Here is a 72,089-nt window from a genome sequence, read left to right on the forward strand (position 1 = left end):
CAGACCACAGTGGTTGACTGTGGTTTAGTGTTGTTGGGTTGCATTGCCACAATAACGCTACTGTACTGTGGCTTGTCTTTAATGTACAATCTACCAACGTGTCTCTTTATCTCTATGGGTATCTACGTAAATCTGTGTCTCTATGAGTCTTTGTGGGTTTACTACTTAGTGGTGGAGAAGATAACCTTCCCGTGGTCTCCATTGTCACTGTTACGTGCTTGTCACAAACTAATGTCATCAACCCGGCGATCGAACGCCCGAAAAAGGCCTCCCGATCAGGATTGCAACACCAAAGGTCATTTTCGGGCCAAACTTACTGCAGCATAGGACCGTCACTACGTTTGTACCATCTAAATGTAGAGGGTCTATTAAAGCCCAAGTGCCACTTACTGGGACGTTTTCTTGAACTCCACATTGTCGACGTGCTCCTGCTCCAAGAAACCTGTCCAGCCGATGACGAAATAGCCTCAAAAATTAAAATCCCTGGATTTCTGCTCGCGGCCAGCCACCACCATCACAAGCACGGACGAGCAACGTCACGTGTGAAATCACATCGCAAGGACCTCACCACAACAAACCCAAAAAACATCACACTGGCAGCCATCATCAAAATCGAGGATGTATCTGTGGCTTGTGTCTTTAAATTTCCATCCATGAACGAGATGTGGCACATCAGCCTGGTGATGATGTTCTGATGCGGTTGATCGTTCCACCAGTGTCTTCGAAGATGAGTACGAGGAATGTCCAGGCAGGAGGAGCTGCGACGATGTTTGGGTCTGCCCAAATAATTCTGTGGCGCTCGCTTATCGAGCGGACGCCCCTGCCTGCCAACAGTGAGCGAGTAATTGCCCTCACGCGAACTCCTGTCATCCCCACAGCAACAGCGGCTTTTGGCTGACCATCGAACAAAGACGGTAGTCACCGCAACGCGCACTTTGAGATGCGCTTTTGCGGCCGTCTGGAACGCTCTTCTGATATTAGGACGCCACTGGAACTATGGACTTTTAAACCATATAGATTGAAAACTAATTTGTTTAGAACTGCTTTTTGTTTTTAGTCTGTTGTCCTTCCCCCGTTTGGTTACGTGCAGTGCGAAAGAAGTTCAACATACATACAAACATATATTGCAGGGCTGCGCCTTTACCTTGAGCTACCGGAGCGATGAGGTCAGCCCGTGCAACGGTGCTGGCTGGGTCGTTGGATCGCAAGAATCGTGAGGGGTGGCGGTGTTTTTTTGGGAAAGGAAGGCCGTTATTCACCACTGGATTGACCATGGCTCCTGATAATTACATTTTAAAACAGTTCATCTGGGTGTGCGTGGGCAGCAGTGGCGCGAGTAGTTAGTGCGCTACGCTACAAAGCCAGTGACCCGGGTTCGATTTCTGCTCACGGCCAACAACAGTGACAATTATCTGAAGTGGTCCTAGGCCTTCCCTAGGTTGACTCAGCCCTAATTGTGTACCTGACGTGGTGTGTAAAAACATTGCTACTTGGGAGAGAAAGGCGGCCGGGCGTGGTGCTGGCCAACCACCGCCTCGGGTGCCGTGCCGGCCTTCACATGTGTTCGCTCACAGCACTTGCCCCACCGCTCTGCTACAGGCAATACAGGGGATCTTAGTCTTTTTGTGAGACGCTAGGGGGCGACCTTGGCTCACAATGTCAGGTAACCCGTGAAAGTTGAGTTGCGGGGCTTATTTTTTATTTAAATTAATTGAAGTTATAAGTGCCCGTGTGAAGAGTAAAGAAAGGACTGCTCATTTGAAAGGGTGGTTTATACGTGAGCGGTTTGAAAGATTGGCATGCAGGCACATATAGATTGTATTCGATTAAATTAACCTTTTTGAGAGATGCCTTTTAATTTGAAAGTGTGATTGGCGTGCGTGCGTGGGTGATTGTGATTGTTATAAGCAGAGGGATTAAGGCGCGTGGACGAAGTGCATTGGGGTGAAGGCACCTGTCAGAGATAAACGACATAATTTGAAAGGGCGGCGTGCGCACGTGTACGGATGAATTACTGAATTGAATATGCATGCTGAGAAGAACTTTAATTGTAAAGGGTGGCGTTTGTGAGTAGTCTGGTGGTGGCAAGTCTTTTAGAAACAAATCATCCTTCATTTAAAAGGGTGCCGTGCGTGGACATAAAAAAAATACATTGGACTGAAGGTGTTTTCATTCAGATAGAACCTTTAATTTTAAAGGGTGGTTTGGTTTTGATGATGGGATGAGGGTGAGCCAATAGGAATTACATTGGGTTGAACTTGCCTTTAGAAAGACGTGACCTTTAATTTGAAAGAACAGTTCGTTTACGTGAGTGGTTCTGATGGTGGGTAATTGCGAGAACTAGCGTAAACACTAGAGTACACAATTGAAGGTGCCCTTAGTTAGAAGGGGCCTTTAATTTGAAAGGGTGACATACGCGCATAGAGAAATTACTTTGGGTTGAAGGTGAATTTAGAGGGTTTTTTATTTGAAGGTATTGTCTGCATAAGTGGTTCTGATGGTGGTAGGTGCCCTTGGAGAGGACCTTTTACTTTGAAAGGGTGGCGCTCGTGTTCAGACGACACATTCTGTTGAAGGAGCATTCGCGATAGAGGCACCTTTAATTTTAAAGAGTGATATTGGTGTATGTCGAGGAACCACATTGGGTTAAAGGTACCTGTACATAGAGGCTCTTTAATTTTAAAGGGCGGCGCACATGCACAGATATTGTGCATTGCTTTGAAGGCACGTGTAGAGAGGACCTTTAATTTTAAAGTGGGCCGTGCGTGGGTGGTTCTAATTCTGCCAAGGCACGTGAGAGGCCGTTTAATTTGAAAGGGTGGCACGCGCACACAGATGAATTAACATTGGCTTGAAAGCGCCTTTTGAGAGAATACCTAGAATATGAAATGGCGGTATACGAGAGGAGCGGGTTTGATGGTGGTAATGGTTGGCATTAAGAGTAAACAAATGAATTGTGTTGAAGGTGAATTCGAAAGCGTGAGAGAAGGCCCTTATATTTGAAAGGACGGTGTGCGTGGGTGGCGCTGACGGCGGTAAGCATTATGAGTGGGGAGGGGTAGGATTGAGGCGGAGCAGATGAATTTACATCGGTTTGGGGGAAGTCCTGCAACGGAGGCCCTTTAATTTGAAAAGATTGCCTTTGTTTCACGTGACTTGAATTGGCGTTTAACGAGGTGGGGGTACTTTTATTTTGAAGGGGCGTCAGGGGGAGCTGTCCGGTGACGGTAGTGCTGACGTATTTGGGACGTGATGAATGTTGGAGGGAAGAGGAGGGAGGAGTTAGTGTGATGCTAGAAGAAGGAGACATTCCTATCTTACACACACAATAAATATATCCAGGCAGATCCATTCGCATCACCATCATCCATGCCGCTGTACCATCATTGATACCAATTAACCACCAGCCTCCAATTAACGCTGGCCTGTTTGCGTCATCGCTTGGGGGGAAAGGTAAGTGCAGTATAGAATTGCATACTGTACGTGTATCCACGTGTGTGAATGTGGAACGGCACTTGCCTCAACAGCCTATGTATGCGGGCTATACAGGAGTCTTTTGAATTTTCTTTGCGCGTATGATAGGTGCTCGCTAACAGGACTTGCTCCAAGTCTGTTTTGCCTATACAGGGTCGCTTTATCTTTACATATCATATTCGGCCTTAAACGGAATAATACGTACGCGATTACCCGTGTAAGCGTAAACATTACCAGTGGGAGAGACAAAGGCGGCCGGGCGTGGCACTGGCCACACCGCATCCTGCGTGTGCTGTACCGGCGTGAATAAGAGAGACTCGCTAACAACACTTGTCCCAAAAGTCTGTGTAGGCTACACGGGAGAGGGGGTCTTTGCCTTTGTACTGCATGTACTGTATGCTCACGGCTACCAACACCAGTGACGATTAGCTGAACCGGTCCTGGGCCTCCCCGAGGTCGACTCGTCCTCAAATGAGTACCTGGTCCGGTGTGTAAACATCGCCACTGGCGGAGACAGGCGGCCGGGCGTGGTGTTGACCACCCATCCCCTCTTGTGCCGTGCCGGTCTTCATAGGTGCTCGCTTACAGCACTTGCCCCAACAGTCTGTTCAGGCTATACGGGGAATCTTTGCTTTTGAAGGCTATAAATGAACAAGTACAGGTCGATGTTAATCCACTTCTGGATGAAGGCCTCCCCATGCACGCCTTGCAGGTTGTGATGGGGTTGGGGGTCGTTTGACCATATTTCACCACCCTGCGTCAGTGCGGGTCCTCGGTCGTGAAACTCGAAGGGGGGATTCCATGGCCACACATTTTTTTGTATGATAGTTAAGTTCGTACATTGTAATATTTATAGATTAATTTAGTCGTCGATATTTGCACTTCGAAATATATTAATATTAATTATTATTAAAGGTAAATTAATTAACATAACACTCGTTAATATATACATACAGATTATATGTTGACACGTAATGTCTTTGTCACCTAAACACATTTTCCTCAAGCTTTTAGTATTCATATTCGCGCCAGTGTTCAGGAACGCGTGCCCCGCGAATATCAAGGGGTTTTTTTTTAATTAAAGAGGCTTTCCTGTACAGATTTCAAAACAGATGAGTTTTCAACATTATGGTAAGTGCTCATATGCATGCATACATACATATAATAACCCTTATAAACTGATGGAAGTAATGTATGTACAATATAATCTTACTCGATTCATAGAACCTTACTTGAATCAAGAAAGACTATTAACTCTTTATTACACGTATTCTTAGCTCTTTCGGTAAAGTCACGTTGAAGGGAAACAATAAAATAATAATATATATAAAACAATAAAAATTCTCACGACGTTTCGACCATAACACAAACGGTCGTCATCAGGTGTAAAAGCCAACGGCAAGAAACATTTGAAAGAAGTGTCGGTTTGCGTTAATTTCTTTATTTTAAACGGTGTATTCATTTATTTAATAAAACGTCACGCACAGCGATTTGGCAGTTTATTTAGAAGGACTAGTCCATCTATGTTCTGAAAAGAGGAGGGGGGAGACGAAAAATTAATGTATGCTGTCTGAAAGCCACCGTAAGCGTGAACAATCAATTAAGACCTGAAATGGTTTATCAAATCCTTCCAATAATTGCTAAGCCAGAATCCATCTTCTCGGTTGAAATTGTCTCTGTGCTTGTATATGTGGATAGCCTCATGAACGAATCTCTCATGGTAGCCAGATGGCTTGCAAAGAACCTCTGTCTTGGAAAAGTCAATGTCATGTGAGCCTACTGAATTATAACAATGATCTGCCATGGCCGAGGTGTTGGTCCTACCGTGTTTAAGGTCTGCTTTGTGTTCACGAATGCGGTCCGAGACATGGCATTTTGTTTCTCCAATGTAACTACTACCACCGAGGCAACTTAGTTTGTAGACACCAGGGTACTGTATGTCCGGAATCACATCGTTTACAGACGGAACCAGATCACGGATTTTATGTAATGTGTTGAAACGGACCTGGATCTTGTGTTTATTCAAGATTTTGGAGATCTTTTCTGTGATCCCTGCAATGTAGGGTAAAGTGATGGTTTTGAAAGGCTCCTCAAGAGGGTCCTTCTTCATAGTTTAAGTGATAGCTTTGCGGATTGTATAGTCGGAGTAACCATTAGCCTTAAGAGCTTGGTGTACGTGCTTGAGTTCACTGCCTATGTGTTCCTGGTCAGATATGCATTGGGCTCTATGGTGCAGAGTCTTGATGAGAGAATTCTTCTGTGATGGATGGTGGTGGGAATCCGGTTTCAGATAAGCATCCGTATGGGTAGCTTTCCTGTAGACAGAGTGGCTCATTGAACCATCAGGTCTTTTTTTTTATTAGGACATCCAAAAAAAGGTAGCTTGCCATCTTTTTCGACTTCCATGGTAAATCTGATGGCTGGGTGTATGGAATTGATGTGGTCGAAGAATTGGTCTAGAGCAGGCCGGCCATGTGGCCAGATAACAAAAGTGTCATCCACGTACCTCTTCCATAAGGTTGGGCGCAGAGTGGCAGTCTGGATGGCGTCAGTCTCAAATTTCTCCATGAAAAATTCACACTGTTCACGGTCAAAAAATGCTGCTTGTGGCTGGTCGCTTGGCGTTTGTGGTGCCTGATCAATTAACAACGCACGCTCGGCTACTCTGGTTTCGCCCCGTGTGAGGCGTGGCGTTCATTTGTTTACCAGAGCTGGAATAGTCCAATTCTATTTAGTGTCATGATACTTTGAATAGTATTGCGCAGTTCAGTCGCTGGGCTGCTGACCGGTCCCAGACCACTACCACCATCAGCACCTTGACTCGCGATACTGTACTTGACAATCCTGTTTAACCACTCACAAGTGGCCGATACCCAACTTTGAGCCGAGCATCTGGTGACTCGATGGCGAGATTTAACGACCTCGCCTGGTATACCGCAAGTGGTGTGTTGGATCGCGACCCCAAAGCCTGTATATTTGGAGTTTGTTTCCCTCTCCGTGGTCGTGTGGATTTTTCTCCGGTTCCACCGGTTGTACCCTCCAGATTTAGAATAAACATCACGCGTTTAGAGTATTTGGCTGCTATCAATTTCCACATGATGAGCCACTTCGTTGAGCTCTCATTTGTGACCAGGTCGCTTCTGAAAAAGAGCGATATATAGCTCAGTGGTCCTTACCTGATAAAAAAAACGTTTTATTTCGTATTAATCTGCCAATAAGGGGGAAATGACAGCCTCTGTGTGTAATGCCAATTGAGAAATTTGAGGTTGGTTGTATTTTTTAATCAAAATATTTGTGGGCTCTTTTTTTTGCTCGTGCGCTAACCGGGGCTTCGCGTCACTTAACAAAAAATCTATTTGTAAATCTGACAAAGTCGTGGTACCAAAAGCTGGCCATCCACTGCAACTCATCGCTGTAATGCTCCTGAAACTCCCCTCCTCTGCATTTACACCATCGGGGCACACTGCGGTGTGGTTGGTGTCTGGAGCATGGTGTTCAATCAATGACTGCACACAAACACACAAATGTATGACATCAAAATTCTTTGTTCAGAGTTTGTTTTGTTGTTGCTTAATTTGGCAAAACAAAGTCCAGCTAGCCGAAATTTGAATCCGTTGCTAAGAATCAACACAAATTCCCCCCCCCCCACCCCCCCGTTACCGCCGGAATTAATCTGTAATTCACACTGTTCATGTCCTGTGATGGTGATCGCTCACATGAGCACTTCCCAGGCTCCACTCTGCTTTAACTTGCGAGATCCGCTATTAATTGCTTAAATTCCAACTGATAATGATATCATCTTGCTAGTATCAAGATGATGAAAAAAGAATAGGCTTTACCCTCTCCGACAAGAATACAGGAGGTGTTAAGCTGTTCAAAGAGCAAATAGACACCTATTACAAGTAATCACGTCTGCGTTAACCACACATGCTTGTGGTAAAACATGCAAACAAACGTGCTTTGATCATGTATGCATTGTCCTTGAAATCGATTGAACATCTTAACGCCTGTATTCTTTCCGAAAAGGGTGAAGCATACTATTTTGTTTCATCGTCATCTTGAATATCTGTTGCTTGGCAGCAGTCAGATTTCTCCTACCTCCAATACCATGCTGATCTCGTCAAGGAGCAATAAACATCACGTGAGCTCCGGTCACCTTCGCAGCAGCGGCTTCTGGCTGGCCATCGAACAAAGACGGCCACCACATCGCACACTTTCAGATGCGCTTCTGCGGCCGTCTGGGATGCTCTTCCTTCCAATATTAGGAAGCCACTGGAACGATGCACTTTTAAATCATTAAGATGAAAAATTTTAGCTGCTTTGTGTTTAGTTTGTTGTTCTTCCCCCGCACCTATTAGCACAGTTGGCTACGTACGGTGCGAAAGAAATTCATGTATACGCGATATTTGATATTTCAACCGCGTTGAGTTGGCCTGCGACACGCACTGCTGCCCTCTTCCTCTCGCTTCGGCTCTGTGTGGAATCGCAGCCTGCCTGCATCGCTGCACCAGCCCAGTCACAGCCACTGCCTGTATTTAATTCCTTTGGGGGGGGAGGGGATACAGAGACGTCACCGTCAGCTTGGAGTTTGTCCGTGAAAATACAAAAGTCATTTATCAAAACGATCTCGGAGTTTGTAGTCGCGCTGTATGTGTGCGTGGCTCTTCGAGCGGTCATGTAGTGGTTAGCGCGCTTCTTATCTGTTTTGTTATTTACACGATGCACAGCGATGCGGTGCGGCGCCCTGTGTTTGGGCCGTCATTCTTACGTTGGTGGGTGTCTTCATTAATTTGTAGTGTCTTGTAAAATCACTCACTCGGACACGTTGTTACAGGTCACCTGTTTACACTTTATTACTCTATTCTTGCACCAGTTGTGGGCACTCCTGTTTCTGTCTATACGGTCACTTCTGTTGACTAACTTCCCTTATCTACTTTACACCTCACTAACCTGCCTGCGGCAGCTCTTCCTCTCAACAGCTCCGCATTCGAGGCTCCGCACTCAGCAGCGCACACACAGAGGCTTGCACACAGCAGTACTCACACAGAGGCTCGCACAGAGGCTCGCACACAGCAGCGCTCGCACAGAGGCTCGCACACAGCAGCGCTCGCACAGAGGCTCGCACACAGCAGCGCTCGCACAGAGGCTCGCACACAGCAGCGCCCGCACAGAGGCTCGCACACAGCAGCGCTCGCACAGAGGCTCGCACACAGCAGCGCTCGCACAGAGGCTCGCACACAGCAGCGCTCACTCTGTGCCGCTGCCCTCGCCTACGTTCCTCAGACCCACTCACTCGTCCAATCCGGGCAGGGGGATCCGTCCCTGGCTGGAGCGGCAGCGACGAGATGTCTTCACCTTGGTCCCAGCAACCCGAACTCCCGCTCTGCTCTCACGCGTCTCCTTATATCCTCCTCCCAATTATCCAGCTCCTCCCTTGTGTCTCATTAGGGCCAGACAGGCTAGGCTAGCGCCTGTCAGGCCATCAATCGCTCCTTATCGCACGTTTCCCTGGCAACACCTCCGGTGTCATAGTGCAACCCCGGGCCGACCCCGTCTGCACCCGATTATCCCCTTAATGAGGTGGAGGTTTGCACGTGCATCCTCACGTTGCACACGCGCACCTGCCTACCCTCTGTTGCCCTGGGACAACAGTGCGCACCGTGTATTTTACCACACTACACATTGATTCAACTTCACCATCTTCTCGGCTTGTTATCGTTGGGAACACATTTGGATTTTGTTTTGACGTCCAGTGCACTGATATTTGTATGTTTATATGTTGAACTTTTTTGCACACTCTACGTAGCCAACCGTGCTAATCGGAGGTGCGATTTGTTGAGTCGGTCTTCCCGGCTGTGAGAGTCGTTGCGCGTTCCGGGCCACGAACTGGGCGGCGTCCAATAGCGGACCTGCCACCATCAGCAGCTGTTGTCTATCCACTGCTGGATGAAGGCATCCAACTCATGATCCAGTGCTGGTACCATGCACCTCACCGCTGCACATGGATTATATCATACAGTAAAATAATGTCAACTCGTAATGCTACAACGCCGTCGCCGAACTGCTTTTTGTGTGTATCCTTCCGCCGCACCTCTGATTAGCACGGTTTTCTACGTACGATGCAAAAGAAGTTCAACATACATACATTCGCTCTTTAAGAGATCCAAAGAACAACCCAGAGACGCCAGGAGTAGGAACCCCGGACGAGCTTCCAGAAGGCAGCGGTAGCAGCCACGCGGCTAATTGGCGCGTTACCAACAAGTCACAGTCTCGCACAGCTTAAAGGTGGCGGTCTGAGCTTGGCTGTGTTCGCTCCAGCGCTGTCCTCCAGACAGTCTCGTCCCTTCACCTGATGAAGGCCACTTGTTTTGTGGCCGAAACGGTCGTGAGAATTTTATTGTGTTATTTTATTAATTTATTATTTTATTCTCATTCTACGTGACTTTACCGAAAGAACCAAAGAAGATGAAGTCACATGGGTATAAAATAAAATAAATCACGACGTTTCGGGCACAACACAAGCGTCCGTCATGCTTTCCCACCTGATGACAGATGCTTGTGTTGCGCCCGAAACGTCGTGATTTATTTTATTTTATACCCACGTGACTTTACCGAAAGAACCAAAGAGTATGGATTCCTGCAGTCACGAAAGCTTCAAATCAAGATTGCCCAACTTCTACCCTGGCTTGCCAGGGGAAGGGCGTAAAACGAACGTGGACTCCACCTGTCCCCTCTCTATGGGATAGTGTTCCCCCCCGCACACATGGGATTTTATCCTTGGTTGACTAGCAACATCTTAATATCTTGAACTGCAGAGCTTGGGGGGCGATTGTTAGTAGCGCCAGGTCCCTCACCACGTGGCTGCTGCTTCTGCCTTCCCCACTCGTCGGTGGTTCCTCCTCCTGGTGCCCCTGAGTCGTCCTCTCTTCAAGAGCGGGCGAGTACTGCGTGGCAGCACAACGTTATACATTGACATTATTATATGTTGAACTTTCGCACCGTATGTAACCAACCGTGCTAATCGGAGGTGCGAGCGTAAGGACAACAAACCAAAACACAAGCAGTTCTAAAGACATGAGTTTTCAATCGAGATGATTTAAAAATGCGTGGCTCCAGTGGCTTCCTAATATTGTAAAGAAGAGCGTTCCAGACGGTCGCAGAAGCTCATCTCAAAGCGCGCGATGCAGTGACCGTCTTTGTTCGATGGCTAGCAAAAGTCAATCGGACTAACAAATATTGCTCACTTGCACAAAGGATCCCATTCTAGCCCCTGTTTGCAAACACCTATAATGGCCAACTCGCTTCGATACGCAACACGCCAACGCATAGGAGCTATTTCAGGCTGAGCTGACCCAAGGGTGGGTCCTGAGGGGCTGGCTGCTGATGATTTTCCATTCATGTGCGCAGTCAGTGGTGGCACTGGAAAGTGCCAGGTTGATAGGACAGTCGTGTGGATGTGTGAACGTGTGTGCCGTAAGTGCTCACGAACAGCACTTGCCCCAAGAGTCTGCTTTAAAGGCTAGGTGGGGGATCTTTGTGCGTGTCGAGACAGTGTGGGGAGCGGTAGTGTAGCGCACGCTACACAACGGATCCGGCCACCCGAGTTTCATTTCCGCTCATGGCCACCAACACTCGTGACGATTATCTGAACCGGTCCTGGGCCTCCCCTAGGTCGACTGAGCTTCATGAGTGCCTAGTACAGTGTGTAAACACCGCCACTGGGGAGACAAATTCTGCCGGCCGTGGTTCTTGCCACCCATCACCCTCTGAGACGGGGGGGGGATCTTTGTATTAGTCTTGCCATGGCCCCACCAGCCCATCACGGCCCATCCCCCCCACCTTAAAAGGTGCTCGTGAACAATAGCTCTCGCCCCATTGCTCTATTCACATAAATAGGTGTGAGTAAAATGCGGCTATTGTGAATGCAGCCACATCTGCCGTGCCTTGGTGTGAATGTGCGCATTGCCATAGCAGCCTGCGTCCAGTATCAATATAAAGATCCCCCATATAGCCTGAGCAGACTTTTGGGGCAAGTGCTGTTAGTGAGCACCTACGAAGGCCGGCATGGTACACAAGGAGGTGGGTGGCCAACACCACGCCCGGCCGCCTTTATCTCCCCAGTGGTGATGTTTCCACACTACACCAGGTACTCATTTGAGGCTGAGTCGACTTAGGGGAGGCATATGACCGATTCAGATAATCGTCACGGGTGTTGGTGGCCTTAACCGGGAATTAAACTCGGCTCGCAGCTTGCTAACCGCTATGCTGCTGTGACCCACAGACTCAATACAAACACCGTGACACACACATACAGAGGACAAAAGACAGCCAGTTTAGCCTTAACCTTACCAAAGCGTTGTTGGCGAGCACCTATTAAGATTGGGGGCATGGGCCATGATGATGGGGCCAGGGCAAGACAAATCCCCCCCCCCTCCCGTCTAGCCTCAACAGATTGTTGGGGTAAGAGCTGTGAGCGAGTAGCAGCACCGATGAAGTCTGGCGTGCGGACACAGAGGTGGGGGGTTGTGGCCGAGATCCGTGCGGTTGAAACCGCTGAGGTCCACCCCGCACGTGAACGGGCGGGGCGAGCCGTGGTGCAGCGGTTGGCGCGCGCCGCGAACTCCGATTAGGGGCCATCCATTGAGTAGGCACGCAAAAATCTGTCAACTTGACCTCTCCCTGTACGCACGCGGACTTTTTATCCCCCACCTGCGTACGTACGCTTGACGCACCCCCCCCCCCCCCCGAATCCTATAGAACGGCCGATATATGACTGGGCGCCATTGTGGCGAGATGTTAACTACCTCGCCTGGTATGCAGGAGGTCGTGGGTTCGAACCCGACCCTGACGCCTGCTGTATATTTGTAGTTTGTGTGTCTCTCTCCCTGTGTTTGCGTGGATTTTCCTCCGTGTCCTCCGGGTTTTCCCTCCGCATTTATAAACGTGCGTTAAGAGTATTTGGCTGCTATAAATTTCCACGTGATAAGCCACTGCTTCTGAAGAGCTATATGGTTCAGGGCGCCTTACCTGGTAAAATTAAAAATCGTTTAGTTTACTATAGATGTAGTGGAGTAGGAAGGTGCGTAGTACGAACAGCGTGATTACATGATCACACAGACAGTACGGGTTATCTTGGGTCAGCCTGTAGCGAAGGCGAATACAGTGCAGGTTATGTTGGGGCAATTAAGCTTGGAGAGCCGTGGACGGCTGTGATTGGTTGGTGCTGTTGCCAGGGCTAGAGTGGCGCCTAAAGGTCTGGAGGAGAAACAGGTGGAGGGTCACACGGAGTGCCGTTGGGACGCAGACTAATTAATTGGGGAGTAATGAGAGCGGGGATAAATTGGGGGGTCGGCAATTGGAGCGAGGTTGTTGAAGTTGGAGAGCTCGGAGTGAACAGCGGGGAATTGAAGAGTGGAGAGCTTGGAGACAGAGTGATAGCGGAGCTGAAGACGAGAATAGCGAGCAGTGGAGAGAGCGTAGCTGAAGACGAAGAACAGCCAGCAGTGGAGTGAGCATAGTGACGGTGATAGCGGAGAACAGAGATGAAGCAGTTAGCAGTGGAGTGAGCATAGAGACGGTGATAGCGGAGAACAGAGATGAAGCAGTTAGCAGTGGAGTGAGCATAGTGACGGTGATAGCGGTGAACAGACGAAGTAAATTTTGATTTAAAGCTTTCGTGACTGCAATAATTCATATTCTTAGCTCTTTCGGTAAAGTCACGTTGAAGGGAAACAATAAAATAATAAAATATATATAAAACAATAAAAATTCTCACGACGTGTCGACCATAACACAAACGGTCGTCATCAGGTGTGCCGGTTCGCATCTATTTATTTATTTATTCACATGACATTGACTTTTCCAAGACAGGTTCTTTGTAAGCCATCTGGCTACCATGAGAGATTCGTTCATGAGGCTAACCACATATACAAGCACAGAGACAATTTCAACCGAGAAAATGGATTCTGGCTTAGCAATCATTGGAAGGATTTGATAAACCATTTCAGGTCTTAATTGATTGTTCACGCTTACGGTGGCTTTCAGACGGCATACATTAATTTTTCGTCTCCATCCTCCTCTTTTCAGAACATAGATGGACTCGTCCTTCTAAATAAACTGCCAAATCGCTGCGCATGGCGCTGACGTTTTTTTAAATAAATAAATACACCGTTTAAAAATAACTAATTTAATGCAAACCGACACTTATATCAAATGTTTCTTGCCGTTGGTTTTTTCACACCTGATGATGACCGTTTGTGTTATGGTCGAAACGTCGTGAGAATTTTTATTGTTTTATATATATTTTATTATTTTATTGTTTTCCTTCAACGTGACTTTACCGAAAGAGCTAAGAATAAGAGACGAAGTAGTTAGCAGTGGAGTAAGCATAGTGACGGTGATAGCGGAGAGCGGAGACGAAGTAGTTAGCGGCGGAGTAAGCGAAGTAATCGTGGGGAGTGGAGACAAAGGTGGCGAGCGAGTCGAGTGAAGCACGGCTAGCGAGCCGTGGCGACCAGGATACTGTGGAATGTGGAGGACATGCTGAGAGTTGTAAATAAAGCGGTGTTCGAAGAAAGACAGAAGTTATATTTTTAGTTTTTTCGGTAAAGTCACGTTGAAGGGAAACAACAAAATAATCAAATATATATAAAACAATAAAAAATTCTCACGACGTTTCGACCATAACTCAAACGGTCGTCTTCAGGTGTGTTGGTTTGCATAAATTTATTTTTAAACGGCGCATTTATTTATTTATTTAAAAACCGTTAGCGCCACGCGCAACGATTTGGCAGTTTATTTAGGACTAGTCCATCTATATTCTGAAAAGAGGAGGGGGGAGACGAAATTTTTTATAATGTATGCTGTCTGAAAGCCACTGTAAGCGTGAACAATCAATTAAGACCTTTCAGACAGCATACATTATAAAAAAATTCGTCTCCCCCCTCCTCTTTTCAGAATATAGATGGACTAGTCCTAAATAAACTGCCAAATCGTTGCGCGTGGCGCTAACGTTTTTTATAAATAAATAAATGCGCCGTTTAAAAATACATTTATGCAAACCAACACACCTGAAGACGACCGTTTGAGTTATGGTCGAAACGTCGTGAGAATTTTTTATTGTTTTATAGATTTTTTATTATTTTGTTGTTTCCCTTCAACGTGACTTTACCGAAAAAACTAAGAATATGAATTACTGCAGTCACGAAAGCTTTAAATCAAAAGACAGAAGTTGTCCGAGTGAAATCGAACACTACATACATATTCTTCCCTGTGTGGTCACGCGGATAGGTGCCTTTACCTCCGATTAGCTACGCACGGTGCGAAAGAAGTTCAACATACTGTACATACAGTGCCGTTATTGATAAACGCGTTGCGGTTGCCGAAGGTTTTTATTTTTATACGAGTTCATAAAGCCTGTCTTTGCCAAGCAAACGTTTTAAATAATATATTCATTAACCAGATATGATTATTATTTTTACAATTTGTATTTATGATCAGACACAAACAACTCCTAAAAAAATTTATTATTCCGCAAACAAAAACACATTGTTGATGACTTCATTCGGCTTCGTATATTTAAAGACGTACCTATCGGGAACCGCTGAATTTAAAGATTCCGTTCTTTTTTTTTATTAAAAAGAACAAACATTTCTTAACTTAATACTCTGAGGGGAAAGTCCTTTCTTTTACAAAGTTTTCGAATTATTCAGATTTGAACGTCATAAAATATGTATTTTTTTCGTTCAAAATCGCTTTAATCCGAAATATCAAAAACAATCAAAGATAGAACAATGATTCTCGCTTTAATTTTATTAGCTGTTTAACGCCTTATCAAATGAAAAATAACGCAATCTTATATTTTGAACGGTTTCATGCAATGCACGCACAACATGATTATGGAGCACGTACAATCGTGATTTGGGGGTCTTAAAATAAAAAATCTCGGATTTTCTGATTTTTCCTGTTTTGTGTCTGAAAAGTTACCTATGTACCAAATGTCAGCTTTCTACCTTGTCGAGAAGGACCCTAGAGGTTTTTGAGACACACAGATTCAGGTCTTTATACAGATAAAATATGTGTATTCCACATCCTCCCTCACATCATACATTGACGAGTATAGATCAACATTCTGACGTTCCGGGCGGTAGTTCCAGGGGCATCGACGGTATGAGGCACACCGGACTCACCAGAGCAGGCGGGGGAGAGGGGTAGGGGGCAAGGGGGGGGAGGAGGGGGGTTGGAGGGGGGGGTTTCCCCGGTCGTTACCTTTCTGGGTTCAGATGTGTAAGACTGGTCTAAAGTTCAGGTGTATAAGACTGATCTAAGGTTCAGGTGTGTAAGACTGGTCTATGGTTCAGATGTGTAAGACTGGTCTAAAGTTCAGGTCTGTAAGACTGGTCTAAGGTTCAGGTATGTAAGACTGGTCTTTGGTTCAGATGTGTAAGACTGATCTAAAGTTCAGATGTGTAAGACTGGTCTAAATTTCAGGTGTGTAAGACTGGTCTAAGGTTCAGGTGTGTAAGACTGGTCTAAGGTTAAGGTGTGTAAGACTGGTCTAAGGTTAAGATGTGTAAGACCGGTCTAAGGTTTAGGTGTGTACGACCGGTCTAAGGTTCAGGTGTGTATGACCGGTCTAAGGTTCAGGTATTAAGACCGGTCTAAGGTCTAGGAATGGACCCCATGTTCGTGTGTACTCTTCTTGTCTCTGAGCTTATAGCTAAGATGCTCCAAGGCTGAGATTGGGCCTCATGAATTCAGCCATTGAGTATGGGAGGGTAGGGGTGGTTCATGATTATTTCACATACTGTACTCAATAGGGTTTTCCTGGCCGCTATATTGAAAGTCCTGGGCTCCACGATTGAACCGAGGGAGGTCTCTTGCCAATAATATCTGGCGACCCAGCAACGTACATAGTTCGACAAGCTATTCAGGCTATGCTGAGAATACCCAGAAGTGTCAACCCAGTTGTGAATTTGCTTGCCTACACAATGCCGCTGGGTAATTATTGATCTAGAAATTATTGAATTTTGATTTAAAGCTTTCGTGACTGCAGGGATTCATATTCTTGGTTCTTTCGGTAAAGTCACGTAGAAGGGAAACAATATGATTTTATTGTTTCCCTTCTATGTGGCTTTACCGAAAGAGCCAAGAATATAGAAATTATTGGTTTAGAAAACGACACAAAACTAGAGTTTAGCTAATAAATGTTTTACCGAATTCACAACAGATTAATGCAATGGTATCTGTCCTCGTGTATTGCAGATGGAGGCGTGAAGATGAAACATCCAATAGAGCAATATTACAGGACTCTATATAGCAGTTATACTTGGTGTGTGTAAGCAGACGGACAGAATACTTCTCGAGAGTGAGTCCACTCAGTTGTGGGTAGAGAGAGACACTGAGGAGAGAGAGAGAAAGACAGTGGAAAGAGATACATAAAACCAGAGACACGGGGAAATATAGATACAAGGAGCGAGACACAGGAAGAGGGATACACGGAGACAGCGTCGCTAAGACAAACACCGTGAGACTGAGAGAGGTACGCACAGGAATAGAGAGACACGCGGAGAGGGAGAGGGAGGGAGCACGTGTGTGCGAGAGAAAGGGAGAGCGGCAGGGAGAGAGAGGGAGGGAGCGGCCGCCATGCCGGAGCCGAGCAGCGACTACCACGTGGTGGTGTTCGGCGCGGGCGGTGTGGGCAAGAGCTCCCTCGTGCTGCGCTTCGTGCGCGGCACGTTCCGCGAGGCCTACGTGCCCACCGTGGAGGACACCTACCGTCAGGTGAGCCCCCCCCCCACCTCGTCAACTCCACTTTTGTTCATATGTATGCATGCATGTTAAACTTCTTTCTCACCGTGCGTAGCCAAATGTGCTCATCGGAGGTGCGAAGCATTTACACCGTGTGGACCCGGGGCCTTGCCGGGGCTGTCTCGGCACAGCCGTAAGGGTCCCAGGTTTTTCCACCGCCACGCATGCCCAGTTGGGGATGTCGTGCGCGGTGAGCAAATGCGGGGATGCTGTGGTGGCACCGCGTCCTCCTCACAGTGTACCGATCTACGTCGCACGCCATGAACGCGGCATTCGCCCCGACCGTGGCCTACTTGGCCCCTCAGCCAGTGTTGTGAGGCCGGTGTAGCACGGTTTGGTTCTGACTCTGCCAATGGAAAAGGGCGCGTGCCGCGAGGACCCGCGTTGGCTCGACTCGGATGTGCCAGTGAAAAAGCAGTATTTGTATATCGCTGGATACTGTATATCTGAGGAAATTGTAATATCTGTGTGTATCCATCTCTCTTTGTGTTTCTCCTATACCTGCATATCAACATGTATATATCTATCTGTGCATCACGCAGGTGATCAGCTGCGACAAGAGCGTGTGCACGCTACAGATCACCGACACCACGGGCTCACACCAATTCCCCGCCATGCAGCGGCTGGCGATCTCGCGTGGCCATGCCTTCCTGCTCGTCTACTCGGTGACGAGTCGCCAGAGCCTTGAGGAGCTACGGCCCATCTACGACGTCATCGCGCAGATCAAAGGTGCGGCGCGATGCGACGTGGTGTGACCCGGCGTGGTGTGGTGAGGTGCAACTTCGTCACCACAAGCCCTCACCCCTCCCCTCGTCTCCCCTCCCCTCGTCTCCCGTCCCTGCATCTCCCATGGTCTCCCAGGCGATGTGTCGGCTGTCCCCATGATGCTTGTGGCCAACAAGTGCGACGAGACGGCGCGCGAGGTGGCAGCCGGCGAGGGCGAGACGCAGGCCAAGGCGTGGCGCTGCGCCTTCACGGAGACGTCGGCCAAGATGGACTACAATGTCTCCGAGGCCTTCCAAGAGCTGCTCACGCTCGAGAAGCGGCGGCACATGAGCCTGCAGGTGAGTGAGCAGGGGAGGGTGCATGGTTGATGTTCGTGCCCCCGCGCGGGAGACCATCGTCACCACTGCCGTAATCGCAGTCAGCATAGTTACTGTCGTCGCCATGATCATCATTACTGTTGTCATCGTTGTCATCGTAATCATCACTTTCGTCACCATTACTATCATCACCTTCGTAGTCACCGTCGCCACCATCACCACTGTCATCGTCATCACCATCACATCTTCATCATCGTCCGTCGGAACCCCCGTGAGTCCCACTGCTCGCACTCGGCAGGTCGGGCGGCTGCCACCATGCGACTTGCATGCGCGCCATGTGATCACTACGTCATGCGTGCAGTGCTCTCGGCTGGTCTCGTTGGTCTACGAGTTGGCGGTCTAGACAAGGCTGAAAACGAGAGCAATGCATACGTGGCGTGTGGTAGTTGCGTGGTTCGGGCAGCCCCCCACCTCTGTCCACCAAGCAGTGTAAAATAGGTACGGTGCAGTTATATGACAGGCAGGTCGCGTGTGGTGGGTTAAAGTGTGGGTACTCCCCCCACCTCGTCCGAGCCATTTGACCGGTGTGGAAGAGGAGGCCAAAACACTAATAAGACATCAGTGTGAGGGTCGCCACACATTTGAAACCATTAGGGTTTGACACTAAAGGCCACAAGTGGCTCGCGGGCCTTGCAATGAAGAACGCCGCTCGCTTGAGCTATTGTTCAGTGCAGGGCACTTCCAGCAGCAGTGTCACGAGCAAAGCGGTTGCAGGGCTGCGCCTGCATCGTATGTCGTTATGTCGGGGGAGGTTCGTGCTAGGTCAGGTCTGATCCGCCCTGTGCCATCCGAGAATAACTTCACAACCCCCACAAGAGGGCATCGCTGATATCATCGCCTCGGAATGCACGTTGTGCTTAACTCAGCACGACGGTCCGATCGTAGTGCTCAGCCGTGACCAGGCATCGAATTCGGGTCACGCTGGCTTCGTAGCACAGTGCAACTAACGACGACGATAATAACTGCTACGTCAGCTCGTTGTAACCCACTCGCTCGCTCGCTCGCGTAGAGAGAGAGACGGATAGAAACGGAGGGAGAGGAGACGACTCGACAGAAGCACCAGGAGAATGAAACCGCAGACGAGCAGGAAGGCGACAGCCCCAGAAGTCATGCGGTGATGAGCCCGTGACAAATTTCCGCACTCGCCAAGCTCTGCGGTCCTGTATATACAAAGATGTTATGGGCCGATTAATGAGCGTTTACCTGCGTGCGCGGGGGGGGGGGGGAGGCACTGTACCGGTGCTCAGTGGTACAGTGCATCAGGAGCTCTACGTAAAGTTTCGCTTTTAGTATGTTCGACATGCCACAGTATCGGGTTCATTAATTTTGCTTTACAAAAAAATGTCAAACAGCAGTTTGTTGATGTCTCTTCAAATTTATTAAGGGTTGCGTTCAATTGGTTGGGTGTCGAGGCCTGGTCTTTAGGCCCCAACCCCTTGCGAACACCGCGACTGGGGAGACAAAGGCGGCTGGGTGGACATAGGCTGTCCACCCCCCCTCCCCCCATCACGTGCCATACGTAGCCAACCGTGCTAATCAGAGGTACAGGGAAGGACGACAAACTCAACACGAAACACAAAAAAACAGTTCATAGGCGCTGCTACTCACGAACAGCAATTAAGGCTATACGGGGGATCTTTGTTGTGTGACGTTTTCAGGTGGACGGAAAGAAAGGCACCAAAGACTCTAGGAGGAGCCTCAAGGAGCACGTGCGGAGGAGATGCCTGCTCATGTGAAGCTCACGTGATGCTCATGTGGCGGTCACGGAAGGCCTCGCAAGCATGCCCGTCACGGCCCGCGTGCTGCACGGGGTTAACCGGGTCCAACAGGAGTTTTTACGCAAAATTTACTTTTCCTTTATTTAAAATTTTACTTATTATTGCTATTTTATACTGATATTAACAAACTATTTTTTTTAACGTCAGCAACGTTACTCACAACCGCTGTGCGTGCGCTCGTTCGATCACGTGCGCGTGTGTTTTAAATGTTAAAATTTTACATTTTGGGGGTATTTCGTTTTTTAGTCTCTTAAGGGGGAAGCTGCTGTTGCAGCGGTGGAGGAACGATTATCGGTCATTGGCACAACTGCAATTTCCAACTCGGAGGGCGCAGGTTTGACTCGGTCAACGCGAGTTTCTCAAATCCTCTTTCCCCCATGCAACCGCCTCTAGCTGTTCACCCGGCTCTACAAACGGGGGTCACAACACATGTCGCGTATGGTGGGGTAAAGTGTGAGTGCTCTATTTTACAAAACGTCTGGCCAGCTTGGAAGAGTAGGCCAAACGTTGCTCTATTAGAGGAAGCACTCTCCTTAGCGAAGGCGCCTTCCCCCAGTGGTGGCGCGAGCCAAGCAGTTGCAGGGCTGCCCCTTTACCTTCTCACCAAGTCTGTTTAAGTTTAAAAACCGTTGTTATTTTTTACGTTTGGTCTTCGCGACGTGCAGATGTCATCGCTCGCCCGATGGTGAGTTTTATTCTAAAAGCAATACCCTACGCATGGAGGGATTTGTCCCTGTTATTTATTATTTCAATCATTTAGCCAGGAAAGCTCCACGACCCTTTTCTTAGGAGGTGTCCTGCCAGGTTTTTTCGCAGTTAGACAAGGGTGAAGATTGCTGCTGTGTGGTCTATCCCAGGGCATCCCCCAGTGGCAGCTTTCCCTGGGCATTAGTATGCCAGTAGGGGAGTGCGGAGAGATGATTGCTGCTGTGTGTGTAATCCCAATTGAGTAAATGTTTCCGCGCGATTTATTTATTATTGACAAATCTGGCCTCGGTCTTGCGAACAACAATATCACAATGGGGCGAGGGGGGGGTCTGTGTGACGTCGACCGTGCGAGTGCAGCGGACAGCGTGTCGAGTGGTGTTGTATTTTTTTACTTACCACAACCGTGGTATTGATCAGGGCGACCTGCCGGTATCGAACCGCGTGAACCTTCGGCGACACGAGCGGCGAGCACGCCGCCTCTGGGCCGCGCCGCCATCGCTCGCCTCAGGAAGCGTGGAGCGGCCGATTGATTCAGTTGTGTTATTTTAGCTCCCGATGATCGCGTTAATTTAGCGCCTGATTGTTTTTTTTTCTGGCTGTACCGCGCACGTGTTGTTTGGTGCAATGTCCGATGTTTCGCACCATACCCCCCCCAGCCGCAAATGCACAAACACGAAAGAGTGTCTGTTCAAAACGATGGCAGTCCGAATGCTTAAACCGTGCTCTTTGTTTACCCAGGGACAGCCTCGCCGAGTCTCAACACTCACTTGTGGTAGCTTCCTGTATTGATCCCGCGGTATGGAGGCAGCAGCCGAGGGTTGGTGGATCACCGCACACAACACACACACACGTGTCGTGACACTCCCTTCTACGCGTGCGCATCGAGGAGAAGCTGTGCCCCTGGCTCGTCAGGCAATGGCGGTTCCAGTGAGTGGACTAATTTTCATCTGTCCCATGGTTATGGGGATTGAGACTCCATCTGCATAGGATAGTGTTACCCCTCATACGCATGGGTTTTCTCCAGGTGCCCGAGTTTCCTCCCATGTGTGTGAATACTCATTCATGGGCTGGAAACATCTCATTATATAGAGGACAGCAGAGCTTGGGCAATTGTTAGCAGTGCCAGCTCCTCACCATTGTGGCTGCTGCTGCCTCTCTACTCATCTGTGGTTCCTCCTGGTGCCTCCGAGTCGCCCTCTCTCCGAGTCATTCTCTCCACGAGAACGAGCGAACACCATGTGGTGGCTATGTTTTAAAAATTTAAGGACAGCTGCTTGGCCACGAATCATTTGACCGTTTGGCTTCCCGTGGAAGGAGGACACCGGAGGACCCAGAGCACACTGAGCACCACGCTACCGCATACGAGAAGGGGTGACGCGCAGGCTCGCAGAGTCTCATCGGACATCGCGCCGAGCAGCGCACGCCGACGCAACCCGAGCAGCACAACGGAAGAGCCATGCGGCACAAGCGGCGAAAACCCTACGCAAGAATTTCGGTAGAATCTTTTTGTCGTATTTGCAGTTCCGTTTCTTCGTTTGTATTTTAGCAAAACTTTTTGCACTTTTTTAAACTTGAACGGTGGATTGTTTTGCAGTCCAGAAAACAAATAAATATACGATTTATTTAATAGGTGGGGTGGGGGGAGGTATCCCATCAATTTGATTTAAATTCTCAAGTTGTAGACTTTTACATTGGCAAGGTGAGCGGTGGCGCATGGGTTAGCACGCGCTGCGTTGTAAACCCTACACCCCGAGTTCGATTCCCGGTAGCTGAGTGACATCTGCACCAGTCTCTAGGCGTGCCCTGCCACCCCCTCTTTGGTCACCCAACATTTAGCAGTGCGGTGAAGTATGGTCAAACGGTCACCAAGGTCACCACAAGCTTCGAGAGACTTCATCCAGCAGTGGATTGACGGGCTCTGAACCTTTGTAAAGTCCTCGCCATGCAGTGACTTTCGGGGGGGGGGAGGGGCGGTTGTTTAACCATACTTCACACCGGTCAGTCCCGCTTCAGATACCACTCACTAATGATAGCCGTCGCCAGGAGTCGAGCTCGGGTCGCCAAGTTGATAACGCAATGAGCTGACTATTGCACCACTGCTCCCCCATGAGTAAGGTGTATCGTATTTAAAAAGTTAAGTATAGATGTTTTATTCGCTATGCAGTGATTAACCCTTTTGCACCCCCCCCTAACCTTATGTAATTATAATGGAACAGTCTGATGACCCGATTGGGCATCGTGTGGGCTGTACCATCGTCTTGCACGGAGTAGTTTTGTTCACACGCTAAGAGAACAATATTGTCAAATACAGAAAAGAAAAGAAATTTAAATATATAAACATTAAAACAACTGTCAGGGATTTTGCGTTTTTTATTGGTCATTGTGGGTTTGGTGGATCACGTGATGGGAGCCATTCTCCGTTAACTGTAATGATAAGGCGAATGTTGATTGCATCCGTCATAAAAATGTGACCGAGATCGTACAGTTGACGATTCCACGGTGGTTTGTGTAGGTGCTATACGAATGACAGAAGCAACATTTGGATTAAACTCGTATCGCAAACGTGTGCAGCGCTATAACCATGCAGCCTTGTGAGACTCTGGGGACAGTGTTCGCGAGCACCGATTTAAACGCACTCGCAGACGGCGCATCATGTAAATACGTGTTTAACTTTTTGTATCCTATGCATGCATCGTGGGCAACTTATAAAGCACACACCAGTCGGTTGCATGTTTGCTTTTTATTTCGCGTTTAGGGTAGGAGGTACGACGTAGTAGCAGTCTAACCCGAATGTGTGTTGTTGTGAACTATTAAATTTAACCCGGTAAGGCCCACCGAGCTATGTAGCACTTTTCATAAGCGATCTGGCCACAAATCGTAACTGAACGAGAAGTGGCTTACCGTATGGAAATTTATAGCAACCAAATACTCTAAACGCGTCTTGTCTAAATGTGGAGGGAATAGCCGGAGAACATGCGAATATACAGCAGCAGGCATCAGGGTCGGGGTCGAACCCCACGACCTCCTGTATACCAGGCGAAGTAGTTAACATCTCCTAGACACCGCACCTCTCCGCCACTCGACCGATGCAGCCAAACAAACGACATTGGCAGCTGTTTTGGCCACCGAGGGTCTGGATAGTTTCATGATTCCAAGTTGCGTGTTTTTTTTTCTTTAAACCAGGTGAGAGGAGTTAAGAGAGACTCGGATTGAGTCTCGTTTGCAAGCGTGTCAAAAAGCAGAACAAATACAAAATAAAGTTACGGCAATTAGGAATCGGATCAGAAATAACTGTCACGCGATAATTCGCATAATACTTTATTGCACAAACGTAAATGGTTGTTGTGCACTCACTGCCGCGTAAGTCGGCCCCCGTGCGGACTGTTTACGATCGAGATCATAGCACAATGACGCAATTAAATCACAGGCATATTAAACAGATATAGGGGGTGACAGTTGTACGAACGTTGTACCAGACGATACTAACTTACAAACTTACAGGTGATGTGATCGTAATAGAACAGTCCTCAAAGGACAAAGAGAAAGATCCCCCGTATAGCCTGCACAGGCTCTCGTGGCAAGTGCTGTAAGCGAGCACCTATCACGAGGGGGTGGGTGGACGACACCACGCCCGGCCACCTTTGTCTAATTACACGTCGCACCACGTACTCATTTAAAGCCTAGTTGACCCAGGGAGATCACATTCGTTGTCACCGTCGGTGGTGGTGGTGGTGGTGGTAGTCGTGAGCGGGAATCCAACTGGGGTCCCCGCCAGGTTCGTAGTGCAGTGTCACTCACTCAGGGGTGGGCAACCAAAACAAGAATATATTTTTTTCGAAATTTGATTTTTTTTAAAAACCTCGATGTAAAGAGCCCCAATGCACGTGAATACGAGAGGGCTAAGGGCGTCACGAAGCCGTTCCAGGTCTGACGACCCCTGCGGGTGGAGTGCGGAGCACGGCGGCTGTGTTACCGGGTCGACAATAACCACCACCACCACCACCCACCCCACCACCTTCCCCTCGCTCGAGTTCACCGATTAGTGCGGCGGCTAAGATGCGTTGTGGCGGCGATGGTTGAATGTTGTTCGCGGGCAGTGTGAAGTGAAGTAGCGTGGCTCGCGTCGGGCCCCTCGGGGGTTGTTGCAGCCCCCACCGCGGGGTCGAGGTTGGGGCTGGCCGTGGTGAGGGTGGAACATCCATCCCTCACGATCCGCTCACCACGAGCACCATTACTACTACCGAGCATCACCAACAACACCCACGCTGTGACCGTGTCGTCGATTATAGCTTCATTATTTGAAGTTTTGAATACGTCGTTATTATTGTTGGTGCTGTTATTATTTGGTGGAGATATAAGCTCCCGGGGTATCCTTGAACAACAACAAAAAGCCCCATGATTACCCACACCCGCACGCGCGTGTGTTTGTAAAGAGTGCATACACGCTGAGCCATCGGCGGGAGATGGAGCGGTAAATTCGGATCGTGCGCGCTGCTGATGCCAGACGGATCCCTGGATCGCGAGATATCCCGACCGCATGACAGCCTTCATCCTAGGATACGGCAAATAAGGGGCGACCGCTCGGGGCCCCCGCGATTGGGGGGGTGGGCGTGCTTCGACGTCACAGTGTTCGATGTGATACTTCCGGTATCGTTTGAGGGCGTCGGGACGCCCACGCGGTGGGGTTTGTCCCGCCCCCCCCCCTCCATGGATGGCTCTGGACACCGGCACGCACAAATGGCCACTCGTGCGGAAATAGGCCACGGTGGCTAGGAGATGTTAACCACCTCGCCTGGTATACAGGAGGTCGTGGGTTCGAGCCTGACCCCGACGCCTGCTGCTGTATATTTGGAGGTTGCATGTTCTCCCCGTGGTCGCGTCGACCTTACCTGGTAAAATTAAATTAAATTAGTTGAGACGTCACAGACTCTTTTACATTTCCACTGTGAAGCAGACGGCGGTAGGGTGTTTTCATGGTTGATCCGACAGTACAGTATTAATCTGGGCTGCCACTGGGCCCGAACCGCGACAACGAGCGGCGAGCGCTGTGTTGCATCACTGCCCTCGTCAACGCTTAACACGAACACGCTCGTGAATACCGCTGCGTGTAGCCTGAAAGGGAGAACATATATAATAGGTGACGTTTCGGGCAATAGTCCTTCATAGCACACGCATAATGTTCGTAATAATTCACTTTCCCGACTGCTATTATCTGGAGAGTGATAATGTTTTTGGGGGGTATCCAGTTTCCCCTCCCCCGCTACTATCCCCGAGTTGTGTTGCAGTGATTTGTTCTTCCACAAACTCTGCCGTTACAATTCATTTTCTTATTCTTAGCTCTTTCGGTAAAGTCACGTTATTATTTTATTGTTTCCCTTTAACGTGACTTTACCGAAAGAGCTAAGAATATGAATTACTGCAGTCACGAAAGCTTTAAATCAAAATTTTATTCATTTTCTCTTCCATTTAATTCAAATCGTCAGAGTTGCTTTCCCTTCTTCTCAAACGAGTATCGATATCCTCGTCACTCATCTCTCCTGGGGTGTCCCTGAAGCAGTGATGGAAATTCCACATTCCTATGGCAAGATCCGTATCTGTATGTATATGACGGACTACTGTTGGTGGGTTACCACTGTTTAATTCTCTCCGACACGGAACGATGATGATTGGTGGAGTTGAACCTCGACTGGGGGACTTGAACTTGGGTCCTTTTGAACCGTCACCCTCTCTGTAGCACTCTAGACATCTGAGAAAAAAGAGCGTCATAGCTCCTCGGATTCCTCCAGGATAAATGAAGGTTCTGATTCTCAGTCAATACATTTATATTTAATTGAATGACGGTCTTTGGCCGTGTGATTGTCGTACCAACTCGACACTGGTCAGTCCGGCTGTCGCTGCTATATCAGTATTTTTGTTGTATGGCTGATGTATATGCAGAGTAACAACTACAATTTCACATTCCGGTGGTCAAGCCAGATAACCGCGTTAGGAGCAGTGGAGTGTATCGCTGTAATCTTTCCTTCGTATTTGTGGATCGGGCATTGTGTCGTTGTACGTGGTATGGTCTGGTCTGGATGACCACATTCGCACACTGGAGAGTTTTCTTTTTAATTGTCCATTTGTGCATCAGGTATCCGCATCTGCCATGGTTTGTGCGGATACAATTTAGGGTGGACCATGACCTTAATGGAAGATCAAACCCTGGGATCTTCTGCGTTGGAACTATCGCAATTCCCCAATAGTGAATACGAGTGCGGTCTTCAAACCATTATTAACTCATTAGTCAAAGCCTCCTTCCCATCTTTGTCCCAGCGTCGCTGCTCACCCACTTGCCCACCACCTGTGTCCGTCTAGTAGGATCAATGGGGTTCAACACGGCGGTTTCTTCGATCGGCAAGTTGTAGTTTGTGTATGGTGGTGGTGGGATAGCGGGGAGCGGTGGGATAGCAGTTAGCACTCTGCGCTACGAACACGGCGATTCCTGCTCATGGCCAACACCAGTCGCGATTATCTGAACCGGTCCTGGGCCTCCCCTAGGTCGACTCGACCTCAAATTAGTACCTGGTGCATTGCGTAAACATCGCTACTGGAGAGACAAGGGCGGTCGGGCGTGGTGCTGGCCATTGACGCCCTTGTGTGTCGTGCCGGCTTCCATATGTGCGCGCTAACAGCATTTGCTCCTACAGTATGTTAAGGCTATGCTGGGATTCTTTGTCTTTGGGATAAATTGTGGGTATCTTCCAACTTCTCAAAGACGGCCGGCCGTAGCGTGGAAGAGGTGGCCCAAAAAAACCCTCCTGAGCTAGCCTCGAGTTGAGGCAAACTGTGGAGGGATGCACCTTTACCGTCTCTATGGGACATTTTCCAGGATTTTCAAAAAGGTCCCCATAGAGACGATGATTCAATCGTCGTCCCATGGATATAACTGCTCAACCCGAGCTATGCTTTGATACTTGTTGGCGTTCATAAAGAAGGCTGCTGTCTCTGGTGTAGGCCAATCGGTTTCAAAGACAATGCGTGTATTGTCAGGTCATGTCTGTTCGCATGTTTTGCCACAAGTACTTGTGGTTAATGAAGGCTTGATGCCTTGCAATAGGTGTGTCTATTTGGTGTTTGAACATCTTAACACTTCCCGTTGTATTGCCATAAAGGGTAAACCCTATTATGTTTATACTTTCGGTAAAGTCACGTAGGTAGAAAAAATAATTCCTATTCTTTTTTTGTAGTCATCGTCGTTAATGAAGTCGTCGCTGTAGATGATTACGTGATAAGCGGTCGAATTATGTATTTATTTGACGCAATGTGGTCACAGGACGCGAGTGGTTACGAGTTCACATCCCGGTCGTTGGTAGTCAACTCATCAAATCATCATCAGCGGTATTCCACCGGGGGTTCCTAAAATGAATGCTGTACCGCTTTTGTGGGGAGTTAAACATTCAGAGTTGTACTGTGGACTGACTTGCCCCTGCCACGGGAATGTTGAATTTGCGCGAGTGAGTTTTTGGGGGGAGGTGGGGGACGGGGCATAAGGTATCACGCGAGGATTGAACCCCTCTGCTGTGCTAAGTTTGTGTCTGTGCAACCCCGTATACAAAGCAATGTAGCAAATAATATTATAATTGCCATGGATATAAATCTCTTAATAAGCACAATGTGTTAGAGTTGTTATCAATGAAATGTATAAATACATAAATTAGCTCGGACAAATGTGTGTGTGCGTGCCGCTCTGTGTTTGCGTGTGAATGTGTGATAATGGCGAGTGGTGGCGCAGTGGTTAGCTCACCGCGCTACGAACCCAAGTTCGATTCCTGCTCACGTGAGTGACGAAAATTGAAATCGATCCTGGACCTCCCTAGGTCGATTCGGCCTCAATTTAAGTACCTAGCGCGTTATGTAAAAAGATGACCACTAGGGAGATAAAGGCGGCCAGGCGTGGTGCTGGCCAACCCACTCCTTTATGTGCCGTGCAAGCCTTAATAAGAGCTCGCTAACAGCATTTGCCCCAACAGTCTGTTGAAGGTTAAAAGAGCGATCTATGTGTATAGGTGGGAGAGTCAGTGAGTGGGTGAGTGCATTGGTGTAGTGAGTGGGTGAGTGTATAGGTGGCAGAGTGAGTAAGTCGTTGGTGGGGTAATGTATGTATGTTGAACTTCTTTCGCACCCTACTTAGCCAACCGTGCTCAACGGAGGAGTGGGTGAATCGGTGAGTGAGTAGGTGAGTGTATAGCTGGTGTAGTGGGTGGGTGAGTGCATAGGTGGGTGGTTAGTGAGTGGATGAGTGCATAGGTGGGAGAGTGACTAAGTGCATGGGTGGGCAAGCGAAGTAACAAATCAATAAATAAATAAATACTCCTTCGAATTATAATCGTTTTTGGGGTAAGGCCTTGCAATGACGTGACCATATATTGTGTCGTCAAGAACCCGCCACCACCCGACAGCGAATCTAATTAAATGACCACGTGTTGTTACAGCACACAACTACCACATATAGCAGTCGCTAAACGCTCGTGTCTAATTGATTCACTTAACAACGCACAAATAATAGTGCGTTAAACGCTTTTTACGCGTGACAGTTTCATTGGTTTCGGCATGTCGGGGGGGTTGAGGGTTCCTAAAGACACACTTTGGCGAAATTCCCACGTAACGTTATTCACAATCGATTATGAATCGTCGTGGCTGCAAAGGCCACCCCCCCCCCCCCTTGTGTCAAATATGGGTTATTTAATCGTGGCTGATTTGTCATAACATGTAACCCTTCGTAGGTTCAATCACCATCTGTCCTGGGAATTAGTGGCTCACTCAAAGACAAATATCCCCCGGTGGTATAGCCTTAACAGACTGTTGGGGCAAGTTATGTTAGTGGTGGCCAGCACCATGCCTGGCCGCCTTTGTCTCCCTAAGTGGTGGCGTTTATGCACCGCACCAGGTACTCATTTGAGGCTGAGTCGACCTAGGGGAAGCCCAGGACCAATTCAAGCTCACCCGCTCACTAAATCACCCAATCGCTCGCTCACCCACTAATTACCTCACGGACTCATTCACTCACTCACCCACTTATCCACTCAATCACTCACCCAAACACCTATTTATTCACCCCCCCACCCAACCACTCATTCACCCACTCACATTCCCACCCACTCATTCATCCACTTACTCACTAATCCACTCACCCACTCGCCCACCCACTCAACCACCCACGCACTCACTCACCCACTCACCCATCCACCCACTCACCCACCCACTCACCCACTCACCCACCCACTCACTCATCCACCCACCAACTCACTCATCCACCCACCCACTTACCCACCCACTTATCCACCCACCCACTCACCCACCCACTTACCCACTCACCCACCGACCGACTCAAGCACCCACCCACTCACCCAACCACTCACCCAACCACCCACCCACTCACTCACCCACCCACTCACTCACCCACTCACCCACCCACCCACTCACCCACCGACCCACTCACCCACTCACCCACCCACTCACTCACCCACCCACTCACCCACCCACTCACTCACTCACCCACCCACCCACTCACTCACTCACCCACCCACCCACCCACTCACTCACTCACCCACCCACCCACTCACTCACCCACCCACCCACTCACTCACCCACCCACTCACCCACCCACCCACTCACCTACCCACTCACCCACTCACCCACCCACCCACTCACCCACCCACCCACCCACTCACTCACCCACCCATCCACCCACTCACTCACGCACCCATCCACCCACCCACCCACTCACCCACTCACTCACTCACCCACCCACTCACCCACTCACTCATCCACCCACTCACTCACCCACTCACCCACCCACTCACTCACTCACCCACCCACCCGCTCACCCACCCACCCACTCACCCACCCACTCACTCATCCACCCACCCACTCACCCACCCACCCACTCACTCAACCACTCACCCACTCACCCACCCACTCACCCACCCACCCACTCACCCACTCGCTCACTCACTCACCCACCCACCCACTCACTCACTCACCCACCCACCCACCCACTCGCTCACCCACCCACACCCACCCACTCACTCACTCACTCACCCACCCACTCACCCACCCACCCACTCACTCATCCACCTACCCACTCACTCACCCACTCACCCATCCACCCACTCACCCACCCACTCACCCACCCACTCACCCACCCACCCACTCACTCACCCACCCATCCACCCACTCACTCACGCACCCATCCACCCACCCACTCACCCACTCACTCACCCACCCACTCACCCACTCACTCATCCACCCACTCACTCACCCACTCACCCACCCACTCACTCACTCACCCACCCACTCACCCACCCACTCACTCACTCACCCACCCACCCACTCACTCACTCACCCACCCACTCACTCACTCACTCACCCACCCACCCACCCACTCACCCACCCACTCACTCACTCACCCACCCACCCACTCACTCACTCACCCACCCACCCACCCACTCACTCACCCACCCACCCACTCACTCACCCACCCACCCACCCACTCACTCACTCACCCACCCACCCACCCACTCACCCACCCACCCACTCACTCACCCACCCATCCACCCACTCACTCACGCACCCATCCACCCACCCACTCACCCACTCACTCACTCACCCACCCACTCACCCACTCACTCATCCACCCACTCACTCACCCACTCACCCACCCACTCACTCACTCACCCACCCACTCACCCACTCACTCACTCACCCACCCACCCACTCACTCACGCACCCACTCACTCACTCACCCACCCACCCACCCACTCACCCACCCACTCACTCACTCACCCACCCACCCACTCACTCACTCACTCACCCACCCACCCACCCACTCACTCACCCACCCACCCACTCACTCACTCACCCATCCACCCACCCACCCACTCACTCACCCACCCACCCACCCACTCACTCACCCACCCACCCACTCACCCACCCACCCACTCACCTACCCACCCACCCACTCACCCACTCACCCACCCAACCACCCACTCACCCACCCACCCACTCACTCACCCACCCACCCACCCACTCACTCACGCACCCATCCACCCACCCACTCACCCACTCATTCACTCACCCACTCACTCACCCACTCACCCACCCACTCACTCACCCACCCACCCGCTCACCCACCCACCCACTCACCCACCCACTCACTCACCCACCCACCCACTCACTCAACCACTCACCCACTCACCCACCCACTCTCTCACCCACCCACTCACCCACCCACCCACCCACTCACTCACCCACCCACTCACTCACTCATCCACCCACCCACTCGCTCACCCACCCACCCACCCATTCACTCATCCACCTACCCACTCACTCACCCATCCACCCACTCACCCACCCACTCACCCACTCACCCACCCACTCACTCATCCACCCACCCACTCACTCATCCACCCACCCACTTACCCACCCACTTATCCACCCACCCACTCACCCACTTATCCACCCACCCACTCACCCACCCACTTACCCACCCACCCACTCAAGCACCCACCCACTCACCCAACCACTCACCCAACCACCCACCCACTCACTCACCCACCCACTCACTCACTCACCCACCCACCCACCCACTCACCTACTCACCCACTCACCCACCCACTCACCCACCCACTCACCCACCCACTCACTCACCCACCCACCCACTCACTCACTCACCCACCCACTCACCCACCCACCCACTCACTCACCCACCCACCACTCACTCACTCACTCACCCACCCACTCACTCACTCACCCACCACCCACCCACTCACCCACCCACCCACTCACTCACCCACCCATCCACCCACTCACTCACGCACCCATCCACCCACCCACTCACCCACTCACTCACTCACCCACCCACTCACCCACTCACTCATCCACCCACTCACCCACCCACTCACCCACTCACCCACCCACTCACTCATCCACCCACCCACTTACCCACCCACTTATCCACCCATCCACCCACCCACTCACTCACTCACCCACCCACTCACCCACTCACTCATCCACCCACTCACTCACCCACTCACCCACCCACTCACTCACTCACCCACTCACCCACCCACCCACTCACTCACTCACCCACCCACCCACTCACTCACTCACCCACCCACTCACTCACTCACTCACCCACCCACCCACCCACTCACCCACCCACTCACTCACTCACCCACCCACCCACTCACTCACTCACCCACCCACCCACCCACTCACTCACCCACCCACCCACTCACTCACTCACCCACCCACCCACTCACTCACTCACCCACCCACTCACTCACTCACTCACCCACCCATCCACCCACTCACTCACTCACCCACCCACCCACTCACCCACCCACCCACTCACTCACCCACCCATCCACCCACTCACTCACGCACCCATCCACCCACCCACTCACCCACTCACTCACTCACCCACCCACTCACCCACTCACTCATCCACCCACTCACTCACCCACTCACCCACCCACTCACTCACTCACCCACCCACTCACCCACCCACTCACTCACTCACCCACCCACCCACTCACTCACGCACCCACTCACTCACTCACCCACCCACCCACCCACTCACCCACCCACTCACTCACTCACCCACCCACCCACTCACTCACTCACTCACCCACCCACCCACTCACTCACCCACCCACCCACTCACTCACTCACCCATCCACCCACCCACCCACCCACTCACTCACCCACCCACCCACTCACTCACCCACCCACCCACCCACTCACCCACCCACCCACTCACCCACCCACCCACTCACCCACTCACCCACCCAACCACCCACTCACCCACCCACCCACTCACTCACCCACCCACCCACTCACTCACGCACCCATCCACCCACCCACTCACCCACTCATTCACTCACCCACTCACTCACCCACTCACCCACCCACTCACTCACCCACCCACCCGCTCACCCACCCACCCACTCACCCACCCACTCACTCACCCACCCACCCACTCACTCAACCACTCACCCACTCACCCACCCACTCTCTCACCCACCCACTCACCCACCCACCCACCCACTCACTCACCCACCCACCCACTCACTCACTCACCCACCCACCCACTCGCTCACCCACCCACCCACCCACTCACTCATCCACCTACCCACTCACTCACCCATCCACCCACTCACCCACCCACTCACCCACTCACCCACCCACTCACTCATCCACCCACCCACTCACTCATCCACCCACCCACTTACCCACCCACTTATCCACCCACCCACTCACCCACTTATCCACCCACCCACTCACCCACCCACTTACCCACCCACCCACTCAAGCACCCACCCACTCACCCAACCACTCACCCAACCACCCACCCACTCACTCACCCACCCACTCACTCACCCACCCACCCACCCACTCACCTACTCACCCACTCACCCACCCACTCACCCACCCACTCACCCACCCACTCACTCACCCACCCACCCACCCACTCACTCACTCACTCACCCACCCACCCACTCACCCACCCACCCACCCACTCACTCACCCACCCACCACTCACTCACTCACTCACCCACCCACTCACTCACTCACCCACCCACCCACCTATTCACTCACCCACCCACCCACCCACTCACTCACTCACCCACCCACTCACCTACCCACCCACCCACTCACTCACCCACTCACCCACCCACTCACTCACCCACCCACCCACCCACTCACTCACCCACCCACCCACCCACTCACCCATCCATCCACCCACCCACTCACTCACTCACCCACCCACCCACTCACCCACTCACTCATCCACCCACCCACTCACCCACCCACTCACCCACCCACCCACTCACTCACCCACCCACCCACTCACTCACTCAACCACCCACTCACGCACCCACCCACCCACTCGCTCACCCACCCACCCACACCCACCCACCCACGCACTCACTCACTCACTCACCCACCCACCCACCCACTCACTCACCCACCCACCCACCCACTCACCCACCCACCCACTCACCCACCCACCCACTCACTCACCCACCCACCCACCCACTCACTCACCCACCCACCCACTCACCCACCTACCCACCCACTCACTCACCCACCCACCCACCCACTCACCCACCCACCCACCCACTCACCCACCCACCCACCCACTCACCCACTCACCCACCCACTCACCCACCCACTCACCCACCCACCCACTCACCCACCCACTCACCCACCCACTCACCCACCCACCCACTCACCCACCCACTCACCCACCCACTCACCCACCCACTCACTCACTCACCCACTCACTCACTCACCCACTCACTCACTCACCCACTCACTCACTCACCCACTCACTCACTCACCCACCCACCCACTCACCCACCCACTCACTCACTCACCCACCCACCCACCCACTCACTCAACCGCCCACCCACCCACTCACTCACCCGCTCACTCACCCACCCACCCACTCGCTCACTCACACACCCACTCACTCACCCACTCACCCATCCACTCAATCACTCACCCAATCACCCATCCAATCACCATTGCGCCGAAACCCTGAACGCTCGCAGTACGCACCGTAGTGGTGGTGCATCGTAGTGTCTAGCTCGTCGTGATGAGTCGATGGCCGCATCGCCGACCATCAACAGGCTAAACATGACTGCATCACGGACATTGTGTGAGAGCCGAGGTGCTATGGTACCCTGGGGTACCACTATAAGGTGCATATGTTACTTATTACCACCATAAGGTTCATATGTTACTTAGTACCACCATAAGGTTCATATATCACTTAGTACCACCATGAGGTTCATATGCCACTTAGTACCACCATGAGGTTCATATGTCACTTAGTACCACCATATGTTACTTAGTACCGCCATAAGGTTGTCACTTAGTACCACCATCAGGTTCATATGTCACTTAGTACCACCATGAGGTTCATATGTCACTTAGTACCACCATGAGGTTCATATGTCACTTAGTACCACCATGAGGTTCATATGTCACTTAGTACCACCATGAGGTTCATATGCCACTTAGTACCACCATGAGGTTCATATGTCACTTAGTACCACCATGAGGTTCATATGTCACTTAGTACCACCATATGTTACTTAGTACCGCCATAAGGTTGTCACTTAGTACCACCATCAGGTTCATATGTCACTTAGTACCACCATGAGGTTCATATGTCACTTAGTACCACCATGAGGTTCATATGTCACTTAGTACCACCATCAGGTTCATATGTCACTTAGTACCACCATGAGGTTCATATGTCACTTAGTACCACCATAAGGTTCATATGTCACTTAGTACCACCATCAGGTTCATATGTCACTTAGTACCACCATGAGGTTCATATGTCACTTAGTACCACCATAAGGTTCATATGTCACTTAGTACCACCATAAGGTTCATATGTCACTTAGTACCACCATAAGGTTCATATGTCACTTAGTACCACCATCAGGTTAATATGTCACTTAGTACCACCATGAGCTTCATATGTCACTTAGTACCACCATAAGGTTCATATGTCACTTAGTACCACCATAAGGTTCATATGTCACTTAGTACCACCATGAGCTTCATATGTCACTTAGTACCACCATAAGGTTCATATGTCACTTAGTACCACCATAAGGTTCATATTTCACTTAGTACCACCATAAGGTGCATATGTCACTTAGTACCGCCATGAGGTTCATATGTCACTTAGTACCACCATGAGGTTCATATGTCACTTAGTACCGTCATGAGGTTCATATGTCACTTAGTACCACCATGAGGTTCATATGTCACTTAGTACCGTCATGAGGTTCATATGTCACTTAATACCACCATGAGGTTCATATGTCACTTAGTACCACCATGAGGTTCATATGTCACTTAGTACCACCATGAGGTTCATATGTCACTTATTACCACCATAAGGTTCATATGTCACTTAATACCACCATGAGGTTCATATGTCACTTAGTACCACCATGAGGTTCATATGTCACTTAGTACCGTCATGAGGTTCATATGTCACTTAATACCACCATAAGGTTCATATGTCACTTAGTACCACCATAAGGTTCATATGTCACTTAGTACCACCATGAGGTTCATATGTCACTTATTACCACCATAAGGTTCATATGTCACTTAATACCACCATGAGGTTCATATGTCACTTAGTACCGCCATAAGGTTCATATGTCACTTAGTACCGTCATGAGGTTCATATGTCACTTAGTACCACCATGAGGTTCATATGTCACTTAGTACCGCCATGAGGTTCATATGTCACTTAGTACCACCATCAGGTTAATATGTCACTTAGTACCACCATAAGGTTAATATGTCACTTAGTACCACCATAAGGTTCATATGTCACTTAGTACCACCATGAGATTCATATGTCACTTATTACCATCATGAGGTTCAAATGTCACTTAGTACCGCCATGAGGTTCATATGTCACTTAGTACCACCATGAGATTCATATGTCACTTATTACCATCATGAGGTTCAAATGTCACTTAGTACCGCCATGAGGTTCATATGTCACTTAGTACCACCATAATGTTCATATGTCACTCAGTACCGCCATGAGGTTCATATGTCACTTATTACCATCATGAGGTTCAAATGTCACTTAGTACCACCATAAGGTTCATATGTCACTTAGTACCACCATCAGGTTCATATGCCACTTAGTACCACCATCACCATGAGGTTCATATGCCACTTAGTACCACCATCAGGTTCATATGTCACTTAGTACCACCATAAGGTTCATATGTCACTTAGTACCACCATCACCATTAGGTTCATATGCCACTTAGTACCACCATCACCATCAGGTTCATATGTCACTTAGTACCACCATAAGGTTCATATATCACTTAGTACCACCATAAGGTTCGTATGTCACTTAGTACCTCCATAAGGTTCATATGTCACTTAGTGCCACCATAAGGTTCATATGTCACTTAGTGCCACCATAAGGTTCATATGTCACTTAGTACCACCATATGTCACTTAGTGCCACCATAAGGTTCATATGTCACTTAGTGCCACCATAAGGTTCATATGTCACTTAGTACCACCATCACCATCAGGTTCATATGTCACTTAGTACCACCATAAGGTTCATATATCACTTAGTACCACCATAAGGTTCATATGTCACCTAGTACCACCATGAGGTTCATATGTCACTTAGTACCACCATAAGGTTCATATGTCACTTAGTACCACCATGAGGTTCATATGTCACTTAGTACCACCATGAGGTTCATATGTCACTTAGTACCACCATAAGGTTCATATGTAACTTAGTACCACCATGAGGTTCATATGTCACTTAGTACCACCATAAGGTTCATATATCACTTAGTACCACCATAAGGTTCATATGTCACTTAGTACCACCATCAGGTTCATATGTCACTTAGTACCACCATCAGGTTCATATGTCACTTAGTACCACCATAAGGTTCATATGTCACTTAGTACCACCATGAGGTTCATATGTCACTTAGTACCACCATGAGGTTCATATGTCACTTAGTACCACCATGAGGTTCATATGTCACTTAGTACCACCATAAGGTTCATATGTCACTTAGTGCCACCATAAGGTTCATATGTCACCATGGCGCTTGTGCCAGGCCAAGTGCACTTTGAGGCCACATTCAGTGTCGATGCTCGCTGGCAGGAGATCACGGGACAGACCCAGCGGTTAAACCCCGGCAATCCGAGTTCGATTCCCCTCACGGCCAACAACACCAGCGACGATTATCTGAATCGGTTCTGAGCCCTCCCCTAGGTCAACTCAGCTCAAATGAGCACCTGGTGCAGTGTAAAAACATCAGCACTGGGGAGACAAAGACGGCTAGTAGTGGTCCTGGCCACATCATCCTCTCATGTGGTGTGCCGTTGTTGCTGTTCATAGGTGCTCACTAACAGCACTTGCCTCAACAGTCTTGTACATCCTTGAAACCTCCTTTGCCTGTTGGCGTCATCTGGTCCAACACCGCCACGTGGGACTAGGCTCTAAGGAAAGCTGTCCCGGGTGTGGACCGATCAATTTCAAGGACAGTGCCAATACATTATCAGAGTTATGTTTTTTGTTTGCATTCCGATCGCAGGTATTGTGGTCAATGCAAACATGACTCCTTGTAAAAAAGGTGTCAGTTTATTGCCAGATAAAAGGGTAAAAAAACAATTATCAGTCTTGTACATCTTGAGTTAAACCTTTCGTGACTGCAGGAATTCATACTCTTGAGGCTTTCGGTCAAGTAATGTAAATTAAAAAAAAATATGTCACGACGTTTCGATCGCAACACAAGCAATCATCTTTACCTGAAGACTATTCTGAAGACGATTGCTCGTGTTGCGATCAAAACATTGTGATCTATTATTTTTTTATTTACTTGACTTGACCGAAATAGCCAAAAGTAAGTATTGTACATTTTATTCGGGGGGGGAGTCTTTGTCTTTGTGACGACACGGGAAGTCGCTACTCTGTGTACACAGCAGATGGCAGCACGCACACACAGCTCTGCGTATGTTGAACTTTGGATTATCTCTGGCTCGTCGTGAAAGCGCTGTGTTTTCACTAATACAGCATACAAGTTTGTTTTTACACATCACATCAGCCGCCCAGCTTTTTAAGAGTTGTGTTTAATCCCCAGCAACGCTGCTTTGATGCAAGGAAACTCTGGACCGGCTTCAACAAGCAGTGTCAGGTTCGCTCACGCTAAACTATTTTTTTATTTTACCAGGTAAGGTCCACTGAGCTATATAGCTCTTATTCAGAGGTCACCTGGCCACAAATGATAGCTTAACGAAGTGGCTTATCATGTGGAAGTTTATAGCATCCAAATACTAACGCGCATGTTTCTAAATGTGGAGGTTAAACTCGGAGGACTCGGATAAAAAATGCAAGCGACCAGGGGGAGAAGTTGCAAACAACACACCAGCCCAGGTAGTTACCATCTACCTGGGCTGGTAGATGGTAACCGTGACACACACAACAATGCTGGTGACGAACTGCCAGAGAGCCGAGCGGCCAGCCAAATGGGATGTGTCAATATATTTCGTTTTAGATCGTGTGTGTGGTGTGTGTAGTGTGTGTGGTGTGTGCAGTGTGTGTGGTGTGTGCGGTGTGTGTAGTGTGTGTAGTGTGTGTAGTGTGTGCGGTGTGTGTGGTGTGTGTGGTATGTGTGTAGTGTGTGTAGTGTGTGTGGTGTGTGGTGTGTGTAGTGTGTGTGGTGTGTGTGGTGTGTGTGGTGTGTGTGGTGTGTGTGGTGTGTGTTGTGTGTAGTGTGTGTAGTGTGTGTGGTGTGTGTGGTGTGTGTAGTGTGTGTGGTGTGTGGTGTGTGTAGTGTGTGTGGTGTGTGTCGTGTGTGTCGTGTGTGTAGTGTGTGTGGTGTGTGTTTTGTGGAAAGCGGTAGAGCAGTGGTTAGCGTGCTCCGCTACGAACCCGGCCAGCCGAGTTTGATTCCCGCTCACGGCCAACACCAGTGACGATTATCTGCACCAGTCCTGGGCCTCCCCTAGGTCGACTCGGCCTCAAATTAGTACCTGGTGTGGTGTGTAAATATCGCCACGAGGGGGGCAACGGCGGAACGAGCGTTGTGCTGGCCCACCACACCTTTGTTGCCCGTGCCGACCTTCATAGTTGCATGTCACAGCACTTTCCCCAAAAGTATGTTAAGGCTATACGGGGGATCTTTGTGTTGGCACAGTGGGGGGGCACGGATAGTGCATCTGCCAGTCATCTCAGTCAGTCAACCTATGGCACCTGGGTCTGTCCCGTGACCTCCTCCTGCCAGCAATTCAGAGCTTTCCACTTCACCTGATAACTTCAAAGTGCACTTAGCCTGGCACAAGCGCAATGGTGACACCACTTACGTTGCGAATGACGGCTATTGTCGTCTGTGTATAGTAGTTTGTTACGCTTTATTTACTCAGGAAAGCCTCATTGAGTCTCAACACTTATTGAAGAGGGCCCTGCCAAGTCTCTACAGTAGGGGGCGATGTTGCCGCTGGCTGCTGCTTGCTGTGTCTGGGGAGCGGTGGTGCAGCGGTTCGCGCGCTGCGCTACGACCCCCGCCACCCGGGTTCGATTCCTCCTCACGGCCAACACCAGTGACGATTATCGGAACCGGCCATAGGCCTCTCCTAGGTCAATTCAGCCTCAAATGAGCATCTGGTGTGTGTAAACATCACGACTGGGGAAACAAAGGCGGTGGGGCGTGGTGCTGGCCACACACCCCTCGTGTGCAGTTCCGGCCTTCATAGGTGTTCGCTAACAGCACTTGCCCCAACAGTCTGTTAAAAGCTCTACAGTGAATCTTTGTGTTTGTGCTTCATCCCAAGTGAATAATATGCGGGTACTTTTGAGCATTGGGATGTTTGCCCAATACCAGTTCCAGAGGAAACCCATGCAGAACAGGGGAAGAGAATAAAAATATATAAAGATCACCCGTGAAACCTTTAACAGTCTTTTGGGGCGAGTGCTGTTAGCGAGCACCTTTGAAGGTCGACACGGCACACAAGGACGTGGGTGACCAGTACTACGTCCGTCCGCCTTTGTCTCCCCACCGCTGATGTTTTACACTCCGTCGCCAGGTACTCATTAAAGTCTGAGTCGACATAGGGGAGGCCCAGAACCCGTTCAAATATTCGTCACTGTCAATGGTGGAGACAGGATTTTCAGGTAGCGGGGAGCAACCCCTCCAGCAATGAAAAATGATAGAGGAGTTGTTAGTAAGTAAGGAGTTGTTAGTAAGTAAGGAGTTGTTAGTAAGGACTTGTTAGTAAGGACTTGTTAGTGAGTAGGAGTTGTTAGTAAGTAAGGAGTCGTTAGTAAGGACTTGTCCCTTGCTTGTTACTCGACGCGTGTGCGGCGATGGCGCAGACATCGATCGAGGGTCGAATTCGAACCGCGTTGTGTGATCGGCATCGCGCTCGCTGAAGGTGTCGATGCCTTCAGGGAAGTCGTGGACTCTATACGCAACTGCGCACAATTCTGAGTCGCTGATAACCGCTTTGCCGTTACTTATTGCCAATTATGGACTCAGACTATTGTCCTATCATCTCATCGAGTCCCTGACACATAATATGCTACAAAGTGGCAGTGGGGGTCGAAAAATACCGATGTATTACTAATAAACCCCAATGATCCGATCGAAATTAGAGATTTCAATCGGATCATTGGGGGGGCATGTGCCCCCCCCCCGACTTGCTCCACCAGTGGTCACTGTTATTGGTTGTGAGCGGTATTAATACCACTACGTAACACAATTTTTGTTCCTGGGTAGTAAGTGTTATTTCGTAATTGCTTATTTTCAATGAGAAAACGTTCGTTCACATAAAGTCAGAAAAAAACATACGAATCAAAATGTACATGTATTTATACTAAAGTAATAAAAAATTACTACAAAATATTTAGAAGTGAGTAGTTTTTCGAGATTGTTCCTCCCCACAGAGAACTCGGTCTGCTGTGGCCAGTCCCGCCTGTTGTGGTGCGCCTTGGTGTCTAAATCTTTTGTAGTAATTTTTGTATTACTTTAGTATAAATACATGTACATTCTTATTAATATGTTGCTTTTTTCTGACTTTAAGTGGACGAAAAGACACGAATTCGCCCGTTTTCTCATTGAAAATAGGCACATTTCAAAATATCAATGTCCTGGTCACGAAAGCAAAGTTTGCGGGGAGTTAAGGCCATTTTCTGTAGTTTTGAAGCATAAGAAATTAGGAAATAACACTTACTACCCAGGACCAAAAAAAATGTTACACAGTGTACTCAGGACGCCGGGTTCAGCGCGAACCACTGCGTCACTTGCATACAGTCTTACCCGCGCGCGTGTGAGTGATGTGTAGACGCGTTTGAGTGATGTGTACACGCGTGTGTATGCTGTGTACACGCGTGTGTGTGCTGTGTACACGTGTGAGTGATGTGTACACGCGTGCGTGTGATGTGTACACGCGCGTGTGTGAGTGATGTGTACACGCGTTTGTGTGATGTGTACACGCGTTTGTGTGTTGTGTACACGCGTGTGTATGCTGTGTACACGCGTGTGTGTGCTGTGTACACGTGTGAGTGATGTATACACGCGTGCGTGTGATGTGTACACGCGCGTGTGTGAGTGTTGTGTACACGCGTTTGTGTGATGTGTACACGCGTTTGTGTGTTGTGTACACGCGTGCGTGTGCTGTGTACACGCGAGTGCGCGTCCATGGTGTCTAGCCGCGTATCCGCGTGTGTCTGTACGCAAAGTGTGCACGCTGTGTGTGGACACCGCGTGTGTCCAGCGGGGTGAGTGGGCTGACGGATGGGTAAAAGGCGCGGAGTGTGGGGGGAGGGGGCGATGGGGCTGGGGGGTTCGCACGCGCGCGGCGCCATTGTAAAGGCGAGCGCGCGCATGTTCAGTGAGCGCGAGACATCCCACATCATAACCACTAACGTCATCATCCCACATCATCGCCCATATCATCATAGCATTACATCATTCTCATCACTCGCCACTCACATCGTTATCACTTAACAACAACCGCCATTCGCCACTCAGTGGCGGTGACGTCACCACAACGCTTGTGCCAGGCCATGTGCACCTTGAGGCCATGTGAAGTGTCGAACGCCCGCGGGCAGGAGGTCACGGGGCAGGCCCAGCAGGTGCCACGGGTCGACTGACTGAGATGACTGGATGGTGCACCACCTGTGCCCCCTACTGTGCCAACCTGCTGTGCTTTAGCCACCCGGCGCTCCGCTCGTTGTTGTGAGCGTCGCTCCTCCGCCCTCCGTTGTTGTTGGAGGGCGACTGCCTCCAACTGCCCAGTAGCGTCCTTCACGAGCCTCCTCCACAGAGGCCGATCTTGACACCGCTGGTACCAGTCATCGGCAAGTCCACTCAGCTCCACGTCCTTCTGTACCACATCACTCCATCTCTTCTCTAGCCCGTGCCGCGCACGTTTAGCCCCCTCGATCCGGCCGAACAAAAGCTGTTTCGGCATGCGGTGGCTGGGCATGCGGGCTACATGACCCAGCCAACGCAGCCTTGCCTGCCGGAGGAGCTCACCGATGGGACCTTGCCCAGATCTTTCAAGGATTTTTGAGCTCCTCACACAATCCAACCTGGTTAAACCCAGGATGAATCGTAGGCAGGCTAGCTTAAATGTTTCCAACCGGCGAAGATGCTCCATTAAGGGGGTCCACGTTTCGCAAGCGTAGAGAAGGGAGGGAATGACCGTGGCCGAGAAGACCTGAAGCTTAGTGCGGAGCGACAGACCAGGTAGCTTCCACACAGCGTTACGCAACCGATGAAAATATATTGCCAATCGACTGATTCGGAGTGAGACCTCTGCTGTTAAACTGGAGCCGGTCATAAGCACACTGCCCAGGTATGGGAAACTCTCCACTCTCTCCACAACTGCCCCATCACCGATTGGGAGTTGTGTGGGTGGAGTGTCCGATGGTACAAAATACCCAGGCAGGTGCTTAGTTTTGTTGGGGCTGATGGTAAGGCCCCATCTCTTAGTGGCACGCTCCAGTCTCAACAGCAGCGTCTCCAACTCCTCCTCTGAATGAGCAGCTATTACCAAATCATCAGCATACATAACGTGGTTGAGCAATAGAGAGTCATCCCTTGACCGCACCCGGGCATCGATCAGCCTCCCATTATATCTGTACCAAATGGAGATTCCCCCGGTACAGCTATTGAAGGCTTCACGAACTACGTGGTCAAAATAGATGTTAAATAATGTGGGAGCCAGAGGACATCCCTGTCGCACCCCAAGGTGTACAAGGAATGGCTCTGACTCCCGGCCACGTAGTTTTACCCGGGCCCGCTCACCATCATGAAGGTCCTTAATGATCGTGAGCAGAGGGTCAGGGACTCCAAAAGCACGAAGAACAACCCAGAGCCAAGGCCTACTGATGGTATCATAGACCTTGACCACATAGACCACATAGACACACGCACCGTGATCCCTCGTGTATCACCATCACCATCGACAGCACCCACATCGTTATCAGCAACGTCATCGTTCACATCACCCATGTTGCCATCATCACTCTATCATCATTCACATCACCCGCAGAACCACCCCTATCACTCACATCATCAGCAACACTATCGACCATAAAATCACTGGAACATCATCCACGTAACATAATTCCATCATTACTCGCGTCATTATCATCACTCACAATCATAACCATCAATGACAGCTGCCATTAGCCAAGAAGTGGTGGTTATTTCATCATAGCGCTTGTGCCAGGCTAGGTGCATTGTGAGGCCACATGACGTATCGAAGCCTCGTTGACATATCACGGGACAGACCCAGGCGCTATGGATTGACTGAGATGACTGGCAGATGCACCACCTGTGCTGAGCCAACTTGCTGCGTTTAAGCCCCCTGGCGCTCCGCTCGTTGTTGTGAGCGTCGCTGCTCCCGCCTCCATTGTAGGTGGGTGACTGCCTCTAACTGCCCAGTAACCTGTGCACCTAACTTGGTACCGCCTAGTCGTGGCCTTCACGAGCCTCCTCCACAGAGGCCGATTGACAAGTCCACTCAGCTCCAGAACCTCCTGTACTGCATCAGCCCATCCCTTCTCCAGCCCGTTCAGCGCCCGTTTAGCCCGCCCTAGCTGGCCAAGCAGAAGCTGCTTGGGCATGAAGTGGCTAGACATGCGAGCTACATGACCCAGCCAACGCAGCCTTGCGTGCCGGAGGAGCTCACCAATGGGACCGTGTGTCAGATCTTTCAAAGATCTGCGATCTCCTCATCAATTCAGGATAGATCGTAGGTAGGCCAGCCTCAATTTTTCAAACCGTCGCAGATGCTCTTTCAGAGGGCTCTGCGTTTTTCTCCAAGCGTAGAGGAGAAAGGGCACAACAGTGGCTGAGAAGATCCGGAGCTTAGTGTGGAGTGAATCAGCATCATCATCTTTCGTCATGATCAGGGGTCGGCAACCCGCGGCTCTGGAGCTTTAAGGACTGCTTTCTGACGTCATATATAAAGGACCACCGTCTCGTATTCAGATGCATTGCGGCTCATGAAATATTGAGGTTTTTTACTGAGATCTAAAAATATGGCTCTTCTTGTAATGTTGGTTGCCGATCCCTGGTCATGATCATTCCACTGCTAGAGGAAGGCTTCCCCAAGCTGTCGTCATCTCTGTTGGTTCTGCGATGTAATAATCTACTTCGCAACTGCACACGAGCCGATTGAGCTGCTCCATATTCCCCGATGGACGAAACCCTCAGACGCGTTCTGTTCCTTGGCTGCCACTCTGCAACTCTGCTTGACCACCGGCCCATCTTCCACATCTAGCGACGTGTCCTGCCCAATTTCTGGCAGTTATATTTCTTAGGAGTTGATATTATATGTCTCTAACTTGCGCATCTCTTTGTCTAAATCAGCTCAAGCCCCCCGTAAATCACGTGACCTCTGTGTGGCCACCCCCACTCTGAACCCCTCCCCTCTTCCCACCGCCCACTGTGAAAACGGACGCCGCTCCGCTGTACAGCAGTGTCGGGGCCCTGATGTTTTAAAAAACTATTTTTTTACTTTACCAGGTAAGGCCGACTGAGCTACATAGCTCTTTCTCAGGAGCGACCTGTGGCCATAAATGATATCTCAACGAAGTGGCTTAGTGTGTGGAAATTTATAGCAGCCAAATGCTCTAAAACACACGTCGATTCTAAATGTGGAGGGAGACACCGGAGGATTCGGAAACAAATCCTCGCGACAACGAGGAGAACATGAAAACTCCAAATATACAGGCATTAGGGTCGGGATCTAATCCACGACCTCCTGTATATCAGTCGGGGTAGTTAACATGTCGCGACCGTGGCGCCGATTTAGCCCCTCCGTCCTCATCTCTCCCCATCCTCACCACTCCCTTTCCATTCCTCTCCTATTTGCCATTCTTTCTCTTCTCTCGTCCTTTTATTTACCCCTTACTCTTTCATTTTCTACACATACTGTACACAGAGCCGTCCCTAAGATACACGGCGAATTGGGGCGACCACGCCGGGCCCCGCGATTTGGCGGGGGGGAAGGGACACCGCGCTTCGATGTCACGTGCCAGACGTCACACTTGCGGTGAGTTTGACGGCGTCGAGCGGCCTCACTCGGTGGGTTTTGCCCCCCACCCCGCCCGATGGACGGCTCTGCCTGTACATTACTATGACATGACTATGCCATTACTCTGACATGACTATATCCATTGACTTTACTCTTCTTCCCGTGGTTGTAGCCACGGGTGACAAAGACTATTCGTGTTCTCTAAACCACGCGTGTTCCTATTTCTCCCCCTGCTCATCTCTGTACGTTTCAGATGTCGTGCCATTTTCTTTGTTTTTTTAAATCGCACGTTTCCCGGTCCACATGCCCAAGCAAGGGGGTGCGCGTGCAGAATGATTTTGGTTGAGCCCTACAAAACCTATGCGCATGATATTTTTTTCTCTTTGCTTATTCGTATGTTGAACTTCTTTCGCAACCGTACGTAGCCAACCGTGCTCATCGGAGGTGCGAGGGAAGGACAACGAACTTATTTGGCTCTGGTTTGTACTGCCTCCCTTTGTGCTACTCCCCTCGGGTTACCACCGTGACAATGTCGACGTGTAACACCGCGGCGCCGACATCATCGCACAGTGCTTCGCTCGCTGTCTTAAGAGAGGATGACTCAGAGACGCCAGGAGGAGGAAACACAAAAGGGAGCAACAGCCAAAAATTGCGCAAGCTCTACGGTCCTCTATATGTATATTAAGCTGTTATTGGTCAACTGATGAGTGTTTACATGTGGAAGCAAACAGGAGCAGCGGGAGAAACCCGACGCATGCGAGGGCGCAGTATTTGATTCCATGAAGACGGAACGGCCGGTGGCCGCACTTTGCTGTGCCTCGTCGACGTCCACCCAGGGGAAGGGAGTTTCGTAACATCTGTGTGGTGATCCACCAAACCTCGCTGCTGCCTCCACAGTGTTGGATTATAATACAAATATTTATTTAGACTTAAGAAATCCGATGAGCTATTAAGATATTTTTGTTTACAGATGTCCAGGAGTTTGCAGACCACGTGCAGCGTAGCCACGGCCGCCACCATCGTGTGTGTATTGTCTGTACTGTCTCACTTGTATACTATCTGTAAATACACTCCCGTGCCCCTTCCATCCCCATGCCCCTCCCTTAGATTACACCCCAAGCCCCTTCCATCCCCATTCCGTCCCTTAGATTACACCCCAAGCCCCTTCCATCCCCATGCCCCTCCCTTAGATTACACCCCACGCCCCTTCCATCCCCATGCCCCTCCCTTAGATTGCACCCCAAGCCCCTTCCATCCCCATGCCCCTCCCTTAGATTACACCCCAAGCCCCTTCCATCCCCATGCCCCTCCCTTAGATTACACCCCAAGCCCCTTCCATCCCCATGCCCCTCCCTTAGATTACACCCCAAGCCCCTTCCATCCCCATGCCCCTCTCTTAGATTACACCCCAAGCCCCTTCCATCCCCCATGCCCGTCCCTTAGATCGCACCCCAAGCCCCTTCCATCCCCATTCCGTCCCTTAGATTACACCCCAAGCCCCTTCCATCCCCATGCCCCTCCCTTAGATTACACCCCAAGCCCCTTCCATCCCCATGCCCCTCCCTTAGATTACACCCCACGCCCCTTCCATCCCCATGCCCCTCTCTTAGATTACACCCCAAGCCCCTTCCATCCCCCATGCCCGTCCCTTAGATTACACCCCAAGCCCCTTCCATCCCCATGCCCCTCCCTTAGATTACACCCCAAGCCCCTTCCATCCCCATGCCCCTCTCTTAGATTACACCCCAAGCCCCTTCCATCCCCATGCCCCTCCCTTAGATTACACCCCAAGCCCCTTCCATCCCCATGCCCCTCCCTTAGATTACACCCCAAGCCCCTTCCATCCCCATGCCCCTCCCTTAGATTACACCCCACGCCCCTTCCATCCCCATGCCCCTCCCTTAGATTGCACCCCAAGCCCCTTCCATCCCCATGCCCCTCCCTTAGATTACACCCCAAGCCCCTTCCATCCCCATGCCCGTCCCTTAGATCGCACCCCAAGCCCCTTCCATCCCCATGCCCCTCCCTTAAATCGCACCCCAAGCCCCTTCCATCCCCATGCCCCTCCCTTAGATTACACCCCAAGCCCCTTCCATCCCCATGCCCCTCTCTTAGATTACACCCCAAGCCCCTTCCATCCCCATGCCCGTCCCTTAGATCGCACCCCAAGCCCCTTCCATCCCCATGCCCCTCCCTTAGATCGCACCCCAAGCCCCTTCCATCCCCATGCCCCTCTCTTAGATTACACCCCAAGCCCCTTCCATCCCCATGCCCCTCCCTTAGATTACACCCCAAGCCCCTTCCATCCCCATGCCCCTCTCTTAGATAACACCCCAAGCCCCTTCCATCCCCATGCCCCTCCCTTAGATCGCACCCCAAGCCCCTTCCATCCCCATGCCCCTCCCTTAGATTACACCCCAAGCCCCTTCCATCCCCATGCCCCTCTCTTAGATTACATCCCAAGCCCCTTCCATCCCCATGCCCCTCCCTTAGATTACACCCGAAGCCCCTTCCATCCCCATGCCCGTCCCTTAGATCGCACCCCAAGCCCCCTCCATCCGCGTGCCCCTCCCACCCCATCCCCCCCACCCCGCCCCATTACCCAACCCCCCGCGGTTCACCCGGCACGAGACGGACACCACGTGATCCGCAGAACCCGCGGACGCGCTCGAGTTACAGCGACGCGAGTGTGGAGGAGGGGCGGGGCTGGTGGGAAGAGGGGGAAGGGTCTCCGGGGACAGAGGGGGAGGGGCTGCCAACGAGAGTGGTAACAGGAGGGCCTGCGGGGGAGAAGGGGCGGGGCTGCGAGGGAGAGGCTGCAAAGGAAAAGGGGAGAGACTGCGGGGGTACGGGGTGCGGGGGATGTGGGAGGGGCTTTGTGGATTGGGGAGGGGCTGCGGGAGAGACGGGGGCGGGGCTGCGGGTGAATTCGCCACCCCTACTCGATTCAGAATCTGTATCAGAATCTTTATTTAGACTGATACATCCGATGAGCTATGAAGGTATTTTTCACAGATTACTAATAGTTGGCGTTACAGATTCATCATCAACAGCCATGATCAATCCATCGCTGGATGAAGTCATCTCCAAATGATCACCATCTCTCACAGTAATGCGATGTAAATACATTGACATCTTATAGAGAGTCCTTGCCGTGAAACATTTGGCAGTTCAAAATTCACTGATTCAAGCACAAGCCTGACCCCTGCTGCTGCTTGTCCTGAATCAATGCTGCTGAAATGACGTACTCCCAGAAGCCCCGTGGGGGGCGATGGGATGCTCACGAAATACGTTTTTAATGTGTAGAGACGGATATGATAATGACTATGAGACATTGCATTCTTATAAATTGAAATGATCATTAGCGACGCTAATGGTCATTTCAAAAGATGGATCCCAGGGAGGTTGGGGCCAGTATGAGGGGGGCGGGGCGTGGGGGAGGGGGTCAAGGTACTGATCCTGCCCCCTCATGGCTGTGAACTTTGATCCCTCTAATCCTTAACACGTGCAAGCCATTGTGAATCCTACTTACCAGACTCTCACTCACAAAAAAATAAGCAGATAATATTGTCTCATTGTTAACAGATATTATCCGTCTCTCAACATAAAAACATATTCCTTACACATCCCATCAGCCCCAGTCGGGACCTTGTGAGAGTGTACAATTCTAGCATCATTGATAAAAAAAAAACAAGCACAAAAACTGAAACGGTTTCAACACGCAGTATCTCATCAGCAGCAGAGTCAGGTTCAAATTATGCTGGTGAACTGCAGATTTGTATAGACAGGGACCCTCCCTTTAAGGTATGGGTCAGAATTGTAGAGCTGAATGGAGTGCAAAATAACTCACACACATATTGTGAAAGACTCAACGCAGAATATCCATGGGTTTGGTCCACCTATTGTAGGGATCGGCAACAAAAATAACAAGAAGAGCAATAATAAGCAGTACTGTGCCCGTCTTTTTCTCGATCTGTCCAAAGCTTTTAATACAGTAGACCACAACACCCTGCTTAGTAAACTAAGTTGCCTCGGTTTTTCCGAAAACGCAGTAAAATGGTTACAAAATTACCTCTTTTCTCGCACCCAAACTGTATTCACAGATGGTTGGAGGTCAAACAGTGTTAAGATAACAAAAGGGGTTCCACAGGGTTCCATCCTCGGCCCCCTTTTGTTCTCTCTTTATGTCAATGACTTTGGCACTGAACTGGATCATTCCAGGGTAAATATTTTTGCAGATGACACGATACTGATTACTGCTGGCCGCTCTCCGGATTACGTGATTGCTAAGATACAGGGGGATTTCAACAAACTACAACATCAGCTAGTTGCTCTTAAACTAGTCCTGAATACCTCCAAAACCAAGGTGCTATGCTTCTCACCAGGACTAAAGCAGGAAGTTATTTTTCCTCAATTACATTCCTTAAATAATTATCAAATAGAGCAAGTCAAGATCTATAAGTATATTGGGGTCATCCTGGATTCAAAACTGAATTTTGAAGATCACATTGATTATATTGGTAAAAAGACAAAAATAAAAATTGTTTTTCTAAATCGACACAAGCACTGCTTCCCCCCAATGTTCCGTTTGGAATTGATATAAGCTACCATACTGCCTCTACTTGACTACTGTGACATCGTGTATAAATCAGCCCCAAGTACTGTACTGAAGAAGCTTGATTCCATCTATCACTCGGCCTTAAGATTTACATTGAACTGCCCATATAGGACTCACCACTGTGATCTCTACATTGGTTCAAACTTAACATCTCTTAATGTTCGACGGCTTGTGCACCAGATTTTATTTATTCACGATGTACTTACAAAAAAATCCGCAGACTACCTGCTGGATCTCCTCTCTGTTTCAAAGAACAAATTTGACCTCAGGTCTTCGCTCATTTACCAGCTTCACATTCCCTATTGCCGTCAAAAACTGGAGGAAGGGCCTTTGCTTATTGATGCCCCCAGGGTCTGGAATGCAATTGCCAATAAACGGCAACTTGAATCGCTACCAATGAGATCTTCTCTCAAAACTGCTCAAGAGGAGTTGTAGACCCCTAGCTGCCACTGTTATTCATTGGCGTAAAATAAAATGAAATGTTTTCGCTCCGGATGACGCTGCAAAGTATTATCTGTATTTTGATTTAGCGTGCTGATCTTAAAGGTGCATTGAAAAATTTGATACTTCGACTGATGCTTCTATTGTTGTGGAGTAACTCATGCAGCCAGCTATGGCTCTAGGATTTGGTGTTACATGTTATTTATGTAATTTATTGTAAAAATTCGGTCACAGTCCCTGTGATCACTGTTACGTTGTAATTATGGCTTTATTTTTTTGTTGATTTCGAAAAGTTTTTTGGTTTTGACATGTTTTTTTGTTGTAGTACGGAGTTAGACTGATGGCCTTAATCTAAGTTTTCTTGTGGTTGTTGTTGTTGTTGGACTTGCATCCCACTGGGATTTTTTGCACACAGTGTTGGTGTACGGTGCTTTTTTCAGGAATATTTTGCTGTTTTTTTCATGGATTTTCTGTTTAAGATGTTTTTCTTGTTCGTGTTTTTTTTGTTTGTTGTGGTTGCACCCTATTCAAGAGCCGAATGGCTCACAGGGCTATACCAAAATAAATAAACTGAAACTGGGTGGAGCAGGGGGAGGTTTACATCGCAAGGGTGGCGGGACAACCCTACCGGTACCTCGCCGGTGTTGTCGAAGACATAGGCAAGAACCCCCCCCCCCACCCCCTTATCGCCTTGACAGGCAGTTCGGGACAAGTGCTGTTCGCGAGTAGCATCCTTGAAGGGCCGGTACAGCACACGAGCGAGTGGGTGACCAGCACCATGTCCGGCCGCATTTGTCTCCCCAGTGGCGATGTTTATGTACATATCGCATCACTTACTATACTGGTTTAAGGCTGAGTCGACCTAGGGGAGACCCAGGACCTGGTTCATACAATCGTTACTGCTGATGTTGGTGGCCGTGAGCGGGAATCTAACTCGGGTCGCCTCCGCGTTCGTAGCACAGCGCGCTAACCGCGACACCACGTCTGCCCACAACACGCGCACAAACACAACAACGACGGCCGCTGTTCGCCACTGAGTGACGGTGACGCCACCACGGCACTTGTGCCAGGCTAGGTACACTTTGAGGCCACGTGAAGTGTCCAAGTCTCGCGACCTACACATAACTAAACTCTAGAAGGGCCAAGTGCTGTGAGCTTGCATTTACGAAGATTGCGGCACGGCGCACGACTGAGGGTGGTACGGTTGAAACTGCCCACCCGTCCGTCTTTGTCTCCCCAGTTATAGGTTGCATCGACCTGAGTGGAAGGCCACCCAGGACCGGTTCGGAAATCACTCGCCACGGATGTGCACTAACCACTGCGCCACCGCTCCCCACTAACAATGTGTGTCTATGTGCATTCATATCTTTATGAGGTGCGGTAGTGTAGTGGTTAGCGCACTAAGCTACGAAACCGACGACCCAGGTCCTGAACCAGATCCTGGGTCTCCACTAGGTCGACTAAGCCTCAAGTAAGTACCTTGTGCGGTGTGTAAACATCGCCACTAGGGACATAAAGGCGGTCGGGCATGGTGCTGGTCACCCACCCCCTCGTGTGCCGTTCTGGCCTTGATAGATGCTCCTCGCTAACAGCACTTGCCCCGCTAGTCTGGTTTCTATGGAGTTTGGCTTCATTGCTGCACCCTCCACGCTCCGATCTCGCGACCCAGGTTCTATTCCTGGCCCTGACTCACATCACTCGCCCCCCGTCGCTTTTTTGTTACTTGGCCTCCTCTGTAGACTTAATCGGCCTTAGGGAGACAAATGTGGTCGGGAGTGGTTCTGACCCCACCGCTCCCTCGTGCGCCCATTTGGCACCTTAATTGGTGTTCGCTCTCCTTAACAGCGACACTCTCCAGTATCTGTGTGTGTACTTATCTCAAAGTGGATTGACAGAGTGGTCGCATTGTTATTGTGCATGTATGAACGTTTGTATGTGTTAATAAGCGTATATGTGTACGTATGTATATGAGCATGTTTACGTTTACGTGTGGAATTGTGGATGTATTTTGGGAAGCGATAGTGTAGTGGTTAGCACACTGCGCTACAAACCCGGCGACCCGTGTTCGATTCACGGCCAACATCAGCGACGAATAATCTGAAACGGTCCTAGGCCTCCCCTAGGTCGAATGCACCTCAAATGAGTACCTCGTGCGGTGTGTAAACATCACCACTGGGGAGACAAAAGCGACTAGGCGTGGTGCTGGCCACCCACCCCTCGTGTGCCGTGCCGGCCTTCATAGGCGCTTGCTAACAGCACTTGCCCTAACAGTCTGTGAAGACTATATGGGGGTATTTGTCTGGATGCGGGCGAGGGGCTGGTAACCCCTTTACCTTCAATTCAATTATCACTCAACCACGGATAAAATATCAAAACAAGTTCGTGCCAGAAGCCCCGGGGGGCACTGGCGCCTATGACGTCAATTCCCATTTGGCAAAGCCAGGAGATTGAACCCCACAAATTCACCTTCGGGGTTCCTCCAGAAACAGCCAGAAACCACTACGGGTGGTTACGTGAAACGTTCAAATGCTCACTGCAGAGGAGAAGCTATCAATCCTCTGTAGAGAGCTGGACGGGTACCGCCTGGAGCTCTGTGGACGAGATTTGCCCAGAGACCTTGTCTGATGGAGGCGGTGTTCGAGCGAGCTGAAAGATAACAGCAGGCCCACTCCCATCTACAACATCCCACATCCGGTAATGAGGAGGCTTTCGCTTGGAGGTTTGTAAAGCTGTGCGGCACTGCATAGATGAATGGCGGTCGCGGGAGCTGAAGAGGTGGAAACTGTCTCAGTCACACGCTATCACAAATGGCTCTTTAACTCCATCAAAAAAGTAACCTGCAGCGCCACACCTATCACCATCTTTAAGAGAAAAAATGATGATCCAGCTTCTGTAAGGTGTTGGAGGAGTGGAAACCCCTCAGCGGCAAGGAGGGTTCACTGCTGCGGTTATGATGCCTCAAATATTGGAGGAAGTAGTCACTCCATGTGAGTGGTTAGCAGATGTGCCATCTGTTGAGGAAGCGAAGGGCGATACAGAGTCTGAGACCAAGTAAAGCGCCGGGCAGAGATGACCTCTCAATCGAACTGCTGAGGGTGGATGGCATTTGTGTGCGAACTGCCCTATGTGAAATCATTACAACCATTTGGTCAACAGGCCTCGCAGGATTGGAAGGATGCCCTGGTGGTCCTCGTTTTTTTACAAAGGGGTACCGCACTGATTGCAACAACTACCCGAGCATCTCCCTCCTCGGTGTGCTGGGAAAGGTACTTACAAGGAATATTCAACATCGCCTTCCCAGCTATGCTGTGGAGAGGCTTACGGAGCCTCAATATGGCACATATGCCTTTTTCTATGTTTGGTTGCTGCAGCAGAGGTGTAGAGAGTTTCAACAGGAACTACATCTCTGCTTTATTGACCTGGTCGAGGCCTATGATACCATCAATAGGCCAGAGTTATTATTCGTGCTTTCAGCCTCCCTGACCCTCTGCTCATAATAATGATCCTTCATGATGGTTGGCAAGCCCTGGCAAAGTTGCGTGGCCAGGAATCAGTGCCATTATCTGTCCACCTTGGGGTGTGACAGAGATGTCCTCTGGCCGCTACACTATTTAATATCTTCTTTGACCACGTAGATCGAGAAGAGTTTCGTGGATGCACCAGTGGAATTTCCATCTCGTACAGCAGATACAACGGGAGGCTTATCGATGACAGAGTGCACTCATGGGATGGCTCCCTATTGGTCAACCCTGTTATGTATGCACTTGACCTGCTAATTGCTGCCCACTCTTAGAAGGAGTTGGAGATGCCACTGCTGAACCTGGAGAGTGCTACGAAGATAATGAGTCTTACCATCAGTCGCACAAAAACAAAGCACCTGCCCGTGTATTTATGTCATCGAACGCTCCCCTCCCTCCACTGTCCGTGAGTGATGGAGCACGAGTGGAGAGAGTGGATACATTTCCATACCTGAGCATTGTGCTGACAACCTGCTCCGGTTTTGGTAGCGGAGGTCTCACTCTGAATCAGTTGGTCTGTCGCTCCACATGAAGCTCCGAGTTTTCTCGGCCACGGCCATGCCTTTCCCTTTATGTGCTTGGGAAACATGGAGCCCTTTAAATTAAAGTCTAGTACAGGAGGATGTGGAGTTGAGTGGACTTGCTGATTACCGGTACCAGCGGTATCAAGATTGTCTTCTGTGGAGGAGACTCGTGAAGGACGCTACTGGAAGTAGTTGCCCTCCAACAACAGCGAAGGGCAGAGGAGCGACGCTCACGAGCGGAGCGCTCGGCAGCTAAAACGCAGCAAGTTGGCACCGCTGGCTGCACAGGTGTTGCATCTGTCAGTCATCTCAAGTCATTCAACCCAAGGCACCTGGGTCTGTCACGTGACCTGCCAGCGAGGCATCGAGACTTCATGTGGACTCAAAGTGCACCTAGCCCGACACAAGCTCAGTGGTGACATCACTTAGTGGCGAGCAGCGTTTGTTTTCTTTGTTTCGAATGCATTTTGTGGGGAGCGATCGCGCTAAGAACCCGAGTTCGATTCTCACTCACGGCCAACACCGGTGACGATTATCTGAACCGGTACTGGGCCTCCGCTAGGTCGACTCAGCCTCAAATGAGTACCTGAGACAAAGGCGGCCAGACGTGGTGCTGGCCACCCACCCCCACGTGTGCCGTGCCGGCCTTCATAGGTGCTCGCTAACAGCACTTGCCCCAAAAAGTATGTTAAGGCTATACGGGGGACATGTGTCTCTCTGTTCCACTGTGGTGTTTCTCCCAGGACCCCATTAACGCGGCGTGGCGAGGCGCGTGACGCGCGGATGAGAAGGGGAGGGGTGAGAGTGAGGGGGGGGGTCCGGGGGGGGGACCACGCGTCGCTTATCGGGGCGGGCGGGCCAAGAGGCGCGGGCCGCGTGGCGGGAGGGTGGGGGAGGGGAGGGGTGGGATGGGTGGGAAAGAGAAGGCAGGGGGAGGGGGGCAGGGGGAGGGGGGCAGGGGGAGGGGGGCAGGGGGAGGGGGGCAAGGGGAGGGGGGCAGGGGGAGGGGGGGGAGAAAGATGGCGGGGAAAGGGGTGGGGGGAAAGGCCGGGGTAGGGGAGGGTGAGAGAGGGGTGGAGGATTTGAGACGGGGGTGGGGGTAAATTACGGTGCTGGTGGGAGCAGGACTATTGCGTAAGAGGAGGGAGCATGAAGGATGGGGAAGGGGAGAGTGAGAGAGGTTCGGGGAAGCGGGAGGGGAGGAGGCGGAAGCGGTGAGACCAGGGAGGGGGAGACGTGGAAGTAGGGAGGGAGGGAGGGGGTGTGAGTGGGAGCAGGCAGAAGGCGGTGAGGAGGTGGTGAGTGGGAGACTGGGGAGGGAGTAGAGGGAGTGATGATGGGAGGGTCGGGAGAGTTAGAAGAGAGGCAGGGAAGGCAGCGGGGTAGAGTTTGGGAGGGAGGGGTGGGGAGGGGGGTCAAGTCGAGAGATGGATGGAGGGAGGCGAGGAGGGTGGGAGGGAGGGCGAGAGTTGACAGGGAGGGGGGTATGAGGGGGAGGTGGAGGAGGGAAATGGAGGCGCGCGGGGAGGGGGGGAAGAGGGGGGGAGGGGGAAGAGGGGAGGGAGGGGGAAGAGGAGCGAAGAGTGGGGGGAGGGGGAGGGAGGGGGAGGAGGGGGGAGTCTCGGGGAGCGCGCGTTTCGCTCCGCTCAGATTAGACGCAGAGAGACGCGCGCGATAACTCAACACGCGCCTCCACACTCCCACAAGGCAAAGATCTCCGTGTAGACTTAGCAGACTGTTGGGACAAGTGCTGTTAGCGAGCGCCTATAATAGTCGACACGGCACAAGAGGATGTGGGTGGCCAGCACCACGCACATCCGCCTTTGTCTCCCAAGCAGCAATGTTTACACACTTGGTACTCATTTGAGGCTGAGTCAACGTAGGGGAGCCCCACGACCGCGTCAGATAATCGTCGCCAGTGCTGGCCGTGAACGGAAATATAACTCGGATCCCTGGGTTCTTAGCGTAGCTTGCTAACCGCTGCGCCACAACACACATGCACACACAATAACAACCACCAGGTGGCGGTGACGGCACCACGGCGCTTGTGCCAGGCGAAGTGCACTTTAAAGCCACGTGAAGTGTCGAAAACTCGCTAGCAGGATGTCACGGGCCAGACCCAGGTGCCATGGGTTGAGTGACTGAGTTGTCTGACAGAACCACCACCTGTGCTCCCCACTGCGAAAACATGATGCGTTTTATTTGCCCGACACACCACTAGTTGTGAGCGTCGCTCCTCTGCCCTCCGTTTCTGCTGGAGGACGACTGCCTTCAACTGCCCAGTAGCATCCTTCACGAACTTCTTCCACAGAGGCCTATCTTGACACCACTAGTACCAGCCTTCGACAAGTCTACTCAGCTCCACATCCTCCCGTACCAGGTCCGTTCATATCTTCTCTAAACCGTACCACTCACCCAAATCACTCACCCATTCAGCCATCCACTCACTCACCCATCACCCCATCTATTCTCTAGACCGTGCCGCGCCCATTTAGCTCCCTCTATCTGGCCAAACAGAAGCTCCTTGGGCATGTGGTGGCTGGACATGCGGGCTACATTAACCAGCCAACGCAACCTCGCCTGCCAGAGGAGCTCACTGATGCGACTGCGTCCAGATTTTTCAAGGATTTGTGAGCTATTCACACAATCCAGTCTGGTTAAACGCAGGATGGATCGTAGGCAGGCCAGTCTGAATGTTGCAACTCGTCGCAGATGCTCCATTAGAGGGGTCCACGCTTCGCAAGCACAGAGAAGGGAGGGCATAAATGTGTGTCATCTACGTACCTCTTCCACAAGGATGGACGTAGAGTGGATGCCATCCAGGTAAGTAGATGACACGTTCGTCATCTGGCCACATGGCCGACCAGCTCTGAACCAATTTCTCAACCACATCAATTCCATGCACCCAACCATCAAATTCACGATGGAGGTGGAAAAGGATGGCAAGTTACCATTCTTGGATGTTTTAATCGAAAGGAAACCAGATGGCTCAATGGGACACTGTCTACAGGAAAGTCACCCATACAGATGCATATCTAAAACATGACTTCCACCACCATTCTGCCCAGAAGAATTCCCTCATAAAAACTCTACACCATAGAGCTCGATGTATTTCCGACCATCATCACCTAGCCAGTGAACTGAAACACGTACACCAAGCTCTCAAGATGAATAGATATTCAGACAAAAACAATCCGTAAAGCTATCACCTCAACCGTTTGGAAATACCATCCCTAGGACCCAATCAAAACCATCACCTTGCCATACATAGCAGGATGTATGGCACGCAAGATTCAAGTTCTATTTAACACAGTACATAAAATTCGTGATCTGATCCCATCTGTGAAGGATGTGATCCCTGACATGCAATACCCCGGCGTCTACAAACTAAGCTGTGTCTATGGCAGTAGTTACATTGGGGAAACTAAGCGACATGTCTCGGACCGTGTTCGTTAACATAAGGCAGATCTGAATCACGGTAGCACCAATACCTCGGCCGTGGCTGATCATTGTTTTAATGCGGTGGGCTCACACGAAATTGATTTCTCTAAGACGAAGGTACTTTGCAAACCCACTGGCAATCAACACAGATTCGTTCATGAAGCCATCCACATATACAGACACAACGTCAATCGAGAAGATGGGTATAACGTCAGCAGTTTCAGTTTTGTTTATTTATTTTGGTATAGCCCTGTGAGCCATTCGGCTCTTGAATCGGGTGCAACCACAACAAACAAAAAAACATGAACAAGAAAACATCTTAAAGTGACTATGTGACTGTGCAAACAGAAAATCCATGAAAAAACAGCAAAATATTCCTGAAAAAGCACCGTACACCAACGCTGTGTGCAAAAAATGCCAGTGGGATGCAAGTCAAACAACAACAACTACCACAAGAAAACTTAGATTAAGGCCATCAGTCTAACTCCGTACTACAACAAAACAAACATGTCCAAACTAAAAAAACTTTTCTAAATCGCAAAAAACTAAAGCCATAATTGCAACGTAACAGCGATCACAGGGACTGTGACCGAATTTTTACAATAAACTACATAAATAACATGTAACACCAAATCCTAGAGCCATAGCTGGCTGCATGAGTTACTTCACAACAACAGAAGCATCAGTCAGAGTATAAAAAATTTCAATGCACCTTTAAAATCAGCACGCTAAATCAAAATACAGATAATACTTTGCAGCGTCATCCAGAGCGAAACATTTTATTTTATTTTACGCCAATGAATAGCAGTGGCAGCTATGGGTCTACAACTCCTCGAGAGCAGTTTTGAGAGAAGATCTCATTGGTAGCGATTTAAGTTGCAGTTTATTGGCAATAGCATTCCAGACTATGTGGGCATCAATAGCAAAGGCCCTTCCTCCAGTTTTTGTACGGCAATAGGGAATGTGAAGCTGGTAAATGAGCGAAGACCTGAGGTCAAATTTGTTCTTTGAAACAGAGAGGAGATACAGCAGGTAGTCTGCGGATTTTTTTGTAAGTACATCGTGAATAAATAAGGTCTGGTAAACAAGCCGTCGAACATTAAGAGATGTTAAGTTTGACCCAATGTAGAGATCACAGTGGTGAGTCCTATATGGGCAGTTCAATGTAAATCTTAAGGCCGAGTGATAGATGGAATCAAGCTTCTTCAGTACAGTACTTTGGGCTGATTTATACACGATGTCACAGTAGTCAAGTAGAGGCAGTATGGTAGCTTATATCAATTCCAAACGGAACATTGGGGGGAAGCAGTGCTTGTGTCGATACAGAAAACCAATTTTTTTTGTCTTTTTACCAATATAATCAATGTGATCTTCAAAATTCAGTTTTGAATCCAGGATGACCCCAAGATACTTATAGATCTTGACTTGCTCTATTTATAATTATTTAAGGAATGTAATTGGGGAAAAAAATAACTTCCTGCTTTAGTCCTGGTGAGAAGCATAGCACCTTGGTTTTGGAGGTATTCAGGACTAGTATAAGAGCAACTAGCTGATGTTGTAGTTTGTTGAAATCACCCTGTAGCTTAGCAATCACGTCATCCGGAGAGCGGCCAGCAGTAATCAGTATCGTGTCATCTGCAAAAAGCTTTACCCTGGAATGATCCAGGTCAGTGCACAAGTCATCGACATAAAGAGAGAACAAAAGGGGGCCGAGGATGGAACTCTGTGGAACCCCTTTTGTTATCTTAACACTGTTTGACCTCCAACCATCTGTGAATACAGTTTGGGTGCGAGAAAAGAGGTGATTTTGTAACGTTATCACCCAATTTAAGTCATAACTGGCTGTAATGTTCCCATCCTACCACTTTCCGATGTTAGTTGTTATTTTCGACTCTTTGAATTGACATTAGCAGGTTAAATTCCCAACACTAACACAGCCATCTTGCTCGCCGAGCTCGACGTTGCTGCTCTGCGATCTTCTATTAACATGCTAATCTCTCACATTAACATAGCCACCTCCACGCCCTCGTTGAGGCCGCTCTCCGATCTCACATTAACATGCTAATCTCTCACAGTAACATCACTAGCCCCGCCCACTTCGTTTATGACCCTTGGGCTACACCCATTTTAAACCTTTAAAACCGTCTGCCTCAGCAGCTGTCCCCCTCTTTTTCTTCCTGATGACGAACGCTCGTGTTGCGATCGAAACGTCGTAGTTTTTGGTTATTTTTTGTTATTTTCTTTGAACCTATCTACGTGACTTTACCGAAAGACCCAAAGAATATGAATTCCTGCAGTCACGAAAGCTTTAAGTCAAGATGTGGAAAGATTCTCAAACTACATGGTCGAAAAAGGTGTTAAATACTGTAGGCGCCAGAGGACATTCCCTGTCGCACCCCAATATGAACAGGGAATGGCTCTGACTCCCGGCCACCCAGCTTTACACGGGCATTCCCACCATCATGAATGTCCTTAATTGTTGTGAGCAGATTGTCAGTGACTCCCAAAACCAGGAAGAAAGACCCAGAGCCTGGCCTGTTGATGGTATCATAGGTCTAGACTAAGTCAATAAAGCAGAGATGTAAGTCATGTTAAAATGTCGTACACCTCTGCTATAGCAGACGGATAGAGAATATAGCTTCAATGGAGGACCGTCCCAGTATGAAAATAAAAATACAAGACAAAGATCCCCCGTGTAACTTTAACATACAATTGGGGCAAGTGCTGTAAGACAGCACCTATGAAGGCGAGAACGGCACACGAGGGGGTGGGTGGCCAGCACCACGCCCGGCCACCTTTGTCCCCATAGTGACGTTGTTTACACACACCTCATTTAAGGCTGAGCCGATCTAGGGGAATGTCCCATTTCTGGTTCAGTTATACCCCACTGATGTTGGCTGTGAGCGGAAATTGACCTCAGGTCGCCTAGTGCGTGACGCAGTACACAAAACCACTGCGCCACCGCTCCCCACATACGTAGTTAAACATACACGCACATCGTACGGTACTCAATTAAACATTCTCGCCAATAGTCAGTCGGTCAAACGGGGTCTGTGCCCTCCACGGTGTCTGAGCGGGTGCCTGCGCGTTCTGAACACAGTCGTGAACCCCAGTGCACGTGTGCGTGCGAGTAGATTTAAGTGTCAACATCGCCACACGCATGTTGTTTCTGGTTACCCAGCTCCTCGTGCACCATGCCGGCCTTCAATAAGTGCTCGCTAACAGTACTAGCCCTAATAGCCGGTTAACAATATACTCTAGTAATGATCTCTTTGGTTCTTTCGGTAAGGTCACGTAGAAAATAAAATAATAATAGAATACGACGTTTCCATTGCAACACAAGGAACCATCATCAGGTAAGAATGAATGATAAAACACAGACACGGAAACAACACAGGCAGACATGCATAGAGAGACACAGACACACCGAGCGAGACACCTCTTATTATTTGATTTTATTATCTACGTGACTTTACCGAAAGAACCAAAGAGTAATTCCTGCAGTCACAAAAGCTTCGAATCAAGTTCTAGTCGTGATCTTTACTGTTTGTGTCAAAGTGGAAGCGGTGGCGTAGTGATTAGCGCACTGCGCTACGAACCCGGCCACCCGATTTTGATTCCCGCTCACGGCCACCAACACCAGTGACGATTATATGAACCGGTCCTGGGCCTCCCCTAGGTCGACTCAGCCTAAAATTAGTACTTAGTGCGGTGTGTAAACATCGCCACGAGGGAGACAAAGGCAGCCGGGCGTGGTGCTGATTACTCATCTTCTCGTGTACCGTGCCGGCCTTCATAGCTGCTCGCTTACAAGAGGCTATACGGGGGATCTTTGTCTTTGCAAGTATTGTTTTTGTGCGAGAAATTTCGCATATATGCGCGTGTGCATGCATGAGTGTCATCGGTCTGTGTGTGTATGTGCACATGCCTTTAACACTTCATATGATAGCTTCAAAGTACACACTGCCTGACGCAAGCACCGCGGTCATGTCACTGTGTTGTTGTTGTGCGCGTGTACTTTCGGGTGATTCTTTACACTGTGGACGTCAGCATCTATCAAACCCACAATACGTATCCTGATCCCAGCCAGCTGTTGACATGTACAAACGAGAATGTGATAATCGCTTGCAGAGACCTGGATCACCAGAGACCCTGGCTGGCGGAGGAGGTGTTCCGGCGAGTTGAGAGAAATCGACAGACCCCATCCCACCGTCTCCAGCGTCCCGCATCCGAGAATGAGGAGACTTACCGCAGAACTTCGCTCGGAGGTTCGGAGAACCGTGAAGAGCTGCAAGGATGAGTGAGTGGTGGTTGCGGGTTGCTGAGGAGATTTAAACTGCCATGGTGACCTCGATAACAAAGGACTCTTCAAGTTTAATCCAAAAAGTAACTTGCCGTCCCTAAGGGGAAGAACGGCGATACAATCTTTATCACCCAGGAGCAGATCTGGAGATTTTCTGAGCACTGATTTGCGATCTTGTGGGAAGGAGGGAGATTCACTCTCGCCAAACATCGTGAGAGAGAGTGGGACACAGGAGAACTGATTCTGCGTGAGCTATTGACCCCTATGACTAAACTAAACCGTTTATTTTACCACTGAGCTATATATATTTTTTTTCAGAAGCGACTTGCCAGAAATGATAGCTCAACGATGTGGCTTGTCATGTACATTATTTTACATATTTATTTACCAGGTGATTTGTGAGGTCTTCCATCAGTGTACAGGAGAAATTTCCATCTGGTACAGAACCAAAGGGTGGCTGATCTATGCCCCGATGCGGTCAAGGGATGACTTCCTACTAGTCAACCATGTTATGTATGCTGATGATCTGGTAATTTCTGCCCACTCTTAGAAGGAGTTGGAGACTGCTGCTGAATCCGGAGTGTCCCACTATGACCTTAAACTTACGATCATCCTCACAAAATAACACGACTACCTGGGTATGTTGTGTCACCGAACACTCCACCCCGTCAACTCGCCATGTGCAATGACCCTGGAGAGTTGAGTGATGGGGCAGTTGTGGAGAGAGTGGAGGACTTCCCATACCTGGGCAGTGTGCTGACGACCAGGCTCCAGTTTGGCAGCGGGGGGTTTCACTCTGAATCAGTCGAGCGGCATTATCTATTCATCAGCTGTGTAACACTGTGTGGGAAGCTGCCTGGCCTGTCGCTCCACGCGAAGCTGCAAGTCTTCTCAATTACAATTATGCTCTCAATTTTCTGCATAAACCCGCACTCCTTTACATGAACATCTGCACAGGCTTACATCATCCAGGCTCGCCTGCCTACGATCCATCCTGGGTTTAACCAGACTAGATTGCGTGAGCTCACAGATCCTTTAAAGATCTGAACATAGTCCCATCAATGAGCTCCTCCGGCAGACGAGGCTACTTTGGCTGGGTCACGAAGCTCGCATGCTCAGTCACCGCATGCCCAAGCAGCTTCTGTTTGACCGGACAGAGGGGGCTAAACGGGCGCGGCACGGGCAAGAAATTGACTGCTTGTGGTACAGAAGGATGTGGAGCTGAGTGGACTTGCCGATGACTGGTACCAGCGGTGTCAAGATTGGTCTCTATGCAGGAGGCTCGTGAAGGACACAACTGGGCAGTGCCAAGCTAGATGCACCCTGAGGCTATTGGGCAGCTGAAGGCAGTCGACCTCCAGCAACAGCGAAGGGCGCAGGATCGACGCTCCCAACAACAAGCGGAGTTTGCGAATCTGCCAGTCAGTTCACCTTCAGCACTTGGAGTGGGAAAAACCGGGGACTTAAGAGGTGCTCGCTAACATTCTATTGAAACTATCAATGGGGATCTTTGTATTTGTGTATGTCGATGGAGATGTGTGCTGTGGGTGTGCACGTGTAAGTTGGTGGTTTGTACGTTTCTTGTATAAAGTGGTGGTGTGGTGGCTAGCGCAATGCGCCATTGAACGCCGGCTACCTGAGATGATTACAGACGTGAGTTCGACTATTCTCACCGGTACTGGGCCTCCGCTCTCTGTCGACTGTATACATGAGATCTGTACCTGGTGCGGTGGGTAAACATCATTAATGGGGAGAAAAATCAGGCGGGGCTTGGTGCTGTCCACTGCAAACCTCTTATGCGCCGTTCCAGCCTTCATAGGTGCTCGCGAACAGCACTTTCCTCAGCAGTCTGTGTAGGATATACGGGAGGTCTTTCTATATGTGTGTTGTGTTTGGAGCGGCAGTGTAGTGGTTAGCGCGTTGCGCTACGAACACGGCGACACGAGTTGGATTCCCGCTCACGACCAACAACAGTGACAGGGAATATTTTACATGGTGCTGGGCCTCCCATAGGTCGAACTCACTCTTAAAATGAGTAAACCTGGTGCGGTGTCTAAACATCAGCACTTGGGAGACAAAGGCGGCAGGGCCTTTGTGGTTCTGACCCACTTAATCCCCTCTCGTGTGGCCGGGCCGACCTTAATAGGTGCTCGCGAACAGCACTTGCCCCAACAGCCCATCAAAGGCTATACGGGGGATCTGAATCTTTGTCGTGTTCGGTGGCGCAGTTATCGCAGACGAGGCCGCTCCTCCCCCCGCCTCCACCACCCGTCTCGTGACGCGCGTGCGTGTCTGCCTGTGCTGTGCGTGTGCTGATGTTTACACGCAGCACTGGGGAGACAAAGGCGGCGTGGGTGTTGGTATAATAGGTGCTCGTTAACAAGCACTTGCTATAAGGGGGCGGGGGTTCTTTGTATTTGTCTTTATGAATGTCCTGTGTGCGTGAGTGGTGCATGCATGTTGTGTGTATGTGCTATGCGTGTGTTCTATGTATTTGTGGTTTTTGCATGTGTGTGTGTTTGCGTGTATGATGTCTGTGTGTACGTGTGCGCCGCGTGTGAGGAGCGGTGGCGCAGTGCTTGGCGCACTGAGCAAACGAACCCGACCACCCGAGTTTGATTTCCGCTCACGGCCAACACTTGTGACGAATATGTAAACCGGTCCTGGGCCTCCCATAGGTCGACTGAGCGTTTAAATGACTACGGTTCGGTGTGTAAAACATCACTACCGGGTATACAAAGGATTGGGGATACAAAGGCGGCTTGGTGTGATTATGGCCATACAGTACCGCCCTGGTGCGCCTTCAGCCATTGGAGGCTATAAGGGGGATCTTTAGCTTTAGCTCGTGTGTGTTGTCAGTGTGCGTTGTGTATGCTTGTGTTGTGTGCGTGTGTGCGCGTGTGTGTTGTGTATGTGGTGTGGGTGTTGTGTGTTGGCGAGTGTGTGTCAACACGTACATGTGTGTGTATGTGTGTTACAGATGTGTGTGTGTGTGTGTTGTTTGACCTTTTAGTGGTGTGTGTACGCACGATGTGTACATGATGCATGTATATGCACCGTGCACTGTACTTTCTGTATATGTGCGTGTACTTGCTGTGTGTCTGTATATACTGGTGTGTGTGTACATGTACGTGTGTATGCACTCGTGTTTCCTTCTGCGCATATACACAGGCGTGTATATGCGCGCGTGGATACATACGAATGTGTATGTGTTTGTGCACGTGTGTGGACGCTTTGTTGTGTAAGCCCATACCACAAACTCACTGATTGCGTATACAGTCAGCGCACGTGTGCCTGTGTACGTGTTGCGTGGGGAGACATGCGGCCGAGCGTGGTGTTTGGCCACCCACCCCCTCGCGGCCTTAAGAGGTGCTCGCTAACAGCACATGCCCCTACAGTCATTTAATGTCTACATGGGAGATGTTTGTCTTTGTGTGTGTGTACGTGCTCCAGTGTCTGTGTGTACGCCCCTGTGTGTACGTGCTCCAGTGTCTGTGTACGCCCCTGTGTGTACGTGCTCCAGTGTGTGTGTGTCTGTGTGTACGCCCCTGTGTGTACGCGCGTGTGTATCTGTGTGTGTGTCTGTGTGTACGCCCCTGTGTGTGTGTGTATGCCCCTGTGTGTACGCTCCTGTGTGTACGCGCTCCAGTGTCTGTGTGTACGCCCCTGTGTGTACGTGCTCCAGTGTGTCTGTGTGTACGCGCTCCAGTGTGTGTGTCTGTGTGTACGCCCCTGTGTGTGTGTCTGTGTGTACGTGTGTGTGTCTGTGTGTACACGTGTACTCCCACGCACGAGTCGCGTGCCTGTCCGCACTCCCCCCCACTCCATCCCTCCTCCGCCATGGCGCCCGTCTTTGTCTTCTTGCGCGCGCGTGTAGCGCCTACAAAGACAAAGATCTCCCCTGTAGGCTTCATTAGACTGTTGGGGCAAAGGTTGCTCGCGGGCACCAAAAGAAGGGGGTCGGTGGCCAGTACCACGCCCGGCCGCCTTTGTCTCCCCAATGCGGATGTTTACATACCCCGACACCAGGTACTTGAGGGTGTGTCGACCTCGAGGAGGGCGAGTATCGGTTAAAATATCCGACACTTGTTATGGTAGTGAGCGGGAATCGTGAACTCGGGTCGCCGGGTTCGTAGCGCGGTGCGCTAACCACCGCACCGCCACTCCCCGTGTGTGCACACACACGCACGTACGCAAAGACAAAGATCCCCCGTGTCGCCTTCGGTTGGGGCAAGTTCTGTTAGCAAGCACCTACGAAGGCCGGCAGGGCACGCGAGAGGGTCGGTAGTCAACACCACGTCTGCCCGCCTTTGTCTCACGAGTGGCGATATTTACACGTCGCACAAGGTACTCGTTGAGGCTGGGTCGACCTAGGCGAGGCCCGGGACCGGTTCAGATAATCGTCACTGGTGTTGTTCCGTGAGCGGGAGTCGAACTCGGGTCGCCGTGTTGGTTAATAGCGCAGCGTAGCGCTAACCTCTGCGCCACTGCTCCCCATACACACACACGCATACACACGTGTACGTACACACACACATGTGTGTGTGTACGTACACACACGTGTACGTACACACACACGTGTACGTACACACACGCATACACACGTGTACACGTGTGTACGTACACACGTGTGTGTACGTACATGGGTGTATACGTGTGTACACACGTGTACACAGTTCAACGCGCATTCGGTGGCTGCGCGCGAGTGCGCGTGTCCCTTGTTGTGTGTGGCGCTAATTGTCGGTACAGTACTCGTCGACGCGTGTGGCGAGGCACAGAGACTTTAGCGGTACAGTCCTCGCGGCAGTATGCGCGCGTGTTGTGCGCGGGCATTTGACGCCACGAGACGCAGAGCCCCGCGTGAGTGTTGTTGTTGTGTCGTCTGCCTTCGCGCGTGTTGTGATCGGCAGTGCAGCGGTTAGCGCCACCGTGCTACGAACCTGGCGGCCACCCGAGTTAGATTCCCGCTCACGACCAACACCGGTGACCACTATCTGAACCGGTCATGGGCCTCCCCTAAGTCGACTCGGCCTTAAATGAGTACCTAGCGCGATGTGTAAACATCTCCATTAGGGAGACAAAGGCGACCCGGGCGTGGTGCTGGCCACCCACCCCCTCGTGTGGCGTGCCGGCCTTGATAGGTGCTCGCCAACAGCACTTGCCGCTACAGTCTGTTGAGGCTACACGGGGGATCTTTGTCTTTGTGCTCGCCAACAGCACTTGCCCCTACAGACTGTTGAGGCTACACGCGGGATCTTTGCGTGTGGTGTGGGGAGCGGTGGCGCAGAAGTTAGCGCGCTGCGCTACGAACCCGGCCACAGTTGGAGTCCTGCTTACGACCACAAACAGTGACAGGGAATATTTCAACCGGTACTGTGCCTCCCTTAATAGAGTATACCTGGTGTGGTGTGTAAACATCAGGGAGACAAAGGCAGCTGGGCCTTTGTTCTGATCGCACCATCCCCTCTTGTGTGCCGTGTTGTCCTTTATACGTACTCGTTAACATCACTTGTCCTCTCTTTGCGTGGTCATCTGTGGCGATGTGTGGTGGTGTGTGCCCGTGTGTATATTTGTATTTACGTGGAAAGACAGCATGATGGGTACACACGTCTCTCCTCCCCTATCCATCAACACCATCATCAAAACTGCTCCATCACTACCATCAACAATATCCGCACCATAACCATCGCCACCTCTTCCATCACTAGCACCCATCAACCACATCAACACCGCACCTCATACTCCATCACCCATATCACGACTGTCTTCCACCGCCCTCAACACCCCACCATCATCACCACCACCATCCCACCACCCCCATCAACACCACTGCCTTCCATCTCACATCATTATCCCCACCATAATCATAAGAGTCGTTTGTGAATATAAACGACTCTTATGAATATAAACAAGCACATATCTGTCTCTCTACATAAAAAAATATTCAAATGGTTTCTTATACATCACATCAGGGTCACGCGATTGAGTATTGATTCAGCACAAGCAAAAACTTCGGATCGGTTTCAACATTCAGTGTCTCATCAGTAATTGTCACTCACATCGCCACTGCCTCGCTACCGCCTATCATCACCACCACGGTCACCTCCGCGCTTGTGCCAGACTAGGTGCACCTTGAAGCCGTTAGATGAAGGGCAGAAGGCTCGCTGCCAGCAGGTCACAAGAGAGAGACCCAGTTATGGGTTAACTGAACACCAAAGACAAATATTCCCCGTATAGCCTTAGCAGACTCTTGGAGCAAATGTTGTGAGCGAACACCTATTAAGGCGGGAACGGCACACGAGGGCCGCCTTTGTCTCCTGAGTGGCGATGTTTCTGTTTATACACAGCACCAGGTACTCACTAAATAGAAACAGTGGAGGCCAAGGGCCGGTCGGATAATCATCACTGGTGTTGGCCGTGAGCGGGAATCGAACCCGGGTCACTGGCTGGTTCGTAGCAGAGTTCTTCCACGTGCATCAGTGGTGAGTCGACTTGGGGGGAGCCCGGGACCAGTTTAGATAATCGTCACTGGTGTTTGGCCGTGATCAGGACTCGAACTCGGGCGGCCGGGCTGCCGGGTTCACGCGCGCGATGCTGTTGCTGCACCCGCCGGGCGCGGCAGCAGCAGCAGCAACATTCCGCTGCGCGCGCGCGACCCCGGCAGGAGGCGCGGGGTGGGGGGAGGTGCGGGGTGGGGGGTGGGGAGGGATTGGTGGGGAGGGATTGGTGGGGAGGGGAGACTGAACGCGCGCTTGGCCGTTAGCGCGCGTCCTGTGCCTGCGCGCGTCTGCAAGGCACTCCCTTTCTCGTCGTCGTCATCACCATCAGTCATTTTCTATCCACAGCTGGATGGAGCCCCACACCCAACCCTCGCCGTGCGTAGTCGTCTGCCACTATCCGTCTCGTGGAACTCATCCCGTCGCCAGCTCTCCCTCCCTCTCTCCCCGCTCTCCACTGGCTGCCATTTCATCACCGCTCTCGTCCCACCGGACATCGTCTCCCGCCCAGCGCCCACGTCTGTCCCCATACCCATTTAACTTTTCTTAATTGTCATTTATATAATTAGCCACACACGTGACGTGGCCCACACAACGGACAACCAGAGTCAACAAACTCGGGGAGGGGCTGTGGGAGGGAGGGGCTGTGGGGGGAGGGGCTGTGGGGGGAGGGGATGTGGGGGGAGGGGATGTGGGGGGAGGGGATGTGGGGGGAGGGGCAGGATGATGGTGGTGGGAGCGGTGGCGTAGCGAACCCACCAACCCGAGTTCGATTCCTGCTCACGGCCACCAATAGCCGTGACGATTATCTGAACCTGTCTTGTCGACTTAGCCTCGAATGAGTACCCGGTGCGGTGTAGTAAACATCGCCACTGGGGAGATAAAGGCTGGCCACCCACCACTTCGTGTGCTGTGCCGACCTTCATAGGGTGCTACTCGCTAACAGCACTTGCCCCAGCTATAATGTGGATCTTTGTCTTGTGGTTGTGATGGCGATATTGATGGTGGGTGGTGATAGTGATAATGGTTGCTGTGATGGCAATGATCATGACAGTGGCGATGATGATAGATGTGATGATGATTATGGTGACGATGTTGAAGGTGTGGCGACGTGAATGTTGGTTCTAATGGTTATGATTATTGTAATTCAATGATAGTTATGATGATTGTGAAGGCGATGGTGATGATGGAGTGTAATGAGGGGTTATCGGTTTGTTCTCTGCATAGCCTTAACAGGCTGCAGGGGAAAAATGCTGTTAGCGAGGTCGGCACGGTTAGTCACCAGCGCCACCAATCCTGATGTTTACATACACACTCCCGTCTCATTTGAGGCTCAGTCGACCTAGGGGAGGCGCAGTTCAAATATTCGTCACTGAAAATTGGTCTTGAGCGGGAATCGAATTCGGGTCGCCGAGTTAGTTGTGCAGATCGCTAACCACCGTGCCACCGCTCCCTCATCATAACACACCACGGGACATGAATACCATCACCACCACATCATCACGTCCACCATCATCACTTGCACCATCACCGCCACACATCACCATCATATTCGCCATCCCCACTACACACCATCACCACCACACAACATCATAACTAACATCATCACCAAACACCATCACTACCACACACCATCACCACCATCACCGCTGTCGCGGCTGTGAGACCGATAATCGATCTCCTTATCTGATGCGGCCCGCGTGGCGCTACCAGCTCTGCGAGCGCAGCAGGGAGAGGGGAGAGAG

The 72,089-nt window shown here is 50.4% G+C and overlaps 1 protein-coding gene across 4 annotated transcripts; it reads left to right on the top strand.

The window, feature by feature from the left end:
• Positions 1-2,105: 2,105 nt before the first annotated feature.
• On the top strand, positions 2,106-28,579 carry LOC116951831 (GTP-binding protein Di-Ras2-like). 4 transcript variants are annotated; one of them, XM_032970598.2, is made up of 5 exons: positions 2,106-3,035; positions 16,738-17,256; positions 17,826-18,012; positions 18,145-18,347; positions 20,045-28,579. In XM_032970598.2, exons 2-5 carry the CDS (start codon positions 17,119-17,121, stop codon positions 20,120-20,122), a joined length of 606 nt encoding a protein of 201 aa, XP_032826489.1. In that variant the 5' UTR covers positions 2,106-3,035; positions 16,738-17,118; the 3' UTR covers positions 20,123-28,579. The 4 variants fall into 4 exon arrangements, with proteins under 4 accessions (XP_032826489.1, XP_032826488.1, XP_075930012.1 ...); XM_032970597.2 differs by lacking the exon at positions 2,106-3,035 and adding an exon at positions 3,051-3,453; XM_076073897.1 differs by lacking the exon at positions 2,106-3,035 and adding an exon at positions 3,509-3,532.
• Positions 28,580-72,089: the final 43,510 nt, after the last annotated feature.

The sequence above is a fragment of the Petromyzon marinus genome, chromosome 44 (assembly GCF_048934315.1).
Source record: "Petromyzon marinus isolate PM22_M1 ecotype Great Lakes invasive population chromosome 44, UKy_Petmar_22M1.pri1.0, whole genome shotgun sequence".
In the NCBI taxonomy this organism is placed as follows: Eukaryota; Metazoa; Chordata; class Hyperoartia; order Petromyzontiformes; family Petromyzontidae; genus Petromyzon; species Petromyzon marinus.

What these genes read in the sequence shown, in the direction of transcription:
- LOC116951831 (XM_032970598.2), top strand. Translation starts at nt 17,119, where the DNA reads ATGCCGGAGCCGAGCAGCGACTACCACGTGGTGGTGTTCGGCGCGGGC. An exon ending in TGGAGGACACCTACCGTCAG is followed by an intron (nt 17,257 to 17,825) that starts GTGAGCCCCCCC and finishes TGCATCACGCAG; the next exon opens with GTGATCAGCTGCGACAAGAG. An exon ending in CGTCATCGCGCAGATCAAAG is followed by an intron (nt 18,013 to 18,144) that starts GTGCGGCGCGAT and finishes ATGGTCTCCCAG; the next exon opens with GCGATGTGTCGGCTGTCCCC.